Raw genomic sequence first — 72089 nt, forward strand, 5'->3', positions numbered from 1 at the left:
GCACAGACATCACAAACACAAACTGGTTCCTTCACAGCCAAGATCTCAACAGAACATCTTGTTCATACAAAAATCTGTGACAGTTTCTGTGAAATATTGGATTTTGAGAAAACCTGGAAACGCTTTGGAAAACAGTTCTGGGCTGTTTCTCATGTGAATCGTCTGGGGTTCCCCTTTAATTGTCTGCCAAGTCCTGCAGCTCTCAATGGAGTTATGCAGAAGCAAAACTGGATAGTATTAAATGACCTCGAGCAAATGCATTCTGGGATTTCTTCCCATGTGGCTCTGAGCTCATACAATCTATGCATGGGTTCTGTGGGGAGCCAAATCAGGAAATGAACATGCAAGACAAATTAATTTAAAACACCAGATCTTTTAACTCAAAACCCTCTACCATGCCAAACAATAAAGATTTTTTATGCTGTACACCCAGTTATAACAAGGAGCAGAAAGTTGCAAGAGATATGTCTCATGGTGCCATCTGTTTTTATTTTTGCAAAGGGGGGAGTCCAAAACCCCCTGTTTGCTTCAAAAAAGAGACTTTAATTTTGAAGTGATATTAAAAAACCTTGTCATTAGGTCAGCCCTTAACCGGCATCAGCCAATCACAAAGCACTGACGAGATGGATGACTACTCTCCTACTATCCCGCCTCCCTGATCTTTTGCGGGATTGAGTTCACCATGCGTTTAATTTTTGGATCGTGGGATTAAAAAGCGTGTGACATGAGAGGGATCATAGCAAGAGAAAACGACCATGCATTAACAGCCTGACAGTGCATTGGTGAGCTCTTTGGCTGAAAGAGCTCTGGAGGCAAAAAAAGGGAGCTGCACCGGCGTAAGTGGGATGGCTGCCGGCGGCTGTCCCACTTATGCCGCACAGAGCGGCCTGGACGCCAGCAGGGAGGCCTGGACGCTGTCCTCCCCACGCTACTCTGGCAGTGCAGCCCAGGGAGGCCAGCAAGCCTCGCACTGGCATCTGGACAGTGCACTTCCGTGCGCCGTCCCTGGGAGGGTGTTCCCGGGGCATTCCGGTGCTGGGGTGGAGCTGCCTTTAGGCAGGCCCCCAAACCCTCTTGGGCCGGGAAGGCCCCCTATGAAGGGTTGCATGGATTTTTCCTGCCGCGAGGAGGTTTCGGCCCCAGTTGGGGGCGAAACCTCCTTTGGAGGCAGCACAGCCGCGCTGCCTCCTATGACCGGCGCAGCCATTCCATTCAGGAATGCGCTGTCAGACTACTGATTCTGGTTTGCAAAAATTTTGGGGCGAGCCAAATACAGCCTCTCTGATCCACCAAAGTGCGCTGGAGTCTTCCTATGCCCTCCTTGTGCAAAAACAGTTCCAACAAACGAGACAATGCTGGCTATAGTCTTTGGCTTGAAAGAGAAAGCCCTGTACAAACAGTGGGTTGGAGCCAGACTCAATTTTCCACCAATTGATAGGGTTGCCAACCTTCAGGTACTGGGGAGAAAATAGACACCACTGTACAAGTATCAAAGAGATTTGGAAATCAGTACAGGAGCGAAAGATGTTTAAACAAAGTGCAAAACTATTTATAAGCTACTACATGAATGTACAAACAAAGCAAGGTGTACACATAAGACCTACAAAGACAATCCACAAACGTCCATATGTACAATAAAGTCATTTTTTTTTTAAAAAAAGTCTCTTGTTGGAGTACAAATTCTTTCTTGTTTTGAAGGCAAATCCTGTGTAGTTATGTTGAAGCCAACGATTTATCCTCTATAAATCTTTCGCTCCTGTACTGATTTCCAAACCTTCAGGTACTAGCTGGAGATTTCCTGCTATTATAACTGATCTCCAGCCCATAAAGATCAGTTCTGGAGAAAATGGCTGCTTTGGCAATTGGACTCTATGGCATTGAAGTCCCTCCCCTCCCCAAACCCTGTCCTCCTCAGGCTTTGCCCCAAAAACCTCCCGCTGGTGGTGAAGAGGGACCTGGCAACCCTACCAATGGCGGCCTTTCTGTCAGCAGAATGAAACTTTTCTGCTTTCCCCATGTGGCAATAGCCCACTGATCTCCCGAAAATGCTGCTCTGGGGTGTGGGGAGGGGGACAGGACAGTCAGGAATGGCAGAAAATCAGGAGTCTGCAGCAGGAAGGGGGAATTGGCAGAAATTGCATCTCCCTTTCCTTTAGTGGAAAATTTAGACTGGATCCAACCCCATATGATTACGATAATACCAGTCATGCTAAATTTAAATCCCCCTTTACTAATTAACTTTTCGCATACATTGTTTCCAATAACCTTGTACAAGATGAAAAGATCCCAAAAAATCTTACCCAACTTCCCAGCGAACAGACTCTTCCTTCCCCACTATCCATTAATTCTCCTTGGCTCACAGTGCGATCCTATGTACAGCTGGACGCTTCTAAGCCCATTGACTTCAGCAGATTTAGAAGGGGGGAGCTGCAGCACTCTAATCTGGAGAACCGGGTTCAATTCCCCACTCCTCCACATGAAGCCTGCTGGGTGACCTTGGGCCAGTCACAGTCCTCTCAGAACTCGCTAAGCCCATGCGGAAGCCGGCAATGGCAAACCACCTCCGAACATCTCTTGCCTACGGGGTCGCCATAAGTCAGCTGTGACATGACGGCCCTTTCCACCAACAACAAAACTGTTTAGGACTACACTTTAAATCACCCAGTTTTCACACTACAGCTCTTGCAGGCGAGGGGTATATTAGGAAGGAATGTAGCTTCCATGCAATTAGAGAGATTAAAAAAAAAAAACCAAACTCCATTTAAAATATTGTCAAAGGCTTTCACGGTCAGAGTTCATTGGTTCTTGTAGGTTAACCAGGCTGTGTAACCATGGTCTCGGTATTTTCTTTCCTGACGTTTCGCCAGCAACTGTGGCAGGCATCTTCAGAGGAGTAACACTGAAGGACAGTGTCTCTCAGTGTCAAGTGTGTAGGAAGTGTAATATATAGTCAGAAGGGGGTTGGGTTTGAGCTGAGTCATTGTCCTGCAAGGTATTAAAGGTAATGTGCAAATCATTGTCCTGTAAGAATCAAGATAATGTGCTAATGAGGGTGTGGTATGTTAATGTGGAACCATTGTATCCTGAAGTGATCTGTTAACATGTGGAATCCAAGGCTAATCCGCATGGCTATTGTGGACTGTAGTCTTTGTTAGTCTGGAGGTTTTCAGGACAGGAAGCCAAGCCTTATTCATTCTTAAACTCTCTTCTTTTCTGTTAAAGTTGTGCTGATGTTTATGAATTTCAATGGCTTCTCTGGGCAATCTGACAAAATAGTTGGTAGAATTGTCCAGTATTTCAGTGTCTTGGAATAAGACCCTGTGTCCTGTTTGGGTCTTATTCCAAGACATTCCAAAGAAAATACCAAGACCACGGTTACACAGCCCGGATAACCTACAAGAACCAATAAACTCCATTTAGTTCAGAATTTTGTTTCCAACAGCCTATTAAATGTCCTAGGAGGGAAGGCTGCATGATATAGCCCGATCTTGGAAGCTAAGCAGGGTCGGTACTTGGAAGGGAGATATCCATTGGAAGGCTCTGCAGCGGAAGCCAAAGGCAAACCACCTCTGCTTCTCACTTGCCTTGAAAGCCCTTTGCTGGGGTCTCCATAAGTCAGCTGTGATTTGACGGCACTTTACACATGCTTCAAATGCCCTTGGAAAGTCATGACACAAACAGATAAAGATCTTTTATGCATGGGCTGGATCTCCCTGCTTGGACCTGGGTTCATTGCACATTATAGTAACCCGGGTTGGGGGAAACTGTATGTTTTGGCTTTTATGATGAGGGATGAAACTGTGTGCTAATGGAACCATGAATACAGAAAAGCAGTCTCCCAAGCTCAAATCAAGTCCTGCCCCTTTAAAAGCTGCTCTGTAATTGGCTTACCATGAGATAAGATTTCCTTCCCCCCAAATCCAACTGCCGCATAAAAAAGCATTTTAAGAATTAAAAAAAAAAAATGGAGCTACCTGAAAGAAGAGGGGGGAATCCAAGCCTCGTTTTAAAAAAGCCTTTCTTTTGCTCAGAAAGAGCTCCGAGGTAGCAGGAAGCACTTGAATCCCGCCTCTTTACACACTGCTTCGTGATTGGCTGTGAGAGAAGCCAATCTTCTGAGTTTTCCCCTAATAGAGTATGCACGCTCTGTGACTCCAGAATGAGCCAGGATGAACGGTTAATTGGGGCCAGAAGAGCAATGGGAAAAGCCGGTTTCATTTTGCGTTGAAGCAGCGTTGAGCTTCCAAGGAATGAGGTTACGTGCATACTGAAAAATTTGATCCTGGCTGAAACAGGGAATAAAGGAGGTTAAAGCGACTGTGCATAAATGACCTATGAAGCAGTGGTCACCCTCTGTTTGTCCCCCTCATCTAGTACACAGAGGTATCCTGCCTCTGAATGTGGAGGTTCCGTTAGCTGCTGTGGCTAACAGCTGTTGATAGCTCCACCATCTGTTTACCAGATTTAAACTATTATAACTATTTGCCACCACCACACTGTATGCTAACGATTCACTGATTTTATCAGGAGTCTTTGAACCGAATGCCAGAGGTCGGAAGCACATTTTCTAGTTGCAGATGATCAAATTCCCTGTTTTTTTTAAGGCTTGGATCCATTTGCTGGGGGTTGTGTGAACAAAAACAGAGCATCTTTGTTAGGCAAATGCCAAGACTGCTAACATGTGCGCAAAATGGAGCTGCAGTGCAGGGGGAAATTTCCTGATGTAAACCAGAATCTCTCCAGAACTGTTCGTGGGGCTGGGTGCTGAAAAATAAAGTTGGTGGAGGGGAGGGGGAAAACGTTGTCAGGTCATGATCTTAAGGCCTCCTGTGTAGAATGCTAGCTCTGCATAGATAAAATTCTCCACCCAGCACTATTTTATCTCTGCATCTCTGCAGGATGCTGACAAGAAGATTTAAGATCAGGGGCTCCCCTGCGCACAACCTTTTAACTGTTCAGGCTGATGAATAGAGTTGCCAACCTCCAGGTGGTAGCTGGAGATCTCCCGCTACTACGACTCGTCCCCAGGTGACAGAGATCTGTCCACTTGGAGAAAATGGCCACTTTGGAAGGTGGACTCTATGGCATCACACCCCGTTAAAGTCTCTCCCCTATCCAAACCCCACCCTCCTCAGCCTTCACCCCGCAAATCTCCAGGTATTTCCCAACCTGGAGTGGCAATCCTCCAAAAGAATTCTGGAGAACTTGACAGCTTGCACACTTTGGTTGGTCCTAATCCAAGGCTGTCAATGATAGGACATTTTGGAGGACTTTCAAACATAGGGTCACCATGAGTCGAAAGCGACTTGACGGCACTTAACACACACACACACACACACAATCCAAGGCATACTGTGTCTTTTGTTTCTGGATTTCGTTTTGTACCAGCATAGCTACCTGCAACCTTTCTCCAGAAACAGAACCTGAGAAAGAGCAATGCTTTGCTTTTCACACACACACAGAGACACAAAATCCTAAACTGAACTTGCCCTGTTTACAATGCTGGTTTCCCCTTGAGTCAAGAACCCTGAAAGAATAATTGGCTCACAATTCAAAATGACCAGTTCTTCTGAGTACTTCTGTTTCTGCATGGATGGTGGCATTTGGCGTGGGTAGCCCGCTCCTGGGGCATGCGCAAAATTGTCGGGCTTGCTTGGCTGACGGATGTCACAGGGTCATCATGAGCCATCATTTAAACTTTGGCTAGACAGGCCTTTCTTACAGTCAGCTACAGAATGGTTCTCAAATGTCACTGCTGGAAGAGGAGAGTGGGCAACTTTTCTTGGGAAGGTGTGGAAACAAATTTGGTGGAGAATTTGCTGGGAGTGGTCTCCAACTGCCGACAGCTGTTCCTTATCCTGGTCTCCAGGCCGCATTTATTGGACGTGCAATAAGTCTTTGCACAATGGGGAAGGGCTCAGGATCTGGGCAATATTTCATGCCATCACTGGGTTGTGTGACTTGTGTTGGGGTTTCTCAGCTTGCAGACTGACAATGTTTTTTAGGAGAGTTGGAGACAGCGTGAAAGAGTTGTCCGTTGTTTGCGTCATACACGCTCATCTCCTTGCCCCCATCCCGCCAGTACAGCTATCATTTCTGATCACACAGGTTTTGCAATACTTCAAAACCTTGCAGAACTTGAGATAGTGGGGTAAGGGTGCTGATCACAGGCAGTAAAAGTACAATCATATCGCCAGCCAGAAAAGGGCTGAAAGATGCAGAAAACAAAGCTGATAAAAGACACCAGGTCTCTTTCCAATGAGATACGTTACAATCTTGGTTCTTCCTCTATATGTATGATTAGCAGATGTAGAATCTGCTTAGATAAGAATTATTCTTGTAACATCAGCAGTGGGATTATAACAGAGTCTCACATGCAGCTGCAGGCTGTTTGCACATGCACACAGCCGCATGCAAAGATCTTCGCATGTGCGTGGGCAGAATGCATTGTTGGTAGTGGTTTGTGGAAGGAAGGGCAGTTGATAGAAGCAGAAGCATGTTTCGAAGGTGGTCCAGAATTCAGCAATGTTTGAGAAACCCTGTTGTAATAAGTAAGTACGTGTGAGCGCAAGGCCTGCTAGATCAACAGATCATCACAACTTGTGATGTATCAGCGTTGGGGGGCCGGCAATGTGCTCCCCCTGGAATTCCAGATTCTCTTCCCAGAGGAAATTGGTAGAGTGATCTAGCATCTATTTTGGGGTGGTCTCTCTCCCAGATTCTATACTCTCAGCCCACCATAAGTGTCTGTCGCTGATGAATGCTGGCCCTGGGAGCAATTATTCTGAGACAAACCCACTGCTCTGAAATGGCACCGTTTGCCACCTTCAGCACATTTGCTTTCAGTTTGTGTCACGCTCTGTGGCTGAGCAAGAAGGCAAAGGATGAGGAAGCGGACATCCTGCCAAAGGTGCAAATATCTTCAAAAGTTGAGCCCACCCAACTGAATGTGACAACTGTTTTCAGTGTTTGCAGTGCACTCTTCTTTGTTCAACAACTCTTTAATCAAGAAGTGAGTTCCTGTTGCAGATCTATCATGTGGATAAATAGTTCCTGTGTACAGCTCAGCGGCAACCTACTAGATTAAGAGGACGAGAAAGCAGGAACACACCCCACACAAAAGAGATAATTTAACCAAATGAGCACAATGAAGCTAGGATGTCTCTGAGGACCTGTTTGTTATGTAAGTGGACTAATCAGGCACCGAAACAATGATTTTTTTATATTACTAAAAATGTCTGCTTTTATTATATTTAAATACTTTATATTTCAGAAGCAGGCTTCTATTCTGTCCCAAGGCCTCTGGGTGAGTCACTCACATCTTTCTTAGAGATGTGCACAGAAATTTTATTCCGGTTCAGATTTGGTTTGTTTTGCTTGTTAAAAATGTTGTTCGGATCCTTTAATTGTGGTACGACTCGTGTTCTGAGACATTTGGGTGACGTTTCTATTTGTTTTGATGGGATACCACTTGTTCCCTGATCCACTGGTATGAAATTCTCAGGACTGTTCTCATTCAACAGGTCCTCTCTGTCAACTTTCAGGCACGCCCCTGTTTGAGCTGCAAATCAAAATTCTAGTTTTTGTAAACTAGGCTGAGAAGAAAAGTTCTTATGAATATCCTAACGCTCAATAGTAAGAGGACAGGCATTCATAAATACTGACCTCACTCACATTTACCTAAAACTACTATGTACTCATGGTGGAGATTTTGTAGCTCCTTGATTTTGTAGTGTCACTTGATTTTTAATTAATGAGTTTTCAAATGTCATTGGTAATAAATGTCATTGGCCTTATTATAGAAGAGATGCAATCAACGTGCACTCGGCAACATTTGCCGCCAGGGCATGCAGTTTTCAGGGCATAGAAGAAAGTGAAACTTTCATGTGTGGGCACATTGACATTTTAGCAAGATGCCCCCCAAATGCAAAAGAGGAGGTATGAATTAGCATGAATAGGTACTGGGAAAAAGGGACTGTCCCCAGCAAGACAACTGGAGCGTATTGAGAGTGGTCCCCTTTCCCCAGGAACACTGCCTGTGCTCACAGAAAAGGAACACCATTACCCTGGTATTTCTGGTCTCAAACTGAGCGGGATTTCCATTCTCACCATAGAGATGACAAGGCACAGAGTGACACCAATGTATTGTCAATAGAGAATAGGGGTTCCAGCCTCCAGGTGGGGGATCAATTCCTCTGAAGAAAATGAGAGCTTTCAAGGGTGGACTCATGGCATCACATCCTTGCTGAGCTCCCTCCCTTCCCCAAATTCCACCCTCCCCAGGCTCCATCCCCAAATCTCCAGAAATTTCCCAAACCAGAGTTGGAAACCCTAATCGAGAATGATGGCCAGAGAGGCAGCGTTCTACGTTTACTGGCTGTGAGTGACCCTAGACATTTTTCTAGCACACTGCAGGCATTCTTAAAGTACAGTTGACATATGAATGGCAATTTGGGATTCCAGATCTGTGAATATGCAAGTAATGTGCACGCAAGGTTTGCACACTGGGTCTGTGCACTGCAGCTCAATGAACAAGGGTTTTGTGAAAGGTTCAGTGAACATGTGGATGTCAGGATTGTAGCATGCCGATGCAATCTCAGTTCCCTCTCCTCTTGTTGACTATACCCATTTTCAGAATGTCTGTGCAGTCTTTATCTCTATAATGCGCTGCAGCGCCAAACAGAAAACATAGGAGAGGTCATCCCATATGGACTGCCCCAAATTTATATTTGGTGCTGGAAGCAGGCTCCAGTGGTATCTTTTTTTAAAATTACTAGAACACATGGTTCTATAGGGTTGCCAGGTCCCTCTTTGCCACTGCCGGGAGGTTTTTGGGGTGGAGCCTGAGGAGGGCGGGGTTTGGGGAGGGGAGGGGCTTCAATGCCATAGAGTCCAATTGCCAAAGCAGCTGTTTTCTCCAGGTGAACTGTTCTCTATCGGCTGGAGATGAGTTGTAATAGAGGGAGATCTCCAGCTAGTACCTGGAGGTTAGCAAAACAAGAAAAAAGCACCTCCATGCTAATACCGTCAGGTTTGGAAACTGGCACGGGAAAAGAGCAGTACAATAATACAAAAATTGTGTATTGTGTTTCAAAATATCTCACAAGTACAAAGGACTACAACAAGTGACAAAAAAACAATATATACAAAATATACAGGACGTGTTAAATACAGTCTATAAATAGTACAGTCTATAAATAGTAGAATCTTCTTAGTATACAGATGAGTATTTTAAAAGTCCATCAGGTACTTGTATAAATAGTTAAGAATTCTTCATTAAGCATGATGGGTGGGGGACGGCCGTTTCAAAATTTCTTCAGCCCCATTTCCAAGTAGGTATCCAAGCTCAATTAGCTTAGCTAAGCTGCTGCCTACACTTGGGAGTATCCTACGGGAACTGGTGAACTATCTTCATGATGATATATAGAATTTAATTGAGCTTGGATACCTGCAAGGATCCCCCGCTGCTGCTTCGCAAACTTTTCCAGTATACAAATGTGGTTTTACAAGCTTCAGCTCCAGCCTGTTTCTTGTTCCAGCCATTCCCATGTGGTGATCCATTTGCAGAGTGACGTTACATTCCACGTAATGCAGAGATGGACCCGGGTTTATGGATCTGCCTCTTTGCGTGCACAACTTTCCCTGTCCAGCTAACAGGTAGAGATGTCTTATTGGGGCTACAGGGCTGATTTCCTAGCAAGGCGTTGTGCTTGTCGTCCTAAAGGCCAAACTAGGTGGTATGCTGGGAGACTGGTGATCAGTCCCCCCAACGGTTTATTTGAATTTGAAGTGCAGGCAAGGAAGTCACCCAGCGAGCCACGGTGGAGAGTCTTCCCTCTGCCGTTTCATCTTCACAAAAACAAGCCCGTGGGATAGATCAGGCTGGGAGTCTGTGACTGGCCCAAGGTCACCCAGCAGGTTTCCATGGCAGAGAGGGGATTCGAAACTGAGTCTTCGAGATCCTAGTCCTACAACCTAAACACTACATCCCGCTGCTGCAGGAGCAGTTGGAGGTTGAAGGCTGCTGGTTTTTTCCTGTTCTGATTCCCTGTTTTCCCCACACCGGTGCAAAGGATTAAAACCCAGCAAAGAAGCAGTTGTGCAAAACTCAACTTCTGATGGCCAAGACTTGGGAAAGTACGCGGTGGAGGAAGCCATGAAAACCTTCGAGGGACACTTGGCTAATGAGGTAAGCTGCTAACTCAAGCAATGGTGTTTTTGTGCTGGAGGGTTTCTCTCAATATTCCCCCCTATACCAGAGAAACAGGCCCAGAGATAGGTTCACTTTAACATTCGTGGGATTACCCAGTTCAGGAGTCCTCAACACGGTGTTGCCAACATCTTCCCTGGTGTGCACCAAGTTGTTAAAGAAATTGGATGCGGCCAGATAGGGCTTTTGCCCAGCCAGGCTTCTGATTAGCCAATTATGGTTACCAGGTCCCTATTCGCCACTGGTGGGAGGTTTTGGGGGCTGAGCCTGAGGAGGGTGGGGTTTGGGGGAGGAGGGACTTCAATGCCATAGAGTCCAATTGCCAAAGCGGCCATTTTCTCCAGGAGAACTGATCTCTACTGGCTGGAGATCAGTTATAACAGCAAGAGATCTCCAGCTAGTACCTGGAAGTTGGCAACCCTATAGGCAATGGAGATCTGATTGGCTGTGCAGATTAAAAGGCAACCTGTTAAACGGAGCTTCTGCCTAAAATACTGAAGCGTTACTATGCGAATTATGCATCATCTCACTCCCTGACATTTTGTGGTTGGCTTCGCTTTCAAAGGCGCCCACAGGCTCAAAAAGGTTGGGGACCCTTGAGTTGTGTGAGAAAGTGCAAGGCCTGCTATGGATGTACGCTCTGCACATCTGAGGAAACGAGCTCTTTCTCATGAAAGCAAACGATCTAACAAGTTTTGTTCATCTTTAAGGTGCCACAATGCTGGACACCTGTTCAAAATGATCAAGTCATTGGAGTCCTTTCCCTATGAGGAAAGGTGGAAGCATTTGGGGTTAAATCCAGATTAAATTTTCCATTCAACTGAATAGAACATTCCTGCCTCCCCTTTTCCAGTTCAGCCCACTGATAGCGATGAGATGATGCTCCTGGGGGTAAGGAGTCCCTAAAGATGGAGTGGTCTGCAGTAGGAAGGAGAAATCAGTTGAAATTAACAATTTAGTCTGGATCCAGCCCTTGGGGAGTTCAAATAAAAAGCCAGTTAAGGAAGGAAATGAGAGAATTTTGTGAAATGGCTCATAGAAAAGGAGGGAGGGAGAGAATCTTTCCTCCTACTCAAAACACTTGATCCATTATCTGGTGTCTTCCAAGCAGGTCTCTGGAGAGGCGGTATACACATTTTCTAAATAAATTATGACTTTGCAGTGCAGCCGGTTGAGAAATGACAAACAGAAGCGCTTCTTCACCGCATGCATAATTGACACGTGGAAGTAAAAGTCACCATCCAGCTGTTGTAGATGGTTCTTTGAAAATTGCAATGATATGGCTTTAAGGGAGCGCATCACATCCAGTGTATACTTTTACCTGGTCTTTTAGAAAGAACTGGCACTTTTTATAAACGGAAAGAAGAGAGGGGACTCCTGGAATTTCATAGAGCTGGTTACTAGTTATAAGAACCGGGCCAACTGGCGAAGGGCAGCGAGGAATGCTGCAGCGGATTCCCCCGGCTCCTGGTCCCGTAGGTAGAACGGCCGACGGCGAGCGAGGCGCATGGGCTTGGGCGTAAAATGGTTGCCCAGGGCGGCCATGATGTCCTTAAATGGCGCCTCGCGAGCAGGGCTCAGGAGCCTTTGTCCAGGACTCAAGCTCCTGGGCTTTCTTCGCTATGGTCTTACTGATGCACATACATTACACTATAGTTAACAGCTTTGTTCAGGTCATTCAGACTGAGGGCCGTGGCTTCCTTTATAGGTCTTTTATGCATGGCTGTTTCACTCGCCGTCACCCCTCTGACGACTTCAGGTCTTTGTTTGGATTATGCATGCCATTTCCAACCATCAGAGGTCGCCTCGCTCTCCCCCTGTGTTTCCCCGCATTTTGCCCTCGTTTTGAGGGACCTGTTTCCTCTTGAATTTGAAAACACGGGCAAAATGCGGGGAAATGTAGGGGGAGAGCGAGGCGACCTCTAACAGTCCGAAACAGCATGCCTAATCCAAAGGCCTGAAGTTGTCAGAGTGGTGATGGCGAGTGAAACAACCATGCATAAAAGACCACAGAGTCAATCCATCTCATGTTGGGTCTTCCTCTTTTCCTGCTGCCTTCAACTTTCCCTAGCATTATAGAACTGGCTAAAGGAGATATTTTTCAAAGCTGACCACTGGATTTTGCCTCTCCCATCAAAACTGGCAGGGGTTTTGTTGAGTAATTGTAGGTGTGGCCTCTTGGCATCTGCTCGGTCCTCCAAGCCTTCTAAATTATTTTAAAACAAACATCCCAATTGTCGTTTGCCAGCCGTAAGAATGAGGCATCTTTCCCTTCTTCGTTTGCCCATATGTATGTGTGTGCCTCCTCTTCAATCCTCTGTTACAAATTCTTCTTTGTAGAGCCAAACGAAAGCTGGAGAAGACGTTGCTGGAAGCCAATATGTCACAGGAGAATCTCACGGTGGCTCACCAAGATGTACAAACATTACTATTCAGAATAAAGCCCAAAGATTTTGGAGGGCTGAATATCAGCAGTGACATGTTAACGGTCAGTATCTCCTCATTACCTGCCTTGCTGTTTGATCTGTGCTACCGAGTATAAGGAGCTAGAAAAGATTCTGAAGTGTAAGGATGTGTCACTGGCCACCAAGATTAAGTTAATTCATGCCATCATATTCCCTATTACTATGTATGGGTGTGAAAGCTAGACATTGAAGAAAGCTGATAGGAAGAAAGTAGATTCCTTTGAAATGTGGTGTTGGAGGAGAGTGTTACGGATACCATGGACTTCCAAAAAAACAAAAAAACAAATCCGTGGGTTATAGATCAAATCAAACCTGAACTGACCCTAGAAGCTAAAATGACTAAACTGAAGCTATCGTATTTTGTTCACATTATGAGAAGGCAAGATTCACTAGAAAAGACAGTCATGCTAGGAAAAGTTGAGGGCAGCAGGAAAAGAGGAAGACCCAACAAGAGATGGATTGACTCAATAAAGGAAGCCACAGCCCTCAATTTGCAAGACCTAAGCAAGGCTGTCAAAGATAGGACATTGATTCATAAATCGCCATGAGTCGGAAGCTACTTGACGACACTTCACACACACACACACTGAGTATAAATGCTGTCATGTCTTTGTCCTTCTGGAGAACGGAAGAAATTTAAGAAGGAGCCTCAAGCTGACTCCTGAGCTTTCCCAGTTCTCCCTAGTTCTCCCTAAGGGGGTGAACATGGTGGTCGACTCACACATTACGGAGTACATAGGCGGGGGCTTGGTTTCCTCACCCGGCATAACATCCTGACATGAATTGCTGGTTCTCCTCAGTTTCTGTGTGCGGGTGCCTGATTCAGATTGGGACTGTTGCACACAGGGGAGAGGGGTTTCAGACCCCCACCCTGTGCCATCTTTCCAACTAGGAAGGATGTTATTTGGCTTGTTGGGGTAAACCTACAATTCCCCTGGTTTTCAGGTTGGAAAATCAGCACAACAGGGAAGGTTCGAGGCCCTTCTGCATGTACCCTATGATCCCGATCCAAACTGGGCGCCCCACATGTGGGAATTGAGGAGATCCTGCAACTCAGGCCTGACTGTTATGTAGGGTGGGGACCCCAGAACAAATGTGTATACTCTGTACCGTGTGAATCAGCTTTGGGTCTGGGCTGTACCACTTCAGAATGCAAGTGGGCCTCTTTCATTTACCTCCATGCTTTGTTTGCATTTGTTATACATTAAAACAAATCAGTGCCAATTATTGATAAGAACAAAACACCAACAGGTCACCGCGTCAAGAAAGACCCAGTCACGGCATTCCATGAGCTTCCCGACCGTGCTGACAGAGAGGGCCTTGCCTGCAAAGGAGATGAGACTGACCTGCATTTACCTGAAAGCTTCCTGCCTCTTTCAGGTGAGGCATACCTTGGGTTGGTTGATGGGACGATGGCTGCAGAAGCTGAGCATATGGAGGAGCATTAGGCTGGCATGATGGCCTGCTCCCCAATATATGAGTTGGATCCAGGCTAAATGTTTCCGCTGCCAGTGGAACATAACATTTCTCCCTCCTGCCGATGTCCCCCAAATGCTGCTCCTGGGGGACAGCGACGGTTGCCTGCTCCAGACTGGGAAATTCCTGGCAATTTTGGGATGAAGCCTGTTGAGGGCAGGGTTTGGGAAGAGACGGGACCTCAGCAGGTTGTGATTCTATAGAGTCCACCCTCCAAAGTGGCCATTTTCTCCAGGGGAACTGATCTCTGCAGTCTGGAGATCAGCCATAATTCTGGGTAGGGTTGCCAGGTTCCCTCTTTGCTACTGGTGGGAGGTTTTTGAGGCGGAGCCTGAGATGGGTGGGGTCTGGAGAGGGGAGGGACTTCAATGCCATAGAGTCCAATTCCCAAAGCAGCCATTTTCTTCAGGTGAACTGATCTCTATCGGCTGGAGATCAGTTGTAACAGCAGGAGATCTCCAGCTATCTCCTGCTATTACAACTGATCTCCAGCCAATAGAGATCAGTCCACCTGGAGAAAATGGCCGCTTTAGCAATTGGAGTCTATGGCATTGAAGTCCCTCTGCAAACCCCACCCTCCTCAGGCTCCATCCCAAAAATCTCAGGTATTTCCCAACCGGGAGCTGGCAACCCTACTTGGAAGGATGGAAGGCTGAGTCAACCTTGAACCAGCTATCAAAAGTCGGGATCAAACTCAGGTTGTGAGCAGAGTTTTGACTGCTGTACTGCCGCTTACCAGTTTGCACCACGGGGATCTTCGATTGGCTGTAGAAATGTTTTATAATGGGCAGCATTGCCAACACAGAACTAAAATCTTCAGCCTCAGTAGAACCACAGGTACATGTTTTGGGGGGAATTGCAATAAATTTTTCTCATGCCCTTTGCCTTGCAGGACGAAAAGAACAGTTCCCTTCTGAACAATGACATTTTAGGGGCCACCCTTGGGGGTGTCAGAATCACCAGCCTCAGCCAACCAGTGGAGATCCGGTTTTGGCACGACCTCAGGCCAGTGAGTAGCGAAAGGCCAAGGAGGAGGTTTGTAAGGCATGCCTAGTCACAAAGCGATTTTGTGCCCTTTCGCCAAGTCAGCCTCTGTTTGCATGCTTGATCAATGTGTGCCCCAGTCACATTTTGTTGGTCATGTCAATACTCCAATCCATAAGTTATTGGGGAGGGGATGTGGGTTTTTTAAAAAAAATATCTTTCCGAAACCTTGTAAACTTTGCCAAATGAATTAATTGAAAACTGAATTCTTTTTTTTGGGGTGGGGGGGGTTTAGGACAATTGTTTTGTTGTGAGGAGAAAGCCTTATTGCAGGGGGGAAAGCTTTGTTCTTATCACAGAGCGGTGTAGTGGTTAGAATGGTGGGCAAGAACCGCGCGGCGGGGGGGAGCTGAGTTCAAATGTAGCTTGCCATAAAATGTAGGCTGCTTCCACATGCTCACATTAGTGCCATTTTCCTTACCCCGGTCCCCGACAGCTGTCAGTCGTCCCCCTCAATGCCACTGGGGGTGGGTGGGTTGGGTGTTTTTTTTAAGTAATGGAGATATTGCTATAGTTTTATATTGCAATAGCGATATGTCAATTACATGTCAATTGCCTTTTTTTAACAACAACAAAAAAAAAACCCTGAAAGAAGTCCTTCAGTTGTGGGGGGGAGGAAGAAATGGCAGCTGCAGATGGTTGAAAGTGTGGGGGAACCCACCCTGTGGGTTTTCCGTTGCCACTGTATTCAGTGAGCGCGGACAAGCCACTGGGTGACCTCGGGCAAGCCGCTCTCTCTCAGCCTAACCTATCTCATATTGTTGTTGCGAGGATAAAATAGAGAAGGGGAGAATGTTGTAAGTCACTTTGGGTCCCCAGTAGGGTTGCCAACCTCCAGGTGGTGGCAGGAGGTCTACTTTTACAACTGATCTCCGGCTGATAGAGATCAGTTCATCTGGAGGAAATGGCCGCTGTGGCAATTGGACTCGGTGGCATGGAAGTCCCTCCCCTCCCCAAACCACGCCCTCCTCAGGCTCCGCCCCCCAAATCTACAGGTATTTCCCCACTCTTACCTGGTAACTCTAGTCCCCAGTGAGGAGATCAGCAGCGTATAAATAAATAGACAGATAAGTAAGTAAATAAAATTATAGCTCACAGGATAGGCATGGCTGGGCATTTCCGCCTTTGAGCTGGAAAGTGTGCTAAGGGCGGAAGGGAGACCATTATTCACCGTCCAATAGAAACACACCTTTATATGCCTCACACGCATATAATGGAATTGTGTGGAATTCAGCCATAGAAGAAAAACAGTCCTGGTGCATTTTCTCTTTGTTCTATTGTAGGCCAATATTTCCAACATGACCTGTGTCTTTTGGATGGAAGGAAGAGGTAATATGTGCTCTCCCATTCCCTCCTTTATCTGTTTTTGTGTGTGTGTGTGTGTGTGTGTGTGTGTGTGTGTGTGTGTGTATGTGATCTGAGTTTGTGTTCTTGGACTTTGCGACCCCTAGTGGCTGAAAGTGGGAGAAACGTGGAGGAATGTTAAAAGGAAGTTAAAAGGATTCCTCCCCCCAATCTTGAAAGCTGTATGTATAGGATGCACGCCCCGAGTTTCCAAGCATTCTGCTAGGTGCTGTAAAGCATACAACAAAGAGACAAATTCCTGCTGATGGCTTATAGTGTAACACAATAAAAAAAATGGAATAGGGAATGGGAAGGAATAATTAAAATAAATAAAAGGATTACACAGCGCCTGAATGGATGCAGTTCCAGAGACTGCAGGTGTTGACCATTATTTGAATGGCATTGCTTTGGTTTTAGAGAAGAGTTTTTTGCCGTCTTCTGATCATGGGTGTGATTCTTCTGTTGGGCAGAAGAGGGCAGCCTGGGAACATGGAGCCCCGTCGGTTGCGATACTGTCATCCAGGAAGGCATCGTATGCTTGTGCTACCACCTAACCTATTTTGCTGTCCTGTTGGTGAGCATGTTGGGGTCTCTTCTGGGGTCTCTTCTGGGCCTAATTCTCACGAAGGGGTAGACCTTTGTCTGAGCTGCACTGCTGCAGATTGTGTAGGCGGGTTCACGTGATAGGGTGCTTCTCTGTACGAAAAACCATTCCCTGCACTTAGAAAACCAGTATTCGAGAAGACTTCTTGACATGCCACTCTTCCATATGCAGGGTTTGTTTGTTTTGTATGGAGGTATGAACTGTTGTAAAGCCACAAAATCAAAGTGGCAGAATTTCTGCTAAGAGTAGAAACAAGGGGATGGGGCAAATCTCTACATCCTCCTATGGGGTTTCATCCATAAAGGTCTGATGATGTTCCATGTTGCTTTCATCGCTTTTGCAAATGCAGAGGCATTTGCAACAGCATCAGCGGGTCCACATTATTGGTTGAGCAGTGAATTCCTGTCCCACTCCAGCCATCCTGCAGCTTCTCCTTCCCATTCCTCTCCAGGTAATCTGGGCAAAAACTGCCTGCATCTTTCCTCTTACATCTCAGCAATGGAAAGGGTTAGGGATGTTTTTTAAAAAAAATAAACTAAAGCTAAGAATTCAGGGGAACTCGTAGATTGTGGCAATACACCATTATAACATTATTGTGCTTTAGTTACAATAGCAATTAACATTATTTTTAAAAGCCCTCAAGAAGCTCCCTGGTGGCACAGTTGGGGGAAAATGGTAACCCCAAGGGGCTTGGAAGGATATTGTTTCCCTTGTGGGTGAGTCCTTCAAAAACATGGACCTTCCCATCTAGATGGCAAATGCACTCAGACTGCATTCTTTCAAAAAGGATCATAGCAAAGCCTGAAATGAGGATGATTCGAGGAGGAGGATGTGTGGAGCCTCCCCAAAAAGTGCTCCAATTTGGAAGCAAAGGTGGAGCCTCCCAGAAACACAACCTCCAAGGTTCTTTGAGAGGAAGCCATAATAACACTTGAACCACTTTAAGTTTGCAATGCACACGTGCCCTGAGAAGGGGTTGGTTTGGTTACACTTACTGTTTAAAACAGAGAGAGAAAATGTACATGGAGAAGGATCTCTGGGCTTCTTTGACAGAGATGAGAGATCTATGCAAAAAAGCATGTCGCTGTTGCAAGATTTACATCCTTCCTTTTTCTATGCATACCCTTCCTTCCCATCTCATGCAGCAAATCTACCCACCCACCTTGGATGAAGGTCTATTGGACACTTTAACCTACATAACTTCCATAGGCTGCAGTGTGTCAGCTGTTGCCTGTCTGCTCACCACCTGCCTGCACCTTTGCTCCAGGTAATTGCTCCTTTGCTTCAGGAAGCTAAAGCTGGAGGGTGAGAGATTCAAAACCGATAAAAGGAAGTATTTTTTCACACAACGCATAGTTAAATTGTGGAACTCCCTGCCCCAGGATGTGGAGATGGCTGCCAGCTTGGAGGGCTTTAAGAGTGGAGTGGACATATTCATGGAGGAGAGGGGTATTCATGGCTGTTAGTTAGAATGGATACTAGTCATGCTGCATACCTATTCTCTCTAGTATCAGAGGAGCATGCCTATTATTTTGGGTGCGGTGGAACACAGGCAGGATGGTGCTGCTGCACTCGTCTTGTTAGTGGCTTCCTAGAGGCACCTGGTTGGCTACTGTGTGAACAGACTGCTGGACTTGATGGGCCTTGGTCTGATCCAGCAGGGCCTTTCTTATGTTCTTACGTTTTTATGAAGCATTCAAGCCAGGGAGCTTCTGGGTTGAAGAGGAAGGGTGGCTTTTCGGAGAGGTGAAAATTGGCCGAGAGAGGCTTTGCTTTCCGTGGTGCATGCACACGTTTCTCTTGACCCATTATTACCTTCAGCAAAACAGGATCTGCAGGTTAAGTAAACTATCCTAAACCCTACAAAATATGTTTACCAGAAGCCATCCCAGAGCAGTCATAGAATCATAGAGTTGGAAGGGACCACCAGGGCCATCAAGTCCAACCCCCTGCACAATGCAGGAAATTCACTCCCCCCTCCACACCCCTAGTGACCAGAAGATGGCCAAGATGCCCTCCCTCTCATCATCTGCCTATTTGTACTTATTGCCTTCAAATCTCGGGGGGAGGGGGCAAACTATTGCTGGTCTCCAGGTCTAGCCTATGAAGAGAAGAGGGTTTCAACAGACAGTTTTTGACTCCTTATTACAAGGTCCCCCGCCTTGTTGAACCCAGGGATACTTTTGGAATTTAGAGAGGAGATAGTAGTTGCCACCACAAAATGGCTGCTGTGGTGGGACTAGGCTTGCGACTGCTGCCTCTGTCACTCAGGCAGTGGGAGGGGCAGGCAAATTGGGGGGCTGGTGTCTTGGCATCACTTCCAGTACGATCTGGAAGTGATGTCATCATGTGGGGTGATGCTTTAGCATTCATCCAAAACTCTGTGGTTAAACCACAGACTTATGGGCAAACGCTAGAGCGTCACCCTGGGCATGATAATGTCACATCTGGGTAACACTGGACTTCAATGCCATAGAGACCAATTGCCAAAGCAGCCATTTTCTCCAAATGAACTGATCTCTATCGGCTGGAAATCAGTTGTAATAGCAGGAGATCTCCAGCTACTACCTGGAGGTTGGCAACCCTACTCCAGTGAGGTGGAAGAATGCAGGCGACTAGTCTGGGTGTCAAAGTCTATTCCACTGGTGATGAGAGAAAAGGAGGAAGCCATGATCCAGAGTTGTCTCCAGATTCTGTTACTCACAAGGAGAAAAAAAGAGAGAAAAAGAAGCATTGGTAAAGCTTTGGTAGTTTATTCTAAGGAAGCATGTATGCACATTCCGTACTCACCCCCTGTAAGTTATTTGTGGGGATCCATGGAAATGAAGGATTTTAAAAGCTTTATTTTGACTGGAGTTCCCCCCAGGCTCCATAGAAGCGTTGGCAAGTCACTTTATCCATTTATTTTAATGTATCCCTGCAGAAAACACAACAGCGTGGAAACCTAGCATAACTGATTGAAATGTCACCCCTCATTCCCTGACTTGATTTTGGTTACAAATTGGGTTACTTGTTGTTTCTTATCCTTGGCATTTTTTAAAAAATGTAATACCTAAAAAGGTCGGGTGGGATTTGTAAGGATTTGGTGGACTGTCAAAGTGTGTGGGTTGTAACTGGGATCTGTGGGGAGGGTGAAGAGACAAACCTCAGCTGCAGTCTTGAGAATCCCCATACAATGTGGGGAGGGGCTGTGACTCAGTGGTAGAGCCTCTGCTTTGCATACTGAAGGCCCCAGGTGTAATCCCCGGCATCTTCAGTTAAAAGGACCAGGCAGTAAGAGATGCCAAAGACCTCTGTCTGAGACCCTGGAGAGCCGCTGCCAGTCTGAGTAGACAATACTGACCTTGATGGACCAATATAAGGCAGCTTCATGAGTATTCAAAATGTTATGAAAGATTTGTGATGGCTGCCATCCCACCCACGCAAACACTCTCATTTCCAGACTTCTCAGTCAATACCTGAGATCTCAGTCAATCAGAGCTCTCAATCGGTTCCGGCTCTGTATGTCCTCTGCTCTCTCTTTTAGTTGTAGCATAAGAGCTAGTTGCTTGATTTAAACAGATGCAAATTAGGATCTTGACGAATTCAATAATTTTATGTCAGATGCTACTCTGTGATTCCCAACCATGAGCACGTAGGCAGTTTGATGCCATTGAATTTCTAGTTTCTACATAACAAATAGGTCCTAGCGGGATCGAACACAGCCAAGGGTCTTCGTGTGTCTTTTCCCTCTCACATTCTTTTGTGTCAAGCCAACAGGAAAATGTATTCTCGTTTGTTACAGGAAAAAGCAATACGACTCCACCACAAAGATACACATGAACCTATTGGAGGCTCTTTTTTTCCTTAATATGTCATTCTTGGTCAGCGGGTCGCTGGCATCGGTCACTTCTGTGTGGCCATGTCAGGTTGCTGCAGTCTTCCTCCACTACTCATTGCTTTGTGGCTTGACCTGGATGGCCCTCGAAGGTTTCCATCTCTACATGCTTGTGATCAGAGTCTACAACTTGTACATAAGACGTTACCTCCTCAAGCTGTGTGCTGTTGGCTGGGGTAAGGTTCGGGTGTTCCGGTGACTGTTGGAAAAATGTCCCTAAGGAATGGGCCTTTTCCAACTGGGCAACCTTGCTCTGATGATGAGAGCCGTTCTGCAGTATTACATGCCCAGACACTTGTTGGGTTAGTGAAAGCAATAAATATCTTCCCTTGGAACAGGTGTGGGATTTGTGAAAAGATGAGCTTGTAAACACAGTCTGTGTAGGAATCCAATCTCAGGCTGCTTTTACAGAGAAGCTTGAAGGAGAGGTTATAAAACAAGACTGCTGAACTTGAGTTCATCCAGAAATTCAGAACAACGAGACCCTTCAGGGCTGAACAGTAGGGTTGACAGATCCCTCTTTGCCACCGGCGGGAGGCTTTGGGGCAGAGCCTGAGGGTCGGGTTTGTGGAGGGGAGGGACTTCAATGTTGTAAAATCCAATTGCCAAAGCAGCCATTTTCTCCAGGTGAACTGATCTCTATCGCCTGGAGGTCAGTTGTAATAGCAGGAGATCTCCAGCTTGTTCCTGGAGGTTGGCAACCCTACGCATCCATGACCTGACCTGAGGATGTGCTGTGAGACCTTGGTGTTCTTCAGCACACTGAGTGTGCCTTGGCCTACATGCATTATTGTCTTCATTGTGACGTGTTTCCTGATTCCACAGGGCTCCCTGGCTTAATAGTTATTACCGTCTTCCTCTTCAACAAAGAGGCTTACAGCATCCACCATATCCAAACCAGCCCTCTATACAGCAACAGGACCATGTGAGTTAGAAAAAGACATGATGTCTTCTGCAGAGTATTTTTTGTTTTAAATTTAGTTTGGTGAATATTATTATTTTACTTATACAGCACCATTGCATGGGCACAGTGTATGTGGCCCATTGGTGGTGGACAATGCCGTTAAGTCACAGCTGACTTATGGCGACCCCGTAGGGTTTTCAAGGCAAGAGGTGTTTGCCTGCAAGACATTCAAAGCCGCTTCCATGGGGTTTTGCCCTCATGGTCTTTCAGCCAGGCATCTTAGCTACAAGAAGTAAAATTGCAACATATCTTTCTTAGAATCAACAGGTTAGTCCTTTTCAGACTTTACAGTCATACATAGAGGGAACCCATTAATGAGAGTGCACGTTACCGACTGTGTTCTTGATATACCCCTGATAGGTGTGGTTGTCATTTTGTTTGAAACCCTCAGAGTTTCATGTACAGCTTCAATAAATGCTCAGAGACTCTTCGAAATTAATGAAAAGTTGACTGTGGCAGCACCCAACTAGTTAAATTTCCGAATGCAAATACCGTGCCTGGTACAAAAGTTTGTGCCCTGACCTGGATGGCCCAGGCTAGCCTGATCTCATCAGATGTCAGAAGCTAAGCAGGGTCAGCCCTGGTTAGTACTTGGATGGGAGACCGCCAAGGAAGACCAGGGTTGCTGTGCAGAGGAAGGCACTGGCAAACCACCTCTGTTTATCTCTTGCCTTGAAAAGCTATGGAGTCGCCAAGAGTCGGCTGTGACTTGACAACATTTTCCACCACCATCATCTGCTTTGAGCCCTCCAAGAAAGACAATATTGGTAAAAAATATGTTACTTTCACCCTGGATCCCGCTAACTTTATCCTGTAGAAAACTAGAATTCACTTGCTTGACTGCACTCAGACAAAATAGACTCATCCCAAGGAAAGTGAGGGTACCACAGGCATAATTTCATTGCCTCTTCCTGTGAGGAAGAAAACAGAAAAAGAATACAACAAGTGCCTCAAATCTTCTGCCTCTTCTTTCCCAGGTGTTGGATCACATCCCCCAAAGTACATTACTTCAACTTGATTTACGTCAGTGGCACCGTGCTTTTCAATATGAGTGTCTTGACGCTTGTGGTTTGGCAGCTGAGGCGACTCGGAGCCAACTCCCGTCAGCAGAAAGAGCGTTCCTGTAGGGACGTGGTGACAGTTCTTGGATTGACATGCTTCCTGGGCACAACCTGGACACTGGCGTTCATCTCCTTTGGGGTCTTCTCCCTCCCACAAGCCTTCCTGTTCACTATCCTCAACTCGCTTCAAGGTTTGTCAGCCGTGTGCGCCGTTGAGAGCCAAAACGCCTCTCAAACGATTTCCATTTGTGAGAGTCTCAATTGATTTGAGGATGCTCTGTGATAGAGCATCTGCTTGGCATGCAGAACGTCCCAGGTTCGATCCCCAGCATCTCCAGTTACAGTAAAGAGACTAGGCAAATAGGTGATGTGAAAGACCTCTGCCTGAGACCCTGGAGAGGCTGGTCTGGAGAGGCTGCTCTGAGCAGACAATACTGACTTTGATGGACCAAGGGTCTGATTCAGTAGAAGGCAGCTTCATGTGTTCAAGAAGGCATGTTTTAGGGGAGGGGCTGTGGCTCAGTGGTAGAGAATCTGCTTGGATGCAGAAGGTCCCAGGTTCAATCCTTGGCATCTCCAGTTACAGTAAAGAGACTAGGCAAGTAGGTGATGTGAAAGACCGCAGCCTGAGACCCTGGAGAGCCGCTGCCGGTCTGAGTAGACAATACTGACTTTGATGGACCAAGGGTCTGAGTCAGTATAAGGCAGCTTCATGTGTTCATGTGTCTTTGCTCACAGGGCTCTTCATCTGCCTCTGGTGCTGCGCCTTGAGATGCCGCTCACAGGAAAGTGTCTCTGGAGGGACCTCTCATCCATCTCAATAACTGCAGCATCATGGGAGATGGGATGACCCCGGGCCAAGCTTGTAAAGGATGAAAGGAGCTTTTGAGATCAGACTCCTGTTCAAAGAAACCAGCCTGCTGCCTCGACTCCAAGCCACCCACAAATGTCAGGGCCCAGAGGGATATCGTGATCTACTCTGGAGTTTAGTGAGTTTTCCTATCCAGAGAGGAACCCTTGCAGCAGGCCAGAGAAGACCGCTGATGTGACTCCCGAGAAGCATGTGATCTGATCCCTCATAGTGATCTGAATCTTGAACATTTGCAGGACAGGGGGAGGTTTACCAGCTGATCTCCATTCCGGCTGGGCAGATATCTGTTCTGTGTTCCACAAGGACTCTTTCCTGTGCATCCAGAAACCGCCAGAAGAGAGGCAAAGAAAGTCTACTTCAAAGCCTATCTTTGCGATTAGTTATGTTGCTTCCTTCAGGCACAATTCCATGCATAACTGGCACACCGGATGATAGAACAGGGCTTTCTTAATGCACAAATCTTGTATTGTGGCAATAAGGATGGGAAATTCCCCAGGGCCTGAGAATCTCATGGTGGTTCCTAATTATTCTGGCACCTACTACTAGAAAGACTTTCTTCTGCTCTGCATGGTAGGTGGCAGGTTGAGAATTTACTGCTTTCCACTGACACAATTTCTTGCTATCTTTACAGTAACTTTTGAAAACAGGACACCCGGTCGCCAAGAACCTTTCAGGCCTATCAGTTTATAGTGAAATAAAGTGCTTGTCTTTCATATGCATTGTGTAGAATTCAGCTGTCTTCCTTTAAGGCAGCTTTTCTGCAGCAAAGTTACCATATTTTCTCCATCACTCAAATGACAATGTGTTGATCCTGGGAAAATGCAGGATGACCTCAGCTAGCATGTCCTTGCTATTCCAAGTGCTGCGTGGAATATGGTCATATAAGGGCTCTGAGTACCTATTGGATAGTGCCTGTGACATCATTAGTGACATGATGAGATCATGAGAGTTCATGAGAGCCCAAAGCCCATCTAGTCCAGAATTCTGTTTCCAATGGTGTGCTCAGCCAGATTCTGATGAGGTCAAAAACAGAGCATAAATGTCATAGCCCTCCCATCCTCAGCATCTGATATGCACATGACCTCTAAACATGGGGGATCTGTTTAACTGTCTACCAATAGCTGCTGATTGATCAACCAGCTGTTTTTGAACTTTTATCTAATGCTTTTTGAAAAGGGTAGAACTACATATTACATGCAGACATGTGTAACAAAACCCTAACAATTCAAGAGAAAAGCAACTGCTGTGGAGGGAGTTTGGAGCATGGAAGTAATAAGGGACCGTTTCCATCTGTCACTATGTTTTGTTTTCCCTGAGTGTGTTCATGGGTCATGTCTTGGACATGTTCTGGGAGCCCCGTGCTTCTCAGGTGTTCATGAGTCCAATTTACCCTGAGACCACAGAGATCAGGGACAGGGGACTTAGACCTTCCCTCTGCATTATTTTTCTGAATAGAAACAGCCCTGGGGGTCACTATCGTGCCAGCATGGAGTAGTGGTTGGAGTATTGGACCTAGGATCTGGCAAACCCTAAGCAGAGGCTAGATGGCCTAGAGTGTTGCCATACATTACTTCATGACTAACAGATTCCCAACCCTCCCTTTGCTGAATAATAGGACTGGTGGGGTTGAAGAGATAGTGGGGGATGCGGGAATAGAGGTGACATGGCTTCCCCGTTTCAGCCTTTGCTACACTGGTCCCCCCACCCTCCCAGCTAATTTATTTCGAATTTTGGGGCCACTTGGGGAACAAAATGGTGGCAGGGAGGGGATGCAGGGAACTGAAAATATTTCCTGCAGTGCCTATGATAAAAGATTATGTTGGAGAGACTTGCCGAACTGCAGAAACCCAGTGAGGAGCATCGCCCTTCCACTTACTATTGCCAGCAAATAATAAACATCAAAAAAAATAAGGTTTTATGATGAGGCATTTTATTGATTTTCGGAATGAGCCCTATTTTTTTTAATTCTCCGAGTTTAATGCTGTAAATGTTTTTCTTCTCCTATCGGACCGATTTCATTTGTTTTAATTAAGACCTAACAGGTGATCCTTGCTCGGTGCTCAGAGGAAGGCGAAAAACCTCCAGGAGCGTCGGCCAATCTGCCCTGGAGGAAAATTCCTTCCTGACCCCAGAAAATGGCGGTCAGTTCTACCCCGAGCATGTGAGCAAAGACCAGAAACTGCCACACCGTTGCCTGTGGCTTGTTTACAGCTAATCTTCTCCTTCCATACGCCCAGCCCCCCAGTTTCTAAGGCTGTTGCTGGCTTTCCTGTGGCCCCAGAGAAGTTGGTCCACACCCTATAGGCTGAGCAATCAACTGGTCCTTCCTGAATTCAGCCAGTAGCTGCACCCTCCCCAGGTATGACCAGATGCCTTCTTAAGGTTTCTGTGGTGTCTAGCAGACACCTTCTTCTTGGTCAGGGTTACCAATTCGGTTTTGATGGAAGAGAACCACCTGTTCCCTTGGTTTGTGGTTCCACAGCTGACACACAAAGCCACATCACGCTTCATCTCCACTGGGCCACCTTCCAAAAAGATTGTTCCTGGTTGCACTTCATAAAGCTGTTGTATTTTGGAGCTGCAATTAATTGGCGGGGGAGGCAAATTGCCAGAATTTCTGGCAAATACTCCCAGTTCACCTCTGCTTGCAAAAAATCTAATTTGCATTCTGATTTCAATATAATGGATGCTGTGTGGATTATTTTTTTAAAAGGGGGGGTACACATATTGATACTTACCATGGTTGACTCTGAATCCACCAATGAGAGTTTAAGGAGACTTGCTTGTTTGATTGCTTTGCTGGTGTTGGAGTGTGCCAGCAGAAAAGGTACCCACCTGTTCTGAGAGTCATGACCATGTTACAGATTGTCCATTGCATTGCCTAGTCAGGAACTGGGCAGATGCCATCTGGAAATGCCCAACAGCTGGCTTTTGGAGGGGGGGTCCTTATTACTCCGTAGATCGGGGATGAGGCTGTCAGGGGGAGGTGTTGATGGCAGCAGCTGAGTCAGATCTTACATTTGCCCTGTGGTGACAGGCAGCCCTTCTCTTGCACCTTCCTGCTTGGAAGCCCCATCCTTCTAGGAAAGGGCTGATCTCCTGCACATGGCACCACCACCACACGTGGCACAACCTGTGCATTTAGTCAGCCAGACACTATAACGGAAAAGTACCCAGTGGAACAGCTGAGGTGCTCATATACCTACCTGCTAAAAGAGATCCGTTGCAGAATGCAATCTATTAACCCGTGTGCAACTTCATACTTACAGTGGTCTTTCTCTACTCATCTGGCACATTACAGGGTTTCCCTGTGTGGGTGTTCAGGGCCATCAAGTTGCTTCCAACACATGGTGACCCTATGAATAATGACCTCCAAAATTTACTATCGTTAACAGCCTTGCTCAGGTCTTGCAGTCTGAGGGCCGTGGCTTCCTTTATAGAGTCAATCCATCTCTTGTTGGGTCTTCCTCTTTTCCTGCTGCCTTCAACTTTTCCTAGCATGACTGTCTTCTCCAGTGATTCTTGTCTTCTCATATTGTGACCAAAGTACAATAGCCTCAGTTTAGTCATTTTAGCTTCTACATGGATTTAGTCAGTTTCGTCATTTTTGCTACATGGATTCAGGAATACTCACCTGCAGCAGTTTCTACAAGCATGGATTTAGGAATACTCACCTGCAGTACTTTCTGGAACCATGGATTCAGGAATACTCTCCTGCCACAGTTTCTGCAAGTGTGGAATAGGAATACTCACCTCCAGTACTTTATGCAAACGTGGACTTAGGAACACTCCCCTGCCGTACTTTCTACAAAAGTGGATCTAGGAATACTCACTTGCCGTACTTTCTGAAAAGGTGGACTAAGGAACACTCACCTGCAGTACTTTCTGCAACTATGGATTTAGGAACACTCACCTGCCGTACTTTCTACAAAAGTGGATCTAGGAATACTCACTTGCCGTACTTTCTGAAAAGGTGGACTAAGGAACACTCACCTGCAGTACTTTCTGCAACTATGGATTTAGGAACACTCACCTGCAGTACTTTCTGCAAAGGAGGACTAAGGATCACACACCTGCAAAACTTTCTGCAACCAAGACTAAGGAACACTCACCTGCTGTACTTTCTGCAACTATGGACTTTGGAACACTCCCCTGCCGTACTTTCTACAACTGTGGATCCAGGAATACTCACTTGCAGTACTTTCTGCAAAGGTGGACTAAGGAACACTCACCTGCAGTACTTTCTGCAACTATGGATTTAGGAACACTCACCTGCAGTGCTTTCTGCAAAGGAGGACTAAGGAACACTCACCTGCAGGACTTTCTGCAACTATGGATTTAGGAACACTCACCTGCAGTACTTTCTGCAAAGGAGGACTAAGGAACACTCACCTGCAGTACTTTTGCAACCAAGACTAAGGAACACTCACCTGCTGTACTTTCTGGAACCATGGATTTGGGAATATTCCCCTCCAATATTTTCTGCACCCATGGATTTAGGAACACTCACTTGCAGCACTTTCTGCAACCATGAACTTAAGAACACTCACCTGCTGTACGTTCTGCAACTATGGACTTTGGAGCACTCCCCTGCCGTACTTTCTACAACTGTGGATCTAGGAATACTCACTTGCAGTACTTTCTGCAAAGGTGGACTAAGGAACACTCACCTGCAGTACTTTCTGCAACTATGGATTTAGGAACACTCACCTGCAGTACTTTCTGCAAAGGAGGACTAAGGAATACTCACCTGCAATACTTTCTGCAACCAAGACTAAGGAACACTCACCTGCTGTACTTTCTGGAACCATGGATTTGGGAATATTCCCCTCCAATATTTTCTGCACCCATGGATTTAGGAACACTCACTTGCAGTACTTTCTGCAACCATGAACTTAAGAACACTCACCTGCTGTACTTTCTGCAACTATGGACTTTGGAACACTCCCCTGCCTTACTTTCTACAACTGTGGATCTAGGAATAATCACATGCAGTATTTTCTGTAACCGTGGATTTAGGAATACTCACTTGCAGCTGTATTTTCTGCAAGCATGGACTTAAGAACATTTACCTGCAGTACTTTCTGCAACAGTGGACTTAAGAATACTCACTTGTCAAAGATTTTGCTACCTGGATTTAGGAATACTCACCTGCAGGACTTACTGCAGCCATAGATCTAAGAATACTCACCTGCAGGACTTTCTGCTGCCGTGGTTTTAGAATAGTTACCTGCTATATTTTCTGCTACCATGGATTTGGGAATACTCCTCTGTAGTGCTTTCTGCAACCATTGGTTTAGGAATACTTCTTGCAATTGTGGACTGAGGACAACTCACCTACTGTATTTTCTGCTACCCTGGACTTTGGAATATTAATCTGCAGTATTTACAGCAGCCATGAATTTAGGAATACTCATCTGCCATACTTTTTTCTATGTGGACTTAGAAATTCTCACCTGCTGTAGTATCTGCTATCGTGGATTTAGGAACACTCACCTGCAGTACTCACTGCAGCCATTGATCTAGGAATACTCGCCTGCAGTGCTTTCTGCTACTGTGGACATAGGAATACTCAACTGCAGTATTTTATGTGACCATGGATTTAGGAATACTCACTTGCAGTACTTTCTGCAACCGAGGACTTAAGAATACTCACCAAAAATTTTGCTGAAGTATTTATTGCAACCATGGATCAAGGAATATTCACCTGTAGTACCTTCTGCAACCATGGATTTAGAAATACTCACCTGCTGTACTTTCTACTGTGGATCTAGGAATACTCACCTGCAGGACTTTCTGCTGCTGTGGATTTAGAATAGTTACCTGCTGCATTTTCTGCTTCCATGGACTTGGGAATACTCCTCTGTGCTTTCTGAAACCATTGGCTTAGGAGTACTCATCTGCAGTCCTTTTTGGAACCGTGGACTTAGAAAAACACACCTGCCATACTTTCTGCAACCATGTGTCAAAAAGGTTCCATGATTCCAGCATGTGGTGTGCGCAAGTGAATGAGAGCTGCTTCCTTTGTTCACTCTGCCTGTCTTATAGAAACAGGCTTCCCTCCCCCCTTCCCCATTTGGTCAGGATGTCAACAACTCAGGCCAGATTGTTTGTTGTGTAAATGGACCTCACAGGCTTTGGTGTAGACTGAGGATGTTTACTCAAGTTTTATGATTTGACCAAATGCTAGTTGTAATCCTTGACCTGTTAGATTGGTTCATGTAAAGATGTCTATCTCTTGATTTAGGAATACTTACTTTAGGAATACTCACCATGGTGCCGGTGACACTGGCGCATCCAAATGTACCTAACTCTTGGTATTCACTTGTTCTAAGGGGCTTCCACCAGCATAGCTGGATCGATTCATCCCACCTTCTGGTGTCAGACTCAGCTTCTTAAAGCAGTTAAGGTGACAGAAACCTGAGAACGAGTCTCTGGTTGCTCAGGCCAAGAAGCAAGTCTGACCTGGAAGCCTTTACCTGGGGTACTTTGTGCCCCTACACTGGTCTATCAGCACAAGAAAACTTCCTGAGCTGCTGGAGCTGCTTTCCCGACAATTGCCTCTTTGCCTGAAGCTGCACTGGCTGCGTTTCTTCCCAACGTTCTCCAGCTGCTGATTGAAGGCCTGCTCTGAGCTTGAGTACTGACTGCTGAATGCAGGATGTGACCACATCAACACGAACTACATCTTGAGAATCAGACTGCCAATGATGGTGATTTCCGTGATCCCCTGATAGGTTTTGATCATCTTTTTGACAACATTCAGCATGCTCTGGTTGTCAAGACATGGGCAGATACAACCATGAAGGTTAGCCTCATCTTAGAGTGCATCTACATTTGACATGTCTCTGGTGGTCATTATATTACTTGGTATGGAGAAGGAAATCACCAGGTGAAGGACCTTTTTGTAGACAGTAACATCCTGAGGATCAGAAAACTTTTAACAGCTTCTCTCCCACCCACCTCACCCTGCTCTCTCTCTTTCCCACTGCACTGTTGAAATCTTGATCCGGATATGTGGTTTTCCTCTTTCGTAGGTAGGTTTTCTATATTTGTTTCCTTCTTCTTGACGTGCGAGAGCAGATGTTCATCCTTCTTAACCCCCTACTCCTTCCTTCAACTTACCAAAGCTTTCCCCTGAAAAGTTTTTTTAAAAAGGTCTCTGGTAGTTGAATCTCCAGGAGAGTGGTTTTCACAAGACAAATCCCAAGCGCTATCCCAAATGGTAGAAATAGGTCCCCTGGTGAAAGAAATGAGCCTCCATATAGTGAGGAATGCCTTGGGCCAGCCAGACTTTTTCATCTTTGAGCATTTCCACTATCTGGCAGGAGTTACTTTCTCCTCTTGAGGCCCTGCTTTTCCAGCCCCTCAACCTTGTCCATCTGCTCTCAGGGGCTGCAATGCTGCCCTCTCCCTGCTAGAGAACAATGGATGCATCATTACAAGACACCGCATCATCAGCAGCATCCTGATTACATCATAATGATGCTATGCCCATAGGACCACCCTACAGTGCTCCCGGGTGTGGGATCATACATCTCAGTTTTGACTGGGTTCCTGTAATAAACATGCTATGAAATCAAAATTGGCACAGATGTGTTCTTTGAGGAGGGAAGGAATCCTGTGCGGGGGGGGGGGGGGACACTGGCAGTGATTAAGTAGTCTCCAATCCTGCTTTGTTTAGACACGGGGGTGGGGGGAGATCGGATCACCCGGCTCACGCATACGTTTGGAGACTCCCATCTTTTTGTACACCTATTTTACCCACTTCTTGTTTTTTACCTACACAGAGATTTCAGCTTCAGGGCTCTGTCTGACGCAGCCAAGCTCTGTCAGTTGCTGAAGCCTTTACGAAGCCTAGTTTGAGGAATTTGAGGAATTCACACTGGTCAATGCCTCCAATATAATAAAGGACTGAATCAAAACGGTGCAGAAGACAGCAGCAGATATAAATTTTACTAGGCACTGGCACTTGAGGACTGGATGCAGCTGGATGCAGATAACAAGTTTTCTTCCTCTAATTTCAAGAGACCTTGACAAGAGGCTTAGAGATAACACCAGCAGCTATGGATCCCACACAATTGTAAACAGGCTGAGTTCATAAAACAGCAACATACAATGAATTAGAATGGCCTCTTTCTCCTTGTGGTTCCCAACTTTTTTTTGACCAGGGACCATTAGGACTTTTTTGTTCGGTGCAGGGACCCCAAGGTTCAAAATAAAAATTCTGAGAATTTGAAAATAAACTTTAATCATAACTGTTAGTTAAACATTAAACTTAGAATAATATTTGAATATATATTTTATAATAGAGAACTTTTAATTGAAAATATTAATTTATTATGGGTTTATAACTTTGTTTCGCGGACCTTAATTTAGTTCTCGCGGACCCCTGGGGGTCCGTGGACCCCCAGTTGGGAACCAGTGTAATGTAGACAGAAAACTTCCCAAGGAGTCGTGACCAACTGGAAGTGTAAATGGAACCCAGGGCAGCATCCATTTGGAGGGCCCTTCCACAGGTGTTATTTGCCCCCCTTCTTCCCCACAGCATCACTGAGTTTTCTGGCACCTCCCTGGTTTGCCCCTTTTACCAAACCTGCTTCACTACAGTATTTTGGGAAAGATCGCAACAAGGGCTGGATGGCTGCTCTGTGAGCGGGAAAGTCTAGGTTTTCCTGGTTCGGTCCCATGGTAGCCATTTCCCCTCTGTCCCCGTGGCAGCAATTCCCCAGCCCCGTGTATGCCACTGGAGGGATTATTGAGGCTTAAAAACAATTACACAGCAATTGACATATCAACACAGTGTTATGTTGGTATGTCAGTTACCAGAATTAAAAAAAATCATCGGGAAAAGCCCCCTCCGTGGCACAGGGAAGGGGAATGGCTGCCGTGGGGACTGGGGCAGGGGAAATGCATGTGGAAGCCCTGTTGCCGCCGTGATGCATTGTGATGCTATTTATCCTTACAGCAACCCTCTGGATAAGCTGGTGGGGCATGCAAACTTCCCCCTGCCTTTCCTATCACAGTTGCTCTAGTCAGGGTAGACAATCCTGACCTTGGGTATAAGGCATATAAGGCAGCTTCGTGTACTTCTGCATTCCAACCACCCCACCCCTGAACATTTTGAGCTGCTGATAACAGACTAGAGCACAGCAACATTTTCCTAGTATACAGTTAATTTTTTTTTTTAAAAAGAACAATATGCCCTCTGGGCTGCTTGAAGAGAAGAAGAGCCAACAGAAATGTGCAATAGTGGAGTGTGCAGGCTCTCCCCACCCCAGGATCTCTAGGTATTTCCCAATCCTGAGCTGGGAACCCTAATTGAGACCCGTTCCTGCAAGGAACTACATACAATAGGGTTACTAGTTGCCCGCAAATGGCGGGCAATCTCTGGGGGATTTCTGCTGCCTGCCAACCCTCAGCTGTTTGGCGGGCGGAAGCAGGCAGGCCAAAAGGGGGGACAGCGATCTACGTTGGTGCGAGATGACATCACTTCTGGTGCGATGAGGAAGCACTGGCAACGCACCAGAAGAACGCTCTATCACTCTCCCCATAACTCTGTGGAAACCGTAGAGTTTGGGGGCACGTGCTAGAGCAGGGGTAGGGAACCGTTTTTCCACCAAGGACCATTTGGATATTTATATCATCATTCGTGGGCCATACAAAATTATCAACTTAAAAATTAGCCGGCCAAGCCCCAAGCAGGCAGCTGCCCCAGATGACCCGCCCCCCCAGTGCAGGCAAGCAGGCAGGCATCCAATCAGAAGCCACTATAATGCATATATTATACAGTTAATGTTTTTATAAACACCTGTCATTATGACATAAATATGATTTTTAATCTGATTTTTAACTTTACTCTCTTAATATTTATGGCATTTAAAAAAAAATTCTTAAGGAGTCTGATACAACATTTACATTACATATCACTTTAAATTGTTTTATCTAACCATAAGATTACTCATATTAAAGCTCATCATGGTTATTACTTACACTTTAGCTGTTATGTAACAAGCTCCTATGTTGTATAGGCAATGAGGTCCTTACTTGAAATTGACTAGCTAGTTTCTGTTAAACCTTTCCTATTAATTGCTTGCATCTGTGTGTATATTCTTAAAGTTGTAGCGATCCTATCTATTGAAGATCTTACAAATAACATGTTAGGTCTAGGGCAGTGTTATGTCCACGGGGCTGTAAAGTCTGGAAGAGATGTATATACTTTGTTTCTTGCTGACTTAATAACAAATCAATATCTATTTTATCATTGTTGTATTTCTTATATCGCCAAATTATAAAAAAGGAAAGATCTTCATCAGTATGGTTCTTTTCCAAATAGTGCTGTGTTAGCGGAGCTTCCAAAACTCGGTTCCTAATTCTAGAACGGTACTCACCTATTCTATAATTTATCGGTCTATTGGTCTTGCCTATATACCAGAGCTGGCAAGAACATTTAATTGCATAAATTAAAATTTTTGAATCACACTTATTAAAGGTGGTAACTTTAAATTTAAAGCCCGTTGCCGGGTTAGTGAATTCTCGAACAGGTAACAGGAACTTGCAATAGGAACATTTTCCACATTTAAAATTTCCTACCTGGAGGATAGTATCTCTTGTGGATCGTCTATTTTTATTGATCAATATGTCTCGAATGGATCGTGTCCGTTTATATGCGATCCTTGGCTGTTGGGTGCAGCCCAGCAAGTTCTGCACTAAATGCCAGTGCTTCAAGAGAATGCTTCTAACCATTGGAGTGGCTGCCGTGTATTGCAAGGCACATGTTAATTTCATTTCCTGTCTTTCAGTTTTATCTTGTAATAGTTCTGAATGGGGTTTGAGTTCAGCTCTATGAGCTGCTTTTTGAATTATTTTGTCTGGGTATTGTCTTTGATTCAAATCCTTTTTTAACTGATTTGCCGCACTTTTATATTTTATGGGTTCTGCGGCATTTCTTTTTAACTTTCAAAACTGACTATATGGTATGTTATTTTTAAGGTGGGGAGGGTGAAAAGATTCATAATGTAGCATGGAGTTCCGATCCATTGTTTTCTTATATGGACGGACATTGAGAGACCCGTCATGTTTTTTGTATATTATTGTATCCAGAAAGGGGATTTGCCTTGTCACCTGTCAACTTAATATTGGGATCTTGTATATTAATCCAATCCTTGAATGCTTTAAGGCTACTCATATAATCCATCACCACTAGAATGTCATCTATATATCTTTTGAAATGGCCGCTTTGGCAATTGGACTCTATGGCATTGAAGTCCTTCCCCTTCCCAAACCCTCCTCAGGCTCCACCCCAAAAACCTCCCGCCGGTTGTGAAGAGGGACCTGGCAACCCTATTTGTCACGTACATTTCCTTTGTGTGTCGGATAGCCTAAGCCCAGTAATAACTGGCCTTATCCTATTTGCCTTGGCCTATTTGCACATTTAAGGAGCCCCGTGGCGCAGTGTTAAGCTGCAGTACTGCAGTCAAAAGCTCTGCTCACGACCTGAGTTCGATCCCGACGTACTTCGGTTTCAGGTAGCCGGTTCAAGGTTGACTCAGACTTCCATCCTTCTGAGGTCGGTGAAATGAGTACCCAGCTTGCTGGGGGTAAAGTGTAGGCGAATGGGGAAGGCCCTGGCAAACCACCCCCTAAACAAAGTCTGCCTAGTAAACATCGAGATGGGACGTCGCCCCATGGGTCAGGAATGACCCGGTGCTTGCACAGGGGACCTTTACCTTTATTTGCACATTTAGGAACCCAGTGGCGCAGTGTGGCAAGCTGCAGTACTGCAGTCCAAGCTCTGCTCAAGACCTGAGTTTGATCCCGACAGAAGTCGGTTTCAGGTAGCCGGCTCAAGGTCGACTCAGCTTTCCATCCTTCTGAGGTTGGTAAAATGAGTACCCAGCTTGCTGGGGGTAAAGGGAAGATGACTGGGAAGGCACTGACAAACCACCCCATAAACAAAGTCTGCCTTGGAAACGTCGGGATGTGACATCACCCCATGGGTCAGGAATGACCCGGTGCTTGCACAGGGGACCTTTACCTTTATTTGCACATTTGCCTGGTAAAAGACTTCTGAGTAAACACAGGATTGGGCTGTATTGTGATTGTGTGGCCTTTGGGGGGTGGGAGTGGCGTCTGTTATGAGTCAAGAGGCAGGGCTGGCAGGTTTTTCCCACACCAGAGCTGAGAAAATAGCGCTGAGGGAAACACCAGGTTTGTATGCAAAGGGGTGGGGGGAAGTGTCATTTCCTGTTTAACACCCTAGAAGGGAGGGCTCCCTGGCAATGTTTCCCAGGCATACAGCCGATGAAGCAGCAACAGGTAAGTCGAAGATGGGACTTTCACTAGGGAAGTTCCCTTTTTTGCATCTAGAAAGAGAGGGTGGAGGTTTGTTTCCACTTTGTTTCTCTCTTTCACCTCTGCTTCCGGGGTGGACTGGCCCTCTAACGTTCTGGAAAGTTCATGATGGGCCACTGCCCTTTAAGGTTGCCAGCCTCCAGGTGGTCTATCCAAAATACGAGATAGGTCTGTCTCGCTATGTGTATGGTTGGCACTGAAATTGATTTGTGAAGTATGCTCTTATCATCCTGAGGATGAAATGGGAACTGTTGCTTTAAAAAGACTATAGGATGCCACTGCAGAACATTGTACTCTGAACTTCGCTACACACAAGACTGGCATTGATTTGTCAATGATACCTTCATCATCCCAAGGATGAAAACTTGGACTGTTGGTTTAAATAGATCATAGATTTTCGCTGTAGAACTTTGTATTGATTGTAATGTATTTGTGTCTATAGAGAAGTGGGTAGATATTTTATTTTTGATAGCATCGCGTCACGTTATAGCAGTGCAGACACCATCTTCCAAGTACATGTTCTGAAGACTAAGGCCTGGTTCATAAAGGCACTGGTGGTCTCTGGCAGGGATTGCATGGAAGCACCAGTTGGAAGAAATTGTGTCTTCATGTTGGAGGCTACATGCAGACGTATAAGTTTGCACTATTGCCATTCGGCTGTGGAAATGGTGTGGTCTGCACAAACAGGCTGGTTTATGCAGTCCTCAAATCCGCACAACTTGTTCCAAACCAGGAGCCTTCTGGGTGCTCTGGGTGCTGCTGTGGTTGACCAGTCATGGGTGGGTCACCTGTGGGTAGGGGGCTTCCTTCCTATCTTGCGGTAGCACCTTATACATAGATCAGTTGCAGACGGAAGCAGAGCAAGGCCACAAACTGCCCCAAGACAAGGCTGGAACTGAGGTGGGCTCTTGGCTTCTGGATGGAAGGGACATCTTTGCATTCACTCCCTCCTGCAAAGTTATGGGATGGCTCCAGAAATGGAAATAATGGACTCCGGCACTGTATCAGGCTGGGCTGACCTATGTCTTGCATAGGGTTGCCAACTTCCAGGTACTAGCTGGAGATCTCCTGCTATTACAACTGATCTCCAGCCGACAGAGATCAGTTCACCTGGAGAAAATGGCCGCTTTGGCAATTGGACTCTATGGCATTGAAGTGCCTCCCCTCCCCAAACCCCACCTTCCTCAGGCTCCGCCCCAAAAACCTCCTGCTGGTGGCGAAGAGGGACCTTGCATGGACTACTACTTCTATCTTACAATTGGATTTTTTTTTTATCCATTCCCTTCCTCCAAGGAGGGTGGCATGCACGGTTCTGATTTTATCTTCACAACAACCATGTGAGGTAGGCTTGGCTGAGAAGGTGTGACTGCCCCAAGATGCCACTGCATTTCATGCCAGAGTGGGGCTTTGAACCCAGGACTTCTAGATTCTTGCCCAACACACTACACCACACTGGTTCTTAGTATGCTGTCCCCAGGGTCTATCACTGAGTTTTAAATGTACAAAGCAAGAGTGCGTATTCAGCATATCGATGAAAATAAGGCATAACTGATCCTGAATTGGTGTATTTGGAGACTCAAGGAGATCCTTGCAGAGTCATTCTATCTTCTGCCCTTTCCTGAAGTCACAAAGCAGCCAGAGACCCAAATCTTTGTTTTGGCTGCTTTCAGAGTACAGTTGTACCCTGTGGTTCCCTGCCCACCCCCACTCCCCACTTCTCCATAACAAACAAGGCATTCACCCTGGGGAAACCACCCCATAAACAAAGTCTGCCTAGCAAACGTTGGGATGTGACATCACTCCATGGGTCAGGAATGACCCGGTGCTTGCACAGGGGACCTTTACCTTTTTTTTTTTAAACCACAAGATGGCACTAAAAGTCATGCCCGAGCAACAAAACAAAGCAAAATCCAATCCAACCCAACCCAACCCAAGGGGGAAGGGGGGGGATACAGGCCAGAGGCACATGTTTGTTTCCTGTGGATGTCGTTGACAAATGTCAGAGATGGATCTGAGAAATTCAGCAGGGCTTCATGCAAAGCCCTGGGTATTTCTGTCAGGGGGTTTATGCATCACCAACGTTCCATTCAAGCTGTTCTGGCACAATGAACCAGAGGGTAGCCATGGTGGGTTTACCCATTATGCTAACACAGTGATAGTGGCTTGGGAGCCACCTGTGGCTCTTCTGAGCACTGTTCCCCACTGTGGCGCCTGCCTCATGTTTCAGGAGAGTGGGCAAGGCCTGTGTGGCAGGTGGGTCCCAACTAGAAACAGCCGTTGCTTGAGGGATGGGTAAGCTGTAAGCCTCCCTGAGATGCTGCCCTTGTGCCAGGGATGGAGGTAGGGTTGCCTGAGGAGGGTGGGGTTTGGGGAGGGGAGGGACTTCAATGCCATAGAGTCCAATTGCCAAAGCGGCCATTTTTTTCAGGTCAACTGATCTCTGTCGGCTGCAGATCAGTTATAATAGCAGGAGATATCCAGCTAGTACCTGGAGGTTGGCAACCCTAGATGGAAGTCAGTGTGGCTGTTTTGGTGGATGGACATTGTGAATGTGGCTCTTCACAAGCTGCAGCGTGAATACCGCTGGGCTGAACGCTTTGCAGCTGAAGACTCCAGCTAGACTCTTCCAGCATGGTGTAGTGGTTAAGAGCAGTGGTTTAGAGCGGTGGACTCAGATCTGGAGAACCAGGTTTGATTCCCAGCTCCTCCAACCTGAGCGGCGGAGGCTAATCTGGGGAACTGGGTTTGTTTCCCCACTCCTGCGAAGCCAGTTGGGTGACCTTGGGCAAGTTACAGCTCTGTTAGAGCTCTCTCAGCCCCACCTAACAGGGTGTTTGTTGTGGGGAGGGGAAGGGAAGGTGATTGTAAGCCAGTTTGAGTCCCCCTTAAATGGTAGAGAAAGACGTCAGATAAAAACCAACTCTTCTTCTCCTGCTACAGCACAAGCATCTGGAGGTCCAGGGTGCAAAAATGTGGCTCCTTCCACACATCTTTCAAAATCCTTCCTGGCTCAGAACCCCAGAGCTGCTTCTTTGTCATAAAACCAGGAAGCGGTGGCCAGGTTCCCTTACTTCAAGGGACAGGTAGAGATAATGCTGGCACCCGGCCCGACATCAGCAGCAAAACATGGCTTGTGTTACTCAAAATGTCCCACAGGAACTGAGAGCCGCTAAGGTGATGGGAGTCTTGCCTGCTGATCCAGTTGCCTCACCCAGCCCTGGACTGAAAGCCCCCCACTGCTGTATTAACTGACCCGGGATGGGACCATTCATTGCTTCATGACTGACAGATTCCCAACCCTCTCTTTACTCAATAAGAGGACTGGTGTTGAAGAGATGGGGCGAATAGAGGTGGTATGGCTTCCCCCTGCCTTTGCTACACTGTTCCCCCCACCCTCCCAGCTAGATTTATTTCAAATTTTGGAGCTCCATGAGGGGGGGAAATGGTGGTAGGGAGGGGTTGCAGGGAACTGACAATATTTCCTGCAGTGCCTACGAGAAAAGGTTAAGTTGGTAGAGGCTTGCCAAACTCCAGAAACCCACTGAGGAGCATCGACCTTCCACTTACTACCCCAGCAAACAACAAACAGGCAAAAAAGAAGGTTTTATGTTGAGGCATTTTATTAAGGGGCTCTGTTTTTTTAAATCTCCGAGTTTAATTTTGTAAATGGTTTTCTTCTCCTATCGGACCGATTTCATTTGTTTTAATTAAGACCTAGCAGGTGATCCTTGCTTGGTGCTCAGAGGAAGGCGAAAAACCTCCAGGAGCGTCGGCCAATCTGCCCTGGAGGAAAATTCCTTCCTGACCCCAGAAAATGGCAGTCAGTGCTACCCCGAGCATGTGAGCAAAGACCAGAAACTGCCACGCTATTGCCTGTGGCTTGTTTACAGCTAATCTTCTCCTTCCATACCCACCCCCTCAGTTTCTAAGGCTGTTGCTGGCTTTCCTGTGGCCCCAGAGACGTTGGCCCACACCCTATAGGCTGGGCAATCGACAGACTGGTCCTTCTTGAATTCAGCCAGTAGCTCCACCCTCCCCAGGTATGACCAGATGCCTTCATAAGGTTTCTGTGGTGTCTAGCAGACGCCTTCTTCTTGGTCAGGCTGGCCAATTCAGTTTTGATGCAAGAGAACCGCCTGTTCCATTCTGTCTGTGGTTCCACAGCTGACAAACAAAGCTACATAACACTTCTTCTCCACTGGGCCACCTTCCAAAAAGATTGTTTCTGGTTGCACTTCATAAAGCTGTTGTCTTTTGGAGGTGCAATTAATTGGCAGGGGAGGCAAATTGCCAGAATTTCTGGCAAATACTCCCAGATCACCTCTGCTTGCAAAAAATCTAATTTGCATTCTGATTTCAATATAATGGATGCTGTGTGGATTATTTTTTTAAAGGGGTGGAAACTATGGGGGGAAACTAGAGATATTATCAAGGATGAATGTGCAACACTATTCCTGTAGCCAAAAGAAATGAAAAGCCTCGATGGATGTCTGAGGAAACTCTTAAAATTGCCAAAGATAGACGAGAAGCAAAAGTAGGAGGTAACAGAAGCAGAATCCAAAGTCTAAGTGCAACGTTCCAGCGACTCGAACGTAGAGACAAAGAGAACTATTATAGCTACCAGTGTAAAGAAATAGAAGAGAATAAAAAAGGAAAAACAAGAGATCTGTTCCACAAGATCCAAGAAATCAAAGCATGGTTAGGCATGCTGAATGATCAGCATGGAAATACATTAACTGAACATGACAAAACAAAGAAAAGGTGGGAACAATACACTGAAGAATTATGCAGAAGAAATGAAAGGTTGACAGATTCAGTCCAAGAAGAAGCTTTTGAAGAAGAACCAACAGTTTTAGAAAGTGAAGTGAGAGCTGCACTGAGAGCAATGGGGAGAAACAAATCACCAGGAGCAGATGGGATATCAATGGAGCTATTCCAAGCCACAGAAATGGAGTCCATCAAAATCTTGACAAGAATATGCCAATAGATATGGAAAACAAAACAATGCCCCACAGACTGGAAATGATCCATTTACATTCCAATTCCCAAGAAAGGAGATGTCAAAGATTGCAGCAACTATCGGACCATTGCATTAATTTCTCACGCAAGTAAAGTGATGCTCAAAATCTTACAGCAAAGGCTGTTACCATATATGGAACAAGAAATGCCTGATTTGCAAGCTGGATTCAGAAAAGGAAGAGGCACTAGAGATCATATTGCAAATATTGCAAATATACGTTGGCTACTGGAGCATACAAGAGAATTTCAGAAGAAAATCAGCTTGTGTTTCATAGATTACAGGGAGATGCTGTGGCTCAGTGGTAGAGAATCTGCTCGGCATGCAGAAGGTCCCAGGTTCAATCCCCGGCATCTCCCATTAAAGGGACTAGGCAAGTAGGTGATGTGAAAGACCTCTGCCTGAAACCCTGGAGAGCCGCTGCCGGTCTGAGTAGACAATACTGACTTTGATGGACCCAGGGTCTGATTCAGTATAAAGCAGCTTCATGTGTTCATGTGTTTATGTGCTCTGTCTGGGAGAAGCCATCTCTTTGCCATCTTTAGTCTAGTGCTGGTGACCAGTGTTCAGTCGCAGAACAGCAATTCTGTGGTCAAAGCACTGTAGCCACAGAAACAGAAAGAACATAATTTTCCTGTCTCAGTCCCACTGGCCAAGAAACGTGCAAATGTTCTACTTCCTGCCGATGCTTACCTAGTCACGTCCCATCGCTGGGAGTGTTTGACTTGTAGTTTTCACACACGGCTGGCCCTTGCTGGCTGATTTCCCCCTCATTACCCCGGAACACCTCAGTACTCTCAACAATAAAAGTTGGTATACAAATTTAGCCTCCATTGTTGACAGGACCTCACAATTTTAAAAAAAGGGAATGGTTTCTAGACAATCCTAAAAGTCTGCTTCCCCTCAGAACCAGGAGCGTAGCGGCGTTTCGACAGTCCTGGCCTACTACAAAATACAAGGCCATCCTTGATTCCTGTTTGGTTCTGGCGCCATTCATGGTGTTGGTTATTATCGGGAAAACGTAGGGTTGCCAGGTCCCTCTTCGCTATCCGCGGGAGGTTTTGGGGGCAGAGCCTGAGGAGGGTGGGGTTTGGGGAGGGCAGGGACTTCAAAGCCATAGAGTCCAATTGCCAAGGCGGCCATTTTCTCCAGGGGGAACTGATCTCTATCGGCTGGAGATCAGTTGTAATAGCAGGAGATCTTCTGCTATTACCTGGAGGTTGAGCAAGCCAAAATCAACACCTCTGCACTAATATCAAAGATAAGGAAAGTAGTGCAGGAATCTTGGGCTATAATTAATACAACACAAATGAGTGAAACATCAAAATGTAATCAATGCATACAATAGTGGAAAAGGACAAACATACAACTATATACAATAATATTTCAATGATCCACAAAGACTATTATGAAAGGAAGACGATAGTTTCATTCTTCATCAGTTCCATTCAATTCATGCAGTTCAAAAGATATACACAAAGTTCAAAAATTCATTTCTTCCCCTTAGGGATAAATCTTATAACTATATCCACTGGCAATTGCAATAGTCCATATGACTTAAAATCTATAGAGGATATAGTTAGGATAAACAGAAGTCATTGCAAATGTAACCGTTCCACAAGGGATACAAGGTAACTAGCAGCTGAGCATTCACTTTGTGTATCCCTTGTGGAACGGTTACATTTGCAATGACTTCTGTTTATCCTAACTATATCCTCTATATGCTGAGTTCTTGTGACCAGCTATTGGAATCTTCTTGGATCTATGTACCCTTATGGACTATTGAAGAAAATATATTTAAACATACCTTTGTGGATCATTGAAATATTATTGTATATAGTTGTATGTTTGTCCTTTTCCACTATTGTATGCATTGATTACATTTTGATGTTTCACTCATTTGTGTTGTATTAATTATAGCCCAAGATTCCTGCATTACCTGGAGGTTGGCAATCCTATGAAAACTGGACATTGGCCAGCCTTAAAGGACCTGTTCTCATGTATGCCTAACAGCCCATTCCTGAGAATGGGGCTGAAAGTCAATAGGAGGCAGCGCATTCACGTCGGCAGCGAGGCCAGTCCCGCTGGTGGCCGAGCTCTCCAAGACTGCACCTCCCCCCTCCGTGGTGCCAGCAACGGTGTGGAGAGGCCACACCGTCGCACGGGGGCGTTCCAGGGGGAGGAGCCACTGCTTGGTCGGCTTCCTACCCACTTTTGGACACTTGTGCCAGCGGCTGGAACAGCGTTGCTGTGCCTGCTATTTTTTTGCAACAGTGGATTCAGGAATACTCACCTGCAGAACTTTCTGCAACCATGGATTCAGGAATACTCACCTGCAGTACTTACTGCCACCATAGATTTAGGAACTCTTACTGCCGTACATTCTGCTACCATGGATTTAGGAATACTCACCTACAGCAGTTTCTGCTACCATGGATTTAGGAACTCTTACCTGCCATACATTCTGCTGCCATGGATTTAGGAATATTCACCTACAGCAGTTTCTGCTACCATGGATTTAGGAACTCTTATCTGCCGTACATTCTGCTGCCATGGATTTAGGAACTCTTACCTGCCGTACATTCTGCTACCATGGATTTAGGAACACTTACCTGCCATACATTCTGCTACCATGGATTTAGGAACTCTTACTTGCTGTACATTCTGCTACCATGGATTTAGGAATACTCACCTGCAGCAGTTTCTGCTACCATGGATTTAGGAACTCTTACCTGCCGTACATTCTGCTACCATGGATTTAGGAACACTTACCTGCCATACATTCTGCTACCATGGATTTAGGAACTCTTACTTGCCGTACATTCTGCTACCATGGATTTAGGAATACTCACCTGCAGCAGTTTCTGCTACCATGGATTTAGGAACTCTTACCTGCCGTACATTCTGCTGCCATGGATTTAGGAATATTCACCTACAGCAGTTTCTGCTACCATGGATTTAGGAACTCTTATCTGCCGTACATTCTGCTGCCATGGATTTAGGAACTCTTACCTGCCGTACATTCTGCTACCATGGATTTAGGAACACTTACCTGCCATACATTCTGCTACCATGGATTTAGGAACTCTTACTTGCTGTACATTCTGCTACCATGGATTTAGGAATACTCACCTGCAGCAGTTTCTGCTACCATGGATTTAGGAACTCTTACCTGCCGTACATTCTGCTACCATGGATTTAGGAACACTTACCTGCCATACATTCTGCTACCATGGATTTAGGAACTCTTACTTGCCGTACATTCTGCTACCATGGATTTAGGAATACTCACCTGCAGCAGTTTCTGCTACCATGGATTTAGGAACTCTTACCTGCCGTACATTCTGCTGCCATGGATTTAGGAATATTCACCTACAGCAGTTTCTGCTACCATGGATTTAGGAACTCTTACCTGCCGTACATTCTGCTACCATGGATTTAGGAACACTTACCTGCCATACATTCTGCTACCATGGATTTAGGAACTCTTACTTGCCGTACATTCTGCTACCATGGATTTAGGAATACTCACCTGCAGCAGTTTCTGCTACCATGGATTTAGGAACTCTTACCTGCCGTACATTCTGCTACCATGGATTTAGGAACACTTACCTGCCATACATTCTGCTACCATGGATTTAGGAACTCTTACTTGCCGTACATTCTGCTACCATGGATTTAGGAATACTCACCTGCAGCAGTTTCTGCTACCATGGATTTAGGAACTCTTACCTGCCGTACATTCTGCTGCCATGGATTTAGGAATATTCACCTACAGCAGTTTCTGCTACCATGGATTTAGGAACTCTTATCTGCCGTACATTCTGCTGCCATGGATTTAGGAACTCTTACCTGCCGTACATTCTGCTACCATGGATTTAGGAACACTTACCTGCCATACATTCTGCTACCATGGATTTAGGAACTCTTACTTGCAGTACATTCTGCTACCATGGATTTAGGAATACTTACCTGCAGCAGTTTCTGCTACCATGGATTTAGGAACTCTTACCTGCCGTACATTCTGCTACCATGGATTTAGGAATACTCACCTGCAGCAGTTTCTGCTACCATGGATTTAGGAACTCTTACCTGCCGTACATTCTGCTGCCATGGATTTAGGAATATTCACCTACAGCAGTTTCTGCTACCATGGATTTAGGAACTCTTATCTGCCGTACATTCTGCTGCCATGGATTTAGGAACTCTTACCTGCCGTACATTCTGCTACCATGGATTTAGGAACACTTACCTGCCATACATTCTGCTACCATGGATTTAGGAACTCTTACTTGCAGTACATTCTGCTACCATGGATTTAGGAATACTTACCTGCAGCAGTTTCTGCTACCATGGATTTAGGAACTCTTACCTGCCGTACATTCTGCTGCCATGGATTTAGGAACTCTTATCTGCCGTACATTCTGCTACCATGGATTTAGGAATACTTACCTGCACTACTTTTCCCTAATGTGGACTCACGAATACTCCTTTGCAGCACTTTCGGCAACCATGGACTTAGAAAAACTCACCTGCTGTGCTTTCTGCACCATGGACCTTGGAATGCTCACTTGAAGTACTTTTTTTTGCAACAGTGGGCTTAGGAATACTCACCTGCAGAACTTTCCGCATCTGTGTATTTAGGAACTCTAACCTGCCATACATTCTGCAACTGTAGACTTAGAAAAACTAATCTGCTGTACTTTTTCTTAATGTGGATTTAGGAATACTCACCTGCACTACTTTGTGCAACGGTAGAAACTCTCACCTGCCATACTTTCTGCAACCACGGACTTAGAAATACTCACCTATGGACTTTCTGCACTGGGGAATACTCACCTGCAGCACTTTCTTGTACTATGGACTTTGGAATGCTCACCTGCAGTGCTCAAATCTCAAATCAAATTTATTTAATACAGTCCAAGACCAATAAAAATAGAATCAATACAATAATTCAAACTTCCAGAATATCAATTAACTCATGGGAAACAAATGTTTAAAATTGTACAGTCACAGAATTATACTATATCTTATAAAATTTACAGCTAAAAAGCCTGTATTAGGCTTACCCAAGTTTTCCTAATCTTATAGGCTATCCAACCAAATTTGGCGACCTTAAAAGTGATCTCTTGATTCTTATCTGCTAGCATTAGTAAGAGGGGAATACTCACCTATTTTTGCCGGGAATACTCACATGCAGTACTTTCTGCAATCATGGACTGAGGAATACTCACCTGAAGTATTTATTGCAACCATGGGTCAAGGAATACTCACCTGTAGTACCTTCTGCAACCATGGATTTAGAAATACTCACCTGCTGTACTTTCTGCTATTGTAGACTTTGAAATACTCACCTGCAGTTCTATCTGCAACCGTGGACTGAGGAATACTCACCTGAAGTACTTATGCAACCACGGATCAAGGAATACTCACCTGCAGTACTTTCTGCAACGATGGATTTAGGAATAGTTACCTACTGTATTGTCTGCTACCATGGACTTGGGAATACTCACCTGCTGTACTTTCTGCTATTGTAGACTTTGAAATACTCACCTGCAGTTCTATCTGCAACCGTGGTCTGAGGAATACTCACCTGAAGTACTTATGCAACCACGGATCAAGGAATACTCACCTGCAGTACTTTCTGCAACGATGGATTTAGGAATAGTTACCTACTGTATTGTCTGCTACCATGGACTTGGGAATACTCACCTGCTGTACTTTCTGCTATTGTCGACTTTGAAATACTCACCTGCAGTTCTATCTGCAACCGTGGACTGAGGAATACTCACCTGAAGTTCTTATGCAACCACGGATCAAGGAATACTCACCTGCAGTACTTTCTGCAACAATGGATTTAGGAATAGTTACCTACTGTATTGTATGCTACCATGGATTTGGGAATACTCACCTGCTGTACTTTCTGCTATTGTAGACTTTGAAATACTCACCTGCATTTCTATCTGCAACTGTGGACTGAGGAATACTCACCTGAAGTACTTATGCAACCACGGATCAAGGAATACTCACCTGCAGTACTTTCTGCAACTATGGATTTAGGAATAGTTACCTACTGTATTGTCTGCTACCATGGATTTAGGAATACTCACCTGCAGCAGTTTCTGATACCATGAATTTAAGAATTCTCACCTGCACTATTTTTCTGCAACTGTGCTCTTAAGAATACTCACCTGCCTATCAATATGCAACAACAGCTGCAAGACTAGCATTGGCACAAAAATGGAAAGGCAAGGAGATGCCTGATCTCAAGGTGTGGATTACAAAAATGTATGAATATGCATTGATGTCAAAACTCTTGGCTATGTTAGACAATGAGACGATTGAAGAACACAAGCTGAGATGGAAACCTTTTTATGATAAATATGAATTATTTTAAACAGGTATCTTAGTTAGCATTGTTTTAGTTAGAAATGATAGTTAGACTGGCTATAGAGAACTGACGCAGATAATTAAGACAACAATAAAGAAAAGAATCAATAAATTTTGTAAGATGGATTACTCCATGCGCTAATGAAAAGCAATGAATAGAAATGAATGTAATCCAATTTACCTATTTCTTATTTCCCCTTTTCTCTCTCTTTTGTATCCCAAAATAATAATAATAATAATAATAATAATAATAATAATAATAATAATAATAATAATAATAATATCACCTGCCTTACTTTCTGCAACTGAGGACTTAAAATACTCACCGTAAGTACTTACTGCTACCATGGATCAAGGAATACTCACCTGCAGTACTTTCTGCAACTGTGGACCTAGGAATATACTCACTTGCAGTACTTTCTGCAACCAAGGACTGAGGAATACTCACCTGAAGTACTTACTGGAACCATGGATCATGGAAGACTCATCCGCAGCAGTTTCTGCAAGCGTGGATTTAGGAATATTCACCTGTTGTACTTTCTGCAACTGTGGACTTAAAAATACTCACCTGCTGTACTTTCTGCTACCAAGGGCTTTGGAATACTCCTCCGCAGTACTTTCTGCAACTTTAGATTGAGGAACATTCACCTGCTATATTTTCTGCTACCATCGACATTGGAATAGCCACCTGCAGCAGTTTCTGCTACCGTGCTTTGAGGAATACTCACCTGCACTATTTTTCTGCAACTGTGCTCTTAAGAATACTCACCCGCCTTACTTTCTGCAACTGTGGACTTAAAATACCTGAAGAACTTACTGCAACCATGGATCAAAGAATACTGATCTGCAGTACTTTCTGCAACTGTGGACCTAGGAATACTCACCTGCAGTACTTTCTGCAACCGTGGACTGAGGAATACTCACCTGCAGCACTTACTGCCACCATGGATCAAGGAATACTCACCTGCAGTACTTTCTGCAAATGTGGACCTAGGAATAGTGACCTGCAGTACTTTCTGCAACCGTGGACTGAGGAATACTCACCTGTAGTACTTACTGCAACCATGGATCATGGAAAAGTCACCTGCAGCAGTTTCTGCAAGCGTAGATTTAGGAATACTAACCTGCAGCAGTTTCTGCAACTGTGGACCTAGGAATACTCACCTGCAGTACTTACTGCAACCGTGGATCATGGAAAAATCACCTGCAGCAGTTTCTGCAAGCATGGATTTAGGAATACTCACCTGCAGCAGTTTCTGCAACTGTGGACCTAGGAATACTCACCTGCAGTACTTTCTGCAACCATGGACTGAGGAATACTCACCTGCAGTACTTACAGCAACCATGGATCATGGAAAAGTCACCTGCAGCAGTTTCTGCAAGCGGGGATTTAGGAATACTCACCTGCAGCAGTTTCTGCAACTGTGGACCTAGGAATACTTACCTGCAGTACTTTCTGAAAATATGGACCTAGGAATAGTGACCTGCAGTACTTTCTGCAACAGTGGACTGAGGAATACTCACCTGTAGTACTTACTGCAACCATGGATCATGGAAAAGTCACCTGCAGCAGTTTCTGCAAGCGTGGATTTAGGAATACTAACCTGCAGCAGTTTCTGCAACTGAGGACCTAGGAATACTCACCTGCAGTACTTACTGCAACCGTGGATCATGGAAAAATCACCTGCAGCAGTTTCTGCAAGCATGGATTTAGGAATACTCACCTGCAGCAGTTTCTGCAACTGTGGACCTAGGAATACTCACCTGCAGTACTTTCTGCAACCATGGACTGAGGAATAGTCACCTGCAGTACTTACAGCAACCATGGATCATGGAAAAGTCACCTGCAGCAGTTTCTGGAAGCGTGGATTTAGGAATACTCACCTGCAGCAGTTTCTGCAACTGTGGACCTAGGAATACTCACCTGCAGTACTTTCTGCAACCGTGGACTGAGGAATACTCACCTGTAATACTTTCTGCAACCATGGATCATGGAAAAGTCACCTGCAGCAGTTTCTGCAAGCGTGGATTTAGGAATACTAACCTGCAGCAGTTTCTGCAACTGTGGACCTAGGAATACTCACCTGCAGTACTTACTGCAACCGTGGATCATGGAAAAGTCACCTGCAGCAGTTTCTGCAAGCGTGGATTTAGGAATACTCACCTGCAGCAGTTTCTGCAACTGTGGACCTAGGAATACTCACCTGCAGTACTTTCTGCAACCATGGACTGAGGAATACTCACCTGCAGTACTTACAGCAACCATGGATCATGGAAAAGTCACCTGCAGCAGTTTCTGCAAGAGGGAATTTAGGAATACTCACCTGCAGCAGTTTCTGCAACTGTGGACCTAGGAATACTTACCTGCAGTACTTTCTGCAACCGTGGACTGAGGAATACTCACCTGCAGTACTTACAGCAACCATGGATCATGGAAAAGTCACCTGCAGCAGTTTCTGCAAGCGGGGATTTAGGAATACTCACCTGCAGCAGTTTCTGCAACTGTGGACCTAGGAATACTCACCTGCAGTACTTTCTGCAACCGTGGACTGAGAAATACTCACCTGCAGTACTTACTGCAACCATAGATCATGGAAACGTCACCTGCAGCAGTTTCTGCAAGCGTGGATTTAGGAATACTCACCTGCTGTACTTTCTGCTACCAAGGGCTTTGGAATACTCCTCTGCAGTACTTTCTGCAACCTTAGATTGAGGAACACTCACCTGCTTTACTTTCTGCTACCATCGACATTAGAATAGTCAACTGCAGCAGTTTCTGTTACCGTGCATTTAGGAATACTCACCTGCACTATTGTTCTGCAACTGTGCTTTTACTAACTGCAACCATGGATCAAAGAATACTCACCTGCAGTACTTTCTGCAACCATGGACTGAGGAATACTCACCTGAAGTACTTACTGCAACCATAGATCAAGGAATACTCACCTGCACTATTTTTCTGTGACTGTGCTCTTAAGAATACTGACCTGCCTAACTTTCTGCAACTGTGGACTTAAAATACTCACCTGAAGTACTTACTGCAACCGTGGACTGACGAATACTGACCTGAAGTACTTACTGCAACCATGGATCAAGGATTACTCACCTCCAGTATTTTCTTTAACTGTGGACCGAGGAATACTCAACTGCAGTACTTACTGCAACCATGGATCATGGAAGACTCATCCGCAGCAGTTTCTGCAAGCATGGATTTAGGAATATTCACCTTCGGTACTTTCTGCAACTGTGGACTTACAAATACTCACCTGCCATACTTTCTGCAGCCATGTGTCAAAACTTGCCAGATGTACCTTACCAGTCTGGGTGATTTAATTCCACATTCCTGTTCCTAGACCTTGGAATTAATCCCCTTTTAAGGTAGTTGTAGCCAATTATGGGTTGGACCCTTGCAAACAGTAAAACGGCTCCTGTAAAAGTTTTAGGGTACAAGCATAATTCAAGTAAATTGATGCATTAAAATCATAAAATCTAACTCCTAATACTCACATACAAGTACAGCCTCAGGAGGTTCCATTATTAGGGTTGCCAGGTCCCTCTTTGACACCGGTGGGAGGTTTTTGGGGCGGAGCCTGAGGAGTGGGGTTTGGGGAGGGGAGGGACTTCAATGCCACAGAGTCCAATTGCCACAGTGTCCATTTTCTCCAGGAGAACTGATCTCTGTTGGCTGGAGACCAGTTGTAATAGCAGGAGATCTCCAGCTAGTACCTGGAGGTTGTCAACCCTACCATGGTTATAGCAGGTGGTGTGTGTGTGGGTGTGTGAGTGCGTGCGTGCGTGCGTGAGAGCTGCTTCCTTTGTTCACTCTGCCTGTCTTATAGAAACAGGCTCCCCCCTTTCCCATTTGGTCAGGATGAAAACAACTCAGGCCAGATGTTTTGTTGTGTAAATGGACCTTGCAGGCTTTGATATAGACTGAGGCCCTCTCTCATCCAACAGGATGTTTACTCAAGTTTTATGATTTGACCAAATGTTAGGTGTAACCCCTGATCTGTTAGATTGGTTAATGTAAAGATGTCTATCTCTTGACACCGTGGACTTAGGAATACTTTAGGAATACTCACCATGGTGCCAGTGACACTGGCGCATCCAAATGTACCTAACTCTTGGTATTCACTTGTTCTAAGGGGCTTCCACGCAGCATAGCTGCATCAATTCATCCCACCTTCTGGTGTCAGACTCAGCTCCTTAAAGCAATTAAGGTGACAGAAACCTGAGAATGGGTCTCTGGTTTCTCAGTAGGGTTGCCAACCACCAGGTACTAACTGGAGATCACCTGCTATTACAACTGATCTCCAGCCGATAGAGATCAGTTCCCCTGGACAAAATGGCTGCTTTGGCCATTGGACTCTATGGCATTGAAGTTCCTCCCCTCTCCAAACCCCACCTTCATCAGGCTCCACCCCAAAAATCTCCAGGTATTTCCCAACCTGGAGCTGGCAACCCTAGCTTTCCGTGATCCCGATAGGTTTGGATCATCTTTTGACAACATTCAGCATGCTCTGGTTGTCAATACATGAGCAGATATAAGCATGAAGGTTAGCCTCATCTTAGAGTGCATCTACATTTGACATGTCTCTTGTGGGCATTTTATTACTTGGTATGGAGAAGGAAATGACCAGATGAAGGTCCTTATTGTAGAAAGTAATATCCTGAGGATCAGAAAACTTTTAACAACTTCTCCCTCCCCCCGCCCCAGTCTCTCTCTCTCTCTCTTTCCCACTGCACTGTTGAAATCTTGATGTGTGGCTTTCCCCCTCTTCTGTAGGTAGGTTTTCTAGATTTGTTTCCTTCTTCTTGACGTGCGAGAGCAGATGTTCATCCTCATCCTTCTTAACCCCTGACTCATTCCTTCAACTTACCTGAGGTTTTCCCTGAAGGTAGAAAAACACCGTTCTTTGGCCCTTGTTGGACCTGTAGGAGAGTGGTTTTCACAAGACAAATCCCAAGCGCTATCCCAAATGGTAGAAATAAGTCCCCTGTGAAAGAAAAGAGGCTTCATTTAGTGATTTCTACAACAGCCCTAGTCGGGTGGAAGACTTCATGTGGTTTGATATGAACCATCAGTTTGTCTTTCCATAACTGACAATGTGCCAAAGTTCTAGAGGGAGAATCTTTGCCTTAGCGACACTGTGTGTGTGTGTGTCTCTTAAGTGCCATCAAGTTTGTTCTGACCTATGGTGACCCTATGAATTAATGTCCTCCAAAACATCCAATCCTTAACAGCCTTGCTCAGGTGAGTTCCGGTACTTCTTTTATAGAGTCAATCTTTTATATAGCCCACTTTTGTGGGCCCCTTCCCTCTTCTTCATGTTGTGTCATCCTCTTTTCTTGCTACCTTCAACTTTTCCTAGCGTAATTGTCTTTTCCAGTGACTCCTGTCTTCTCATAATATGCTCAAAGTAAGATAGTCTCAAAATATTGTCGAAGGCTTTCACGGTCAGAGTTCATTGGTTCTTGTAGGTTATCTGGGCTGTGTAACCGTGGTCTTGGTGACCAAGACCACGATTACACAGCCTGGATAACCTACAAGAACCAATAAGATAGTCTCATTTTAGTCATTTTAGCTTCTAGGGAGAGTTCAGGCTTAATTTGATCTAGAACTCACTGATTTGTCTTTTTTGGCAATCCATGGTATCTGTTAAATTCTCCAACACCACATTTCAAATGAATCTACTTTCTTCCTGTCAGCTTTCTTCGCTGTCACACTTTCACACCCATACATAGTAATGGGCAATACTACGGCATGAATTAACTTGATCTTGGTCACCAATGACACATCTTTACAGTTAAGAATCTTTTCTAGCTCCATCAGTTTTTCTTCTTTATCAAAGACTTCTACTACGATCTTCCTTTTCCTCTTCCTACCTACCTTCCTTCTTAACCTACCTAAGACACCAGGTGGCTGGCAGAGAATACCTAACAACTTCAGTCACCAACAAAACAAAAAAGTACAAGCAGAACAAGAATAAAAACAGTAACTGAAGGGAGGAGTTAAAGGGGGGGAAAGGTGCAAACTCTTATAAAACCTCAAGCTGCTTATAAAAATCTTAGCTTTGTCCAAATGTTTTGTTAAAGAACCCTGCTCGACAAAGCTCTCAGACCAATGCTATGAGTACCTTCCCAAATTCTCAGAAAGACCATTCCACACATTCAGGGTCCCATCTGAAAAGACCTGTGACAAACCAGAGGCAAATCGAAGTCTCGCGCAGAAAGCACAGACTGGAAAAATTCTTGGGATTTCCACATCTGCTTGTTCACGCTTCACTTTTTCACTCTTCCTTCACACTCTCTGTGTCACTTCCTTTCCTCTTTACTTTCTGCTCCCTTTTCAATTTTCCTATTTCAGTTTTCAATGCCCAGCTCACTTTTGTGAGGCCCTTCCCTCTTCTTCATTCTTATTTCCATCATGATATATTTTTTAGTTTTAGTTTTTCCTAGTCACCAAAATATCTCGGGCTGGTCCTTGTCCTTCCTAATTTCTTTTCTCACTCATGTATCCCTTCCAGTTTCCCACCTTTTTTCCTACCAATCTTGTTTTCAGCCGGTTCTGCCCCCCCCCCCGACTGTCTTATAGACTCTAGGTCAGCGATGGCAAACCTTTTAGAGACCGAGTGCCTAAACTGCAACCCAAAACCCACATATTTATCGCAAAGTGCCAACACGGCAATTTAACCTGAATACTGAAATTTTAGTTTAGAAAAAACATCTCATACATTAACATCCCCACTTCATCCCATGCTAGCGGAGTCTCTCTGCACAGGATCGCACGACTGGACGGTCTCCGGGGGGTGCGCCTCTCACCTTATAGAGCGCGTAGTGCAGTTACAGGTAAGGGGTGCATCGCTGGAAGTCGCGCAGGGTATCGGCAGGCAGGTAGCGGAGCTGAAAGACAGGCAGGCCGCGCTTGCAGCACCGCAAGCAGGAGGTGCACCACAGGACGCGCCCGAAGAGCTCCAGTTCAGCCAGCCCCTCGTCCGGCGAGGCGCTGGGGCCCGGCTCTCCAAAGCCCGGCTCTCCAAATCTTCCTGAGCCAGAGCTCCCTTGGTGCCTCGCCACCACCACCAGCGCACTCCTGGTGGGAGTGCGCCTCACAGGCTGGCCTCCAGGGCTCGGATGCTCTCCTTCCAGCCCTCGCCCTCGTACTGCTAAAGCGCGTAGGCATGCTGCAGTGGCAGCAGCTCGGCCGCCGGGAAGCCGCGGAAACTGTACTTCTTGTACTGCGCACCGGCCTGGGCGGCCAGCAGCAGTGGCAGCAGCAGCCCCCGGCTTCGCAGCTCCATGCCCGCCCCACTGCTGCCACCGCCACCTGCTGCTGCTGCCCCAGAGCCGCTCAGCTGCTCGGAGGCCCATCGGGAGGCTCCGGGAAGTAGGGGGAAAGGAAGGCGGGAGGCAGGCCTGGGTGGATCCTGCAGGGTCTTAGCGTGGCCGGTGGGCAAGGGGAAGGACCAAATGGCCAAAACGCACGGGAGGTTTTGCCTTGGATTTGCAACTCTCTAGATGTGCTGGGGCGACGGAGTGCATGCCCACAGAGGGGGCTCTGCGTGCCCCCTCTGGCACGCGTGCCATAGATTCACCACCACTGGGGTCTTGGCTATTCCTTTCAAAGTCTTTTTACTCACCTCTTCAATCTTCAGCAAGCCAAGCCACTGCTTGGTGCAGCAACATCTTTAGGAGCATCAACAAAGCAGTGGTACAATCAGACAGGTGTGCCCTCCTACCCAGCAGGCTCTGTGCTTCGACAAGGATTCTGAAAGGCACACCTATCAGATATCAAAGCGCAGCAAAGAATGTCTTGGGCGAGCCAGACTTTGTCATCTTTGAGAGTTTTCACTATCTGGCAGGAGTTACTTTCTCCTCTTGAAGCCCTGTATTCCAAGAAGAAGAAGAAGAAGACAACAAAGAGTTGGTTTTTATATGCCGACTTTCTCTGCCCCTCAAGGGAGACTCAAACCAGCTTACAATCACCTTCCCTTCCCCTCCCCACAACAGACACCCTGTGAGGTAGGTGGGGATGAGAGAGCTGTGACTAGCCCCAGGTCACCCAGCTGGCTTCGTGTGTAGGAGTGGGGAAACAAATCCAGTTCACCAGATTAGCCTCCGCCGCTCATGTGGAGGAGCTGGGAATCAAACCCGGTTCTCTAGATCTGAGTTCACCTCTCCAGACCACCACAACCACTACACCACGCTGGCTCCAGCCCCACAACCTTGTCCATCTGCTCTCAGGGGCTGCAATGCTGCCCTCTCCCTGCTAGAGAACAATGGATGCATCATTACAAGACACCGCATCAGCAGCAGCATCCTGATTACATCATAATGATGCTATGCCCATAGGACCACCCTACAGTGCTCCTGGGTGTGGGATCATACATCTCAGTTTTAACTGAACTTCCTATAACATGCTATGAAATCATAGTTGGCACAGATGTGTTCTTTGAGGAGGGAAGGAATCCTGGGGGGACGCTGGCCGTGTAAATGGAACCCAGGGCAGCATCCATTTGGAGGGCCCTTCCACAGGTGTTATTTGCCCCCCGCTTCCCCACAACATCGTTGAGCTTTCTGGCACCTCCCTGGTTTGCCCCTTTTCTACAATCTTTACGAAACCTGCTTTACTACAGTGTTTTGGGAAAGATCACAACAAGGACTGGATGGCTGCTCTGTGAGCGGGAAAGTCTAGATTTCCCTGTTCTGCCACACAGCAGCCATTTCCCCTTTATCCCTGTGGCAGCAATTCCCCGACCCTATGTCTGCCACTGAAGGGATTATTGAGGCTTAAAAATAACAACAAAGTAATTGACATATCAACACAGTGGTATGTTGGTATGTCAATTGTGTGTGTGTGTAAAGTGTGTAATTGACATATCAGCACAGTGGTATGTTGGTATGTCAATTGTGTGTGTGTAAAGTGCCGTCAAGTCGCAGCCAACTTATGGCAACCCCTTTTGGGGTTTTCATGGCAAGAGACTAACAGAGGTGGTTTGCCAGTGCCTTCCTCTGCACAGCAACCCTGGTCTTCCTTGGTGGTCTCCCATCCAAATACTAACCAGAGCTGACCCTGCTTAGCTTCCGAGATCTGACGAGATCGGGCTGTACCATGCTGCCTTCCCTCCTGTATGTCAATTACCAGTGCAAAAAAAAAAAAAAAAACCTAGGCAAAAAACCCTCAGTGGTAGGGTTGCCAACCTCCAGGTAGTAGCTGAAGATCTCCTGCTATTACCACTGATCTCCAGCCAATAAGAGATCAGTTCCCCTGGAGAAAATGGCCACTTGGACAATTGGACTCTATGGCACTGAAGTCTCTCCCCTCCCCAAACCCCGCCCTCCTCAGGCTCCACCCCCCAAAAAACCCACCGGTGGCAAAGAGGGACCTGGCAAACCTCCTCAGTGGCACAGGGAAGGGGAATGGTTGCCGTGGGGACAGGGGTGGGGGAAATGCATGTGGAAGCCCCATTGCCACTGTGATGCATTGTCAGGAAACCACAGGAAAGCATTGCCATGTGGGAAAGGTCCCGATGTAAGGAGAGCTAAACATTTCTTTGTTTCACTGTTCATTCTCCTGCAGCACTATTTTAAAGTTTGCAGCTGCAAATGTTGTATGATGGGTATAGGATGGGACGGAGTTATCAACTTGACTACCCCTATACTGTATGAGAAGCCCCAGCTACCAGCTGCATTAAAAGGATGGTGTTCAGGAAGAGTAACTGAACTATTCTCAGCTTTTTAATTTGATTTAATTTTTTTGCCTCTGTGGGGATTTTAAAATGTCTCCTCCTCATAATTTTTCACTGATATGTCTTGGCGTTTGCCTTAGATAATAGGGAAGGTTTCCAGCTGGTTCATCTTCCCTTTGCTTTACCTATATGGGAAAGGACTGGATTGTTTGTTCCTTTATCACTATATTTTAAGCGAAAGCCAGTGTGGCATAGTGGTTAGAGCATCCGGCTATTTATTTATTGACTTCGTTTCTGCTCTGCCGTTCTCCCCTCCTTCTTATCTCCTCCATTTTATCTGGAATTCGGGAGTCCCCAGCCCACATCCCCACGCTGCCATGGAAGCTCGCTGGGAAAACTGGCCAGTCATTCTCTCTAAGCCTTACCTACCTCACAGGGTGGTCACTGTGAGGGTAGCATGGAGGAGGAGAGAACAATATTGTAGGCTGCCATGGATCCGCATTGTGGACAGAAACAGGGTACATATCAAAATACGTAAATGTTTGCAGCATGATTTTGGGCTACTGACTCTTCATGGAGATTATTCAAATACTGATTTGAATCAGTGGCCAAGGGTCCCAGGTTAAGTCTCCAGCATCTTTAGTTAAGTTCCCAAATAGGTGGGTCCCATTCTGAGAGAGCCCCTTTGAGTCTTTGTAAGGTAGCTTCATTGTTTTCTGAGATAGCTATCCATTCCAGATATTGCAAATGGGTCTGTTAGCAAAACAGAAGAATATTTATGTTTCTTAATGGCTGTAGATTTTTCCTTTATGGGTGATAATGGCTATTAGAAGCTGGTCTCTAGATAGGAGCCCCCAGTGCAGAGTGGTAAGCTGCAGTACAGTAGTCAAAGCTCTGCTCACGACCTAAGTTCAAATCCAACGGAAATCAGTTTCAGATAGCCGGTTCAAGGTTGACTCAGCCCTCCATCCTTCCAAGGCTGGTAAAATGAGTACCCAGCTTACTGGGGGTACAATTAGATGACTGGGGAAGGCCATGGCAAACCACACCGTAAACATAGTCTGCCTAGTAAACGTTGGGATGTGACTTCACCCCATGGGTCAGTAATGACCCAGGGCTTGCACAGGGGACTACTTTAACCTTTACCTCTAGATAGGCCTCATATTGTAGAAAAGAGCTTGGAGAAAATAATACCACATTTGAGAGGAGGGGACAAGGGGTGTATATCTATCCATATATGTGTGTATATCTCTATCCATATATTTCCCCACCAGGGGAAACAGTGACTCCCCAGGGTGGCTTCAGGTCAGGAAAACTGCCTGAAAAGTGATTTTTTCTTTTTTTCAAATGGGATCTCTAGAAAGCAAACTGCCAACGCCTCATTTGGTTTGGCTGTTTAATTGGAGAGACTGCAAAGATTCGCACTGTTCTAGCCAAGAGCATTACAGAATAAGAAAGACAACAGGGTGTAAACAGAGTTCTTTGCAAGTCAAGTGGTGTTACATCATGCTTCTGCTTCTCCAGACTGAATGGGAAAGCAGTTTAACGCTTAGACATCAACGCTGGCTGCTCAGGGTTGCTAGGAATTGTAGACAAAGGACGAAACACAAGGCATCTTTGTTGGGTCTTGAGGCATCATGGCAGAGACTCACGGCCTTTTCTCAGAACTGAACTCATCGCAGCAAAACTGCAGAGAAACCTCAGAAGAGAATGCTAGCACGCAAATGCTGCTGACAGGCAGAAAGAGTGCTGTGGCAGACCGGTTGCTAAACAGGGTCACACTTTTTTCAACTCGCCTGCCGAAGCCACAAGTCATAGCTTAGTAGAAATTCAGCAGGTGACAGAACATCAGAGAAGACATTCCTGTTATTTTATATAAACAAAAGAAGAAGAAGAGTTGGGTTTTATATGCCGACTTTCTCTACCGCTTACAATCACTTACAATCACCTTCCCTTCCCCCTCCCCACAACAGACACCCTGTGAGGTAGGTGGGGCTAAGAGAATGTGACTGGCCCAAGGTCACCCAGCTGGCTTCATGTGGAGGAGTGGGGAAACAAATCCAGTTTACCAGATTAGCCTCTGCCGCTCATGCGGAGGAATGGGGAATCAAACCTGGTTCTCTAGATCCGAGTCCACCGCTCCAAACCACCACTTTTAACCACTACACCATGCTAGACCAAAAGAGTAGTCTTTGATAGAATAGCATTTTAATTCCAAAAGGCCTCACAATCACTTGGCTGTTTCCATAAGGAATGTGCCCCTTGAACAACGTTTCAAAGGGAAGGAGCTGAATGTGTCCCCTAGAGAACAGGGACTTTTGCTGGCCAAAGAATTGTAGATCCTTAGTGCTTTTTTGGAAGGTAGGTACTGATCTCCGGGAGGGAAGGAGAAGGCCTACTAAATCCAAGGTTTATCCTATACTGCATTTTCTCTGTTGCATCACCAGAGGTTTTGGAAAGACTTTTTGATGTAATTGGTAACTGCTACTGCAGTATAGCATTATGGTGCTATAGTGTTATGGTGCTATAGAGATTACTATTTTTTAAGCCCTCTTGTGGCACAGCAGGGAAAACAGTAGCTGCAAGGGGGGGGGTAACAGAAGAACCATAATGCTGGTGTGGGTGGGACCTTGGCCTTTTATGCATGGGTTGTTTCCATTGGTTATGCTGCTCTCTCAATGCACCATATTTGCAGTTAAATTCCATCACTTTGCACAGGGGTCTGAAATTGACAAACATTCACTGTGAAACTGACCAAATAAGCAGCCGCATAGGTCATTTGTGATTATTTCAGCGTTCTCACTAGTCGCAAGCAAAAAGAACACTGTTCCATTGGGCTGTGGTCTGAAACTGACCACTCGCTGTGAAACTGACCAAATAAGCAGCCTCATAGTATTCCAGCTACAAGGGGAGAGGTTGGATAAGGGGGAAAGACAAGTGAGAGGGAGAAGCAAGAAAGGGCGTGGGGAGAAAATCCCAAATTGACAAGTATGCAAGGGACCAGTTTTGAATTTGAGATTGAGGCAGACTTTAAACTCAGGTTAAAACATCATCCAGAAAACATAGAGGGAAACCCAAGGGGAAAGTGAGGCAACTTCTAAAGGTCGGAGAAAACATGCATAATGAAAACAAAGCCCTGGAGTAGTCGGGGGGTAGTCGCAATGGAAAGCCCTGGAGTAGTCACAATGGAAACAGCCCGTGCATAAAAGGCTCTTAAAAAAAAAAAAAGAACACTTTCCTCTCCAGAATGCATGCTAATACACTTGGATTGTGCTGTTTCTGAAAGTCAAACAGGCTTGAGAAAGAGCATGCTAAAGATAGGTGAAACCTGGAAGGAGACCAATTATGGGGGGAGGTTATGTGGATGCTCTAAAAAAAAGAAGAAGAAGAAGAAGAAACAGCACTCCTGTTTGGATGCACAGGTGGATGCGCCACTGAGCTTCCCCTAGCAATTTGTCTGTGGTTGAGCAGTTGTTGATGCTTTTGGGCAAGGCAAGCATGTGACATCACACTTGTTTGACATTTGCTGGCTGAGTAATGCTGGATCCAAGAAGCATGAGGAATCTGTGGTGGTGCTGTGGTTGATGCCAGAAGGATCGCAAATGTGTGTTCACTTTGCCTGACGTACATGAGCACAGCTAAGGACAACAATATTGACTAAATGAGTGACTCCATCCCAACATTTGCCCAAGTAACAGGAATGTGCAGATAGGAGGAGGATGCTTGCAGGAGTGGAGTGGGAATAAAATTTGCCATTTGCCTGCCCACGACAGATGAACCACAACCCTTGGCCCTAATCCCCTCCTAATTTTCGCCTAAAAATGCCCCACAGGGCTGTTTTCTCTGCAGCTGGGCTTATATCTTGTTTTGAGTAAGAGTGAGTAAAAATTTAAACCCTATCGGTACAATGGGGTTTGGGGTAGGGTTGTGCATATCAATATAACCGAAAATATACCCGAAATTAACCGTTTTGGCACTTTTCAGGGTTCGGGTTTACCGAACGTCAAAACCTGGGGGTCTGGCCAAAGCCAAATAGGCGTTTCCTGAAAAAGCTGGATTTGGCTATTCCCCTTTGCTCAGATGCACGGCTCTGTGCTTTCTCTCATTTTTCTATCTTTTTTTTGACTGGTTTTGAGGCCGGGGTCATGTAATTGGAGCCAGCTTAGTCTCACCAATCTTCCAACCACACAACTATCTGTCCATCCCCATTCAGTGGGTTAATTTGGATAAAGCCTAAGGGTTCATCAGTCCTGTCCAGAGGGGATATACCCTCCAATTAAAAAGTGCCAACTTTGACTGCTGCAATCACTAGGCTTCCAAAGGAGACTTCTCACCCACACGGATCAGCAATCTCCTTCAGACAGCCCCCGTGGTTGAGACTTCGGCTGGCTCTGATATAACACCCCCCCTTGAAAACCTGCTCTCAGTCTGAAGGTTGCCCTGGGTAGAGGCTTCGTTTCCCTGCACCATGACCATCTCTTGAAATCAGATTTTTGATAACTATAATAAAGGACTGCTCACAGGGTGTCATTTGCCACCAAAAGAAATGTTTTCCGTGCCTTATTTTTCTTGCATTTAAGCCTTTTCCCTCAGTTTGGAAGCTAAAATTTGCATGTGCCCCAGATATGAAATGAGCCCCCAGACTTTGAGGCACCAACCTGGCAACCAGTTCTTTCTGCCAGTCCTCACCGACACTGAACTTCTGAACCTGAAAACTGATGGACAGCTTGGCTTGCAAATGCCTGAAGGATGGGGGCAACCCCTTTGTGGGCCCATAAAATTGGACCCCCAGTCCTAAACTTCACAAAACTTTGGTGTCCATCTAAGGAGAGATCCTTGCAGCTATGCTGCAAATATGGGGACTCTATCTCCAAAAATGCCCCCACAGGAACTTTGGAAAAAATCCCCATAGACTATAATGGGCCTGAATTTTTCAGTAAACCTGAAAATAAAGCCGAATACCATACTTACTGGTATGGGTATTTGGTTTATTCTGGGGTTTACTGGGGGGGGGGGACCAGGCCTAATAAACCCAAACCCGAAATGTACCGATTTTTTTTTTTTTTTTGCGTGACTCTAATTGGGAGATTTGCAGGGGGAAACTGCTAGACGGGAAGGTTATGTAACCAGTCCACTCATCCTACCTTGCAAGAGCTCTCCCGTTCCCTGGAGTATAATGCGAGAAAAATAAGGTTGGGAGATTTGTTTTCTTCGTAACACCTTGTTCTACCCTCAAGTTCTGCATCCTCTTCCCCGAGGGACTTAAAGTTTCATGTCAGATTTGCAGGGCCCATTTGCACTCTGGAGATGCCGGGCATCTTTTTGTAAAAATCTGTCGATCTACAAATCTACAGGTTGGGGAGTGACAATCAAAAAGGAACTGCAACGATTGAGGGCAGAGTTAGTCCTATGGCTAGGATCCATGCTTCCCACTGAAACTCTGTCCGGGAACAGACACAGACACAGCAGCCCCCTCTGCAGCACCTGAGTCCGTCTTGGCCTCCCTCACCACCGAGGCGGCAAACTGTGCAGCACAAGACCTCCACCTGATGCCTGGCATGCTGACTGAGCGCCGGACAGGGCAGCTAGGAGGGACCCCGGGGAGAGCAGCTACGGAAGCTTTCCCCCTCAGCGGGCCAGAGGAGGAGCAGGGAAGGAAAGGCATACAGCACGGTCAGTCGGCAGCCTCCACCTCCCAGGAAGGGGAAAGTCCCTGCCCCACTTACCTGCGGCCCCCATGAGCCACAGCAACAGCCCATGTGCCCACCCGCCTCTCCAACTCCCAGCTGTGGAGAGGGGGATGGCCAAGGCCGGATTTAGGTTTGATGAGGCCCTAAGCTATTGAAGGTAATGGGGCCCTTTATATGTACAGCTGTCCTTTGTCAACAACAAATTGTCGCTGTTTTTTGTATTGAATAGATGCTATATGGTAATTTATGGACCTAATAGGTATCTAAAGCCATTTGCACATAACAAAATATGTATTTTATCAAAGTAATTGTTGAACTGAAATACAATTTTTTTCCTTTAAGTTTTTTTGGGGGCCCCCAAGAGAGTGGGGCCCTAAGCTATAGCTTGTTTAGCTTATACGTAAATCCGGCACTGGGGATGGCAACCGAGCATGCCTCCCGGAAACCAGCAGCACAGCAGGAACACAGGCTGCCAAGCTGGGAGATGGAGCAGCCAAACGTCTACACCTGGGAGGGGAGAGCCCAGGTGACGGGAGAGGTGAAGGACTGGCTGGACGGGGGAACCTGTCTCACGCTGAGTCCTAAGACGCCAGGGAGGGCAAGGCTCATTCCTCGAGGGCACAGGGAAGCCGCAAGGACTGGGGAAAAGGGTAAACACCTGGGTAAAAGGGACTGGGGCTGGGATAGACCCGGGGTGGGGGGTGGGGGTGGGGGGCTGGAGAGCACAGAAGGAATAAAAGGCAGGAAGAAGAGCCATGCCGTGGAGGAGAGTGGACTGAAGCCTGCCACAGAGAGTGAGAGAGATAGGTGGATGTCCAGAGCTGACAGACAGGAGAGGTGTTATCTCCACAGCTACACCCATTCTGAGGCTGGCTCAGGCAAGCAGCTCCAAAGTGGTCAGGACGGAGGTGGGAGAAAGGAACCCTGAGGGCGGTGCCCAGACTTACACTCTGCTTTTCAGGTATAACTTGATACACTCCAGGCGCCAGACGTTCAGAGCAGGTGGTAATATTGGGAGGAGCAGCTTGAAGTGGTGGTGGTGACAGCTATTCATTTATCCCTAGCCAAAATCCCAGGGACACCTCCCTTTATGAGGCTGCTGTTGCCTCCCAAGCCAAGACAAAAGCCTCACGATCCTTTTCTTTTCCACACGAACTACAAAGGCTTTGCCCGTTCATTCACCTTGTGTACCTTGACTGCTCCTTACTGGGTGCCAGCCAAGTTAAAGGAAATAGGACTTAGGAAGCAAGACAGCACGATCAGAGGAGGCCTCAGGCAAAGAGGAGGCACCTTGGCCCAATGGAAGAGCATCTGCTTTGCATGCAGAAGGCCCCAGGTTTGACCCCTGACGTCTCTAGTTTCCGTCTAAACATTAGGAAGAATTTTCTAACAGTCAGAGCAGTTCCTCAGTGGAACAGGCTTCCTCGGGAGGTGGTAAACTCTCCTTCCCTGGAGGTTTTTAAGACGAGGTTAGATGGCCATCTGTCAGCAATGCTGATTCTATGACCTTAAGCAGATGATGAGAGGGAGGGCATCTTGGCCATCTTCTGGGCATGGAGTAGGGGTCACTGGGGGTGCGAGGGGGAGATGATTCTATGATTCTAATCCCAATCCAGATAGGCATCCAGGATACTAAAACTGATGGTATCGAAAGTTGCTGAGAGGTCTAGGAGAGTCAACAGAGTCGCACTCCCTCAGTCCACCTCCCAGTGCAAGCCATCCACCAGGGCGACCAAGGCTGTTTCAATCCCATAACCAGGCCTAAACCCAGACTGGAAGGGGTCTGATCAAACTGACTCATCCAGGAAAGATTGGGGTTGTTTAGCCACCACCCGTTCAATCACCTTAAAATGATCAGGTAGGAGGCGATGTGAAAGACCTCAGCTGAAGACCCTGGAGAACTGCTGCCAGTCAGAGTACACAAGACTTGATAGACCACCAGTCTGACTCAGGCAGTAGGCTGTGTTCAAAGTTTCGATATACACTCTGGAGTAGAATAGGTGAAAGAGATCATTCTTCACAAAACATCCCTTCACTCAAACCTGGATTGCTTCTAGGAATCCATTCAAATCAAAAGCCACTGGTGGTGCAAATGGTGATGGAAGGGTAACTAGTGATGTCTCACATCAAGGATGGTTTTAATGTGTGTGTGTGTTGCCGTCAAGTCGTTTCCGACTCATGGCGACCCTATGAATCAATGTCCTCCAAAGTGTCCTATCCTTAACAGCCTTGCTCAGATCTTGCAAACTGAGGGCTGTGGCTTCCATTAAGAGTCAATCCATCTCTTGTTCAGTCTTCCTCTTTTCCTGCTGCCTTCAACTTTTCCTAGCATGATTCTCTTTTCAAGTGACTCTTGTCTTCTCATAATATGTCAAAAGTACGACAGCCTCAGTTTAGTCATTTTAGCTTCTACGGTCAGTTTGGGCTTGATTTGATCTAGAACCCACTGATTTGTTTTTTTGGCGGTCCAGGGTATCCGTAATACTCTCCTCCAACACCACATTTCAAAGGAATCTACTTTCTTCCTATCAGCTTTCTTCATTGTCCAGCTCTCACACCCATACATAGTAATAGGGAATACGATGGCATGAATTCACCTGATTTGGATGTTTTTAATAGTAACCTCCAAAGATGCATCTCCCAATAGCCCAGAAAGCACCTTTTTTTTTTTTTACAAGAATATTATAACATCCTGCTCCTGGACTACTAACATTTTTGGAAGATCAGAATTCAGAATGTCCTGCAAAATCATCTGATCCGGGTCCCAAGCAAAGTAAGTATCAGAGGTGGACATTACCTGCCTCTGGGCATATATATGCAGAAGTATAAAACAGCTGCCGTATGCAGGGCCGGTGCCAGTCTTTTTTGTGCCCTAGGCAAGGATAAATACTTGTGCCCCCTCCCATTGCTAACCAATTTTCAAAACAGATGTCTTGTAGAAAAAATAAAAGCCTGATGCATTCCTGCAAAACTTTTTACAAGACATTATAATTAATTATTTTCCATAGCACTGTTGTGGTACTTACCTTAAAATAAAAAAAAATAAAAATTGGCAGTTGCGTTTTTCCCAAGAGACTAATCTGTTTAAAACTGCGCCCCTCTGAGGTCTGCACCCCAGGCAACTGCCTAGTTCGCCTTAATGGTAACACCGGCCCTGGCCGTATGTGGTAAGCAGAGAGTCCGATCATGTGGGCCGCATGAAAGGCTTTCTGTACACATAAAAAGGAAGTCTTCATGCCAAATGTTAAGTTGGCCTTTTATGGACAAGTGGGACCTCAAGAGGCCTAGAAATGGGATGTGTTCAGAAAGGACCAGGGAATGTGCTGGGAGTACCTGATGTGGTTGGATTTAAGTCAGTGCAGACCACATTACAGATGAACAGGAAACCAATTGCATGCTCCCTTTAGGATGCTCCTAGCTTTCCATGGGAAAATGGGCCTAAGAAAGAAACAATCTATGGAAGGGGCCCAGACCCGCCAGCTATGCCTGTTTCCTTTCCCTCTGAAATGAGGAATAGCCAAGCCGGTGCTTGTTTCTGCTGAAGCCGTTTGTCAAACTTGGGTTCTATTTCCCCTGGTTTCTTGGTTTGTATAATATGACGATGTTTGCAGACAATCAATCAAATTTGTCAGAAAAACAGCAACTTGTGGTTCAGGCAGTGATTATGCAGAAGACACAGATACATGCCTTAACTGTGAATGCATGCGTCTTAAGGCTTACTTCTTGCAGAAGTGATCCACTTAAGTCTGTCTTGTCCGCTTTACACTGTAGGGGGAGGGTGGCTCATATGTAGGGTTGTCAGGTCTCTCTCCACCATCGGCGGGAGATGTGTGTGTGGGGGTGGAGCCTGATGAGGGCGTGGCTTGGGGAGGGGCTTCAATGCCATAGAGTCCAATTGCTAAAGTGGCCATTTTCTCCAGGGGAACTGATCTCTATCGGCTGGAGATTGACTGTAATAGCAGGAGATCTTCTGCTATTACCTGGAGGTTGGCAACCCCACTCATATGACAGAATGTTCCTCCGTACAAACAGTTCTTTTGTGCATGGATGGACAACTAGCATGAAGGATTTCAGCTCAGTCTTCTCCCTGATGGGCTAGTTTTCTATGACCCCCAAATTGTTTTGTTTGGAGGAGTGTCTGATCACATGCACTCCTACCGGCAATCTGAAGAAAGATAGCACAGATGCAGGTTTACACCTCAGAGAGAACAAAATCTACCTCAGTCCAAACAAAATTGAATGTGAGGTAGAGTGTGAGGTACCTCACATTCAATTTTGTTTGGACTCTTGCAGATAGGAATAGAACCCCTTCTGCCATGGCCTGGTCCTTCCCTATTTCTATGAGAGCTCTTAGCAGTTTGGGAGATCTGCTAAAGAGCCAGCGTGGTGCAGTGGTTAAGAGCAATGGTTTGGAGCGGTTGAGTCTGATCTGGAGAAGCAGGTTTGATTTCCCCACTCCTCCACATGAGCGGCAGAGGCTAATCTGGTGAACTGGATTTGTTTCCCCACTCCTCCACATGAAGCCAGCTGGGTGACCTGGGGCTAGTCACAGCTCTCTCATCCCCAACTACCTCACAGGGTGTCTGTTGTGGGGAGGGAAAGGTGATTGTAAGCCGGTTTGAGTCTCCCTTAAGTGGTAGAGAAAGTCAGCATATAAAAACAATTCTTCTCCTTCTTCTATGTTCTCAAATAGTGAAAACTTTTCCTTCTCTCTCTGCTTGCATTTCCTGAAATAATGCTGCTTGACGCTCATTACAGATATTCAATTTTTTTGTGTTTAGAAACCCCACACCCATTCTTGCCATGGGCAGGAAGGCTTCCATTGTCCCATTTACCCGTCATGATCCCAGTTTTCTGATACCAAGTGTGGAGAGGACTTGCAAGCCCCTCCGGTTCCTTCTGGTTGGCCCCCAGGAGGTCAGAAAACCCCCATAGCCATCCCAAGTCCTTGTTTCCTCTCGATCCCCAGGGGTGCCAAAATAAACTGGTATCCACCCGCCGCCCCCAACAACCCTGACAATATCTCTTGCTAAGCAGAGTCATGCGCCTAGCACTCTGCACATGCATTGCTGTTTAAAGGCTCCGTCTTGTTTCTGCGCCTGCCTGTGTCGCTCCACAAGCTAGCACAGGAGTGTCTACCGCAACTCTGCATGTTCAAGCTATGGTACTCCAGGGATGGCGAGCTGCTCTGCAAACCCTTCCCTGTTACCACACTTCAGATAGCAAGACCAAATCAGTGTGGTGTTTTCTTTTTCTTTTTCCCAGAGATCAGGCTTAGAGAGTTCAAAATATTTGTGTTAGTCTTTAAGGTGCTACTGGACTCTTGCCCTTTGCTATGATTGTATGGTTTATGCAGGAGAGACCTGTAGAAAGTCTGCCTCCTTTGCAGACCATGTGGAAAGAGCAGAGAGACAAAATCCCTGAAAAGGGATATGTTATCTTATTCAGCCGGTCACCTACTAAGCAGGACTCAACTACTCTACCTACTTTTAAAAATCAAGTCTTTTTATTGATATACTTCCAGTAAATATGTGTAAATGCAAGTTATAAAGTATTTGTTCAATAACAATGTATTTAACAATGTTTGTATATGCAGCTACTATGTATGTAACAATGCATACTGTTAAGCAAGCAAGTTCTACATACTATTCAAAATCTTAATCCAGTCAACCCTGCTGAGAAAGAAGGAGGAGGAGTTAGAGTGCAGCCCCCAAGTTCAGCCAAACAGCAACATCTTATTGAAGAAACAGCAACTACAAACTTAAGAGTAACATAGCGCCCCCCAATGTCCAGGCATGCTGAGTCGCTCTCACTCCAACAGTTTGGTCCCTGTTTTGTGTTTCAGGAATGCTTTAAGAGATGCTTTTAAAAAATGTTACCATGAGCTCCTGGGACGGTGGTTGTACATATCCAGCCCCCTCACTAGAACAAGGGTGAAACTGAAAAATCCCTGGTGGTATTTTGCCTCCCGTGCATCAGAATGTAAATATATGTATCTGGCCATTAAAGATTAAGGCGGATGGATAGCGCACGTATCTTATTTGGATTCAAGTATGTTTCATTTTGTGAACTGCAGTAGAAAAGCGTCAGAGTCCAGTAGCACCTTAAAGACTAACAATATTTCTGGCAGGGTATGAGCTTTCGTGAGCCGCAGCTCCCTCCTTCAGATATTTTGTGAATTAATAATTTTGTTGGTGAGATCCAGAGTCCAGACTAAAGTTTCTAGTGGCAGAATGGTACTTGTCTGCCTCCCCTCCTCCCCCGTTTCAGCCCGCTGATCTCCATGAAATGCAGCTTCTGAGGGACCATTGTTATTACACGTTTGTATTCTTTATCTGAGCCTTGGTTTGCTTCTGCGGATTTCAACCAGATTGCAAGCAACACAACACACACACATTTCTGGTGGTAGCTTTCTTTGTTCCTCAGCCAGCTGGCATTGAATTGTGAGGGCATGTGTCCCTCCCCCCTGGAGTTCCTCCCTCCAAAATTTCAGGCACACAAATGTCTCTGTTTTTGGAGGCCATTGAAATTTCCTCTTGCAGAGCAGATGCAGGGAGATGTTCAAACAGTGGACGGGGAGGTCTGTTTTTAGACAAAAGGGGAGCTTGCAGGTGAGGGTAACGAAACACTCCCCCAGCCCCAACGTTTGGCGCTTGGTTGATTTCAGCTTTTTCTTCACATCTATCCCGACTTCCATAGTTGGAGCCTGCCTGGAGAAAAATGTTTCCAGCACCGAAATATGCACAGGAACAGAGTTTGGCCCCAGGAATTTGCCTTTCCCCCCTTACTGGGGATACTAACTAATCTCCACATTTTTTTTCTGGTGAGGAATGTATGCTTACTGAGACATTTATATCCCACTTCTCTCCACAAAGGGTATCCGGACTAGCTTACAGCACTGTTCACCCAGCTGACATTTTTTCCTTACAACTACCGTGAGTGGGCTAGTGGGGCATGCAAACGTCACCCTGCCTTTCCTATCATAGGCCACTTATGCACGGGAGGTTTTGCCTTGGATTTGCCACTCTCTAGATGCACATTTTCCCCATCCAAATTCTCAAAACTCTGATTTAGGGGCTAATTTTTTAGTTTTGAGAATTTGGATGGGAAAAATGTGCATCTAGAGAGTGGCAAATCCAAGGCAAAACCTCCTGTGTGTAAATGGCCATAGTTGCTCTAGTCAGGATAGACAATGCTGACTTTGGGTCTGACTCAGAAGAAGAAGAAGAAGAAGAAGAAGAAGAAGAAGAAGAAGAAGAAGAAGAAGAAGAAGAAGAAGAAGAAGAGGAGGAGGAGGAGGAGGAGGAGCAGCAGTTAGTTTTTATATGCCGACTATCTCTGCCACTTAAGGGAGAATCAAACCGGCTTACAATCTCCTTCCCTTCCCCTCCCCACAAAAGACACCCTGTGAGGTAGGTGAGGCTGAGAGAATGTGACTTGCCCAAGGACACCCAGCTGGCTCCGTGTGTAGGAGTGGGGAAACAAATCCAGTTCACCAGATTAGCCTTCGCCGCTCATGTGGAGGAGTAGGGAATCAAACCCGGTTCTCCAGATCAGACTCCACTGCTCCACCGCTCTTAACCACTACACCATGCTGTATAAGGCGGCTTCATGCACTTCTGCTTGCCAAGCAGAGATGCGTCAGCACCTGAACCCTGAACACTTTGGGCTGTTGATAACAGACTAGAGCACAGTAACATTTTTCTGGTATACAGTTAATAAAAAAAAAAGAACAATACACTGTCTTGTGTTGCCGGCAGAGAAGCAAAACCGTCAGAAATGTGTAATAGTGGAGTGTGCATCCTCCCACCTCCAGTCAGTGATCCTTGAGAGAGGAACAGGGAAGCAACAGAAGGGTTCCTGTTTTTACAGTATAGTGGTTAGAAGAATGTCAGACTAGGATATGGGAGCCCCGTGTTCAAATCCCCACTCTGCCATATTTATTTATTTATTATTTTATTTATACCCCACCCTTTCCCAACCAAGTCGGGCTCAGAGCGGCTTCCAACAATCAATATATACAATACAATATAATGTAAGTTTTTTAAAATAAAAACCACAGAATTAAAAACATTTAACTAATCAAGTTAAAAGATGGCATTGATAGAAGCTCGCTGGGTGACCTTGGGCCAGTCACGTACTCTCCGTCTAACCTACCTCACAGGGTTGTTGTGAGGAAAAAATGGAAGCAAGGAGAATGATGTAAGTCATTTTGGGGGCCCACTGGGGAGAAAAGTGGGTATAAAATGACATCCATTAACCTGTGAAATATTGGAAGGTACTCAGTGACCAAAAAGATAGCAGGTGACTTTCCAAGATGGGGCCTATCTATCTTGTACATTTTCCTTCAAGAGGGCAAAAAGTGGTGTACTGGGTTCTTCCTTCCTCCTGTTATCACCACTGACAGCCAGTGTGGTGTAGCGGTTAAGAGCGGTAGGTTGGAGCGGTGGAGTCTGATCTGGAGAACAGGGTTTGATTCCCCACTCCTCCACATGAGCGGCGGAGGCTAATCTGGTGAACTGGATTTGTTTCCCCACTCCTACAGCTGGGTGACCTTGGGCTAGTCACAGCTCTCTCAGCCCCACCTACCTCACAGGGTGTCTGTTGTGGGGAGGGGAAGGTCATTGTAAGCCGGCTTGAGTCTCCCTTAAGTGGCAGAGAAAGTCGGCAAATAAAAACCAACTCTTCTTCTTCTTATCCTCACAACAACTCTGTGAGGTAGGTTAGGCTGTGTGTGTGTGAGCGAGAGCCTCCAGGCAGCTTTATGGGCTCAGCAGGGATCTGAACCTGGATCTTCCAGATCCCAGCCTAACATTCTAACTGCTGTATACCAAGATGGATTTCCTGTACAACACTTGGAATAAAGGGAAAAACTCAACCAGTTTGGGGGAGTTAATGAAGTCAGACCTTTGCCAGGGAACAAAAACCCAGAACTTCAACGGTGCTGCCCTTTTCACATCACACGGCGCAACCAAGGAGGTCAGAGAAAACCTCTGAGGATTTCTTGGTTTACATCACTGGTTCCCAACCAGG

At 45.9% G+C, this 72089-nt stretch overlaps 1 protein-coding gene across 1 annotated transcript; it reads left to right on the forward strand.

The window, feature by feature from the left end:
* Positions 1-9596: 9596 nt before the first annotated feature.
* ADGRG5 (adhesion G protein-coupled receptor G5) lies at positions 9597-24003 on the forward strand. The gene is made up of 13 exons (XM_056862343.1): positions 9597-9657; positions 10074-10189; positions 11373-11437; positions 12551-12698; positions 13927-14055; positions 15044-15160; positions 16479-16524; positions 17010-17113; positions 18289-18410; positions 20928-21196; positions 21846-21945; positions 22962-23236; positions 23784-24003. The coding sequence occupies exons 1-13, from the start codon at positions 9597-9599 to the stop codon at positions 23867-23869; spliced, it is 1638 nt and encodes a 545-aa protein (XP_056718321.1). The 3' UTR covers positions 23870-24003.
* The last annotated feature ends 48086 nt before the right edge of the window (positions 24004-72089 follow it).

Source organism: Euleptes europaea, chromosome 17 (genome assembly GCF_029931775.1).
Source record: "Euleptes europaea isolate rEulEur1 chromosome 17, rEulEur1.hap1, whole genome shotgun sequence".
NCBI classification, from domain to species: Eukaryota; Metazoa; Chordata; class Lepidosauria; order Squamata; family Sphaerodactylidae; genus Euleptes; species Euleptes europaea.

Coding starts and splice junctions, on each gene's coding strand:
- ADGRG5 (XM_056862343.1), top strand. CDS start 9,597: ATGGACCCGGGTTTATGGATCTGCCTCTTTGCGTGCACAACTTTCCCT. Junction 18,411..20,927: donor TGCCTGCACCTTTGCTCCAG/GTAATTGCTCCT, acceptor CGTTTGTTACAG/GAAAAAGCAATACGACTCCA. Junction 21,946..22,961: donor CTATACAGCAACAGGACCAT/GTGAGTTAGAAA, acceptor CTTCTTTCCCAG/GTGTTGGATCACATCCCCCA.